This window comes from Perognathus longimembris, chromosome 2 (assembly GCF_023159225.1).
Source record: "Perognathus longimembris pacificus isolate PPM17 chromosome 2, ASM2315922v1, whole genome shotgun sequence".
In the NCBI taxonomy this organism is placed as follows: domain Eukaryota; kingdom Metazoa; phylum Chordata; class Mammalia; order Rodentia; family Heteromyidae; genus Perognathus; species Perognathus longimembris.
The window spans coordinates 108477309-108549397 of NC_063162.1; the positions used below are offsets into that span (position 1 = coordinate 108477309).

The 72089-nt window shown below is 35.8% G+C and overlaps 1 long non-coding RNA gene and 1 pseudogene across 1 annotated transcript; one reads left to right on the forward strand and one right to left on the reverse strand.

The window, feature by feature from the left end:
• Positions 1-31858: 31858 nt before the first annotated feature.
• On the forward strand, positions 31859-32578 carry LOC125345820 (annotated as a pseudogene).
• A 10519-nt stretch (positions 32579-43097) lies between these two features.
• LOC125345821 lies at positions 43098-60139 on the reverse strand. The gene is made up of 3 exons (XR_007209800.1): positions 60122-60139; positions 49284-49285; positions 43098-43308 (listed from the first exon to the last, which is right to left on the reverse strand). It is a non-coding gene; the product is annotated as an uncharacterized LOC125345821 (long non-coding RNA).
• Positions 60140-72089: the final 11950 nt, after the last annotated feature.

Sequence of the window (72089 nt, forward strand, 5' to 3'; positions counted from 1 at the left end):
GACCTACACAAAGCAACAAATTAGAAACAACATCATTGGCTTTCCTGAACTAGAGCAGGATCAAGGCTAATTTCTGTGTCAACTGAATGCAGAATTAGAGCTTACATACACACTTACTCATATAGTGAAGTACAGAAGGTAAATTACTATACCAAGAGCCTAAAGGGCTATTTTCTTATTTTTCAATTCACTTTATTGTTGTTTTAGAGGTGATACAAAGCAGGTTTACATTTATATGTTAGGTAATAAGTACATTTCCTTTTGCACAGTGTCAAATGTTCCCATTATCTCCCATTCCCTCCCCATCTCGATTCACAAGTTGCACAGTTAACTTTCATCAATGTTGAGTGTGCTCCACTGCTGCACTTTTTCACCCCTTTTCTTCGGATTCTGTACTTCCCCTCATCCTCCCACAGAGGGGCACATGAATACACCATATAATAAGGTTACAAATACAAAAGGGCTATTTTAATGTGATATTCTAGCAATCTGATATTGTACAATCAAAGCATGAATATATTCATTCTGTCTATCAACTTCCTGGCCTGCTTGTCTGACCCATATCAGGGCTTGTGGTTCTCCTCCAGGTGGTAGTTAGAGCTGTATCAGAGCCATTTCCACTTAGCATTCTGTGTCTACAAGCTTTTCTTCTGTCACTTTTGGAGTATTCAGGAAAAAGTTTTGTACATGTAACACTCATACTCTAATAGAACAAGGAACTTGTATTAGTGGACACAGCTGTGTTTAATAGGCAGCACCTCCCTCCCCTCCCTGTTGCTAATTGCATTCCAACCTCAATAGTATCTTCTGCCTGGGTCACGTGGATAATGGGTTGTTTAAATGGTATGTTAGATTGAGTTTCTTTTGCTTTGCATAAATCCTTAGAAATTTGTCAAGTTGTGATTAAATTTTTGGTAGGTTAAAATGAGCCATAATGGGATAACAAGGTCAAATTACAGCCTGAATCCCCATCTCCAGAAAAGTGGCTTTCTGATTGTTTGAGGTCCACTTCTTCAGGCAGTTTCTGCCCCAAACATAGTTTGAGAAAATTGGATTACAAACAATCCTATTTCATTATTAGAAAATATTTTCATTCTTATTCTTATTGATTGATATTGTTCCTTTTCTTGAATATCACATTTCCTGAATTTTTGCAATTCTCTCTTTTGCATCTCACATCGACTCATGGGTAACATCAGCAGAGATGCCTGTGCCCTTTCTTAATTCTGGTTTGTGTCTTACTTTTCTGGTTCCTTCCTTCCTTTCTTCTTTCTTTCCTTCCTTCTTTCCTTCCTTCCTTCCTTCCTTCCTTCTCTTTATAACACTCTTTCTACATATTATACATATTGTACACCTTCCACCCTATTTCACCAAAATTTCACAGAAGAGCATAGCTTTTTGTGGTGCTCCTGAGAACAGTGGGGATAGCTTGGGAGCTGTTGAGTGTTCATTTACTTCTCTGATCCACTACTGGACCTTTTTTTTCCCTGACATGTGATTATAGAAAGTTTTCTCTTATTTTGGTCAGTTGAAAACTGGAAAGAATTGGGCTCATTCTACACCCAGAATTCCAGTCTAGCCTCAATCTGAATTGTATGGATCAGTAATCGGCAATGTGGAAGAAGGTTTCCTTGGCATGATGGAAAAAAACCCATTTGGAAAGTCATACACGGTCTATCAGCACGGTGAAATTATGTCACATAAATAGACCTGGTCTTGGAAAGCACCTGAATCAGCTATTTGTTAGGAGTTTATCTAAAACAAATATGGTGATGATTACCAACTCAAACTTTTAAATTGTGTGTGTATGTATGTGTGTGTGTGTATGTGTGTTTGCCTATAAAACATTTCTCTAGTGGAATTTAATATAATCTATAAGCATATTTATTCAATCGGTAAATATTATCACTGATTTAATTTTATGAACTTGAATTAATTTTCATTATTGTGAAACAATTTAAACAGTACAGAAATATAAATATATACTAAGTTTCTGTTTACCATAACTTGGTTACAATTCCATGCCAATGTTAAAGAAATTTTATTTTCAGTATTTTAAACATAAATTCTATTATGTAAGTAGCTTTCACATTAAGAAACTCAAATCGTATTCATGAGTAGACTTCATTATACATGTTATTACATAACTATTTCAGTTAATGTTTTTACAATCTTATTTTAAAATTATTATTATTATTTATTACACAGTGTCTTGATGGGTTGGCTTCAAGTAAATTTTCTGCCTTTGCCTTTAAGTGCTGGAATTACAGGTGTGCATCATTATGCTCACTAAACAATGCATTTTCTTCCATATTATTATGTAATTTTTCACTTTATTGGTTTCATTCTGTTGTGCTTATAAATGAGTATACTAAACTTTATTTCACGATTTGTTTTCTAATAATGATATGAGTTTCAATGTTTTACTCTAAAAATCATTTGAAGCAAAATACCCTGCACATAAAGGTGCACCATACATAGTTATTATTTGTGTTTATACTTTTGCAAAGTAGATTTTTAGAAAATAGATAGTACATCCAACATACATATATTGTAAAATACTCTGAAATTTTCCATGACACTATATACATATATTTGAAAATTATATGAGTATCAGCACTTTGTTTTTTTATAATTGTTATTATCACTAATACATTTACATCCTACAAGTGAGATCAGCTTGAAAGAATATTCAATGTTGACATAAAATTTCTTTTTTTATTTCTTCTATACAACTTGAGAAAATAAGGAATTCTAGAACATGGAATATAAATGAACAGAATACTCCAGTACTTGGGATCCTGGAATAAAAATTGAGGCAGTTCTTCCTTTTCTCTCAAGCTGATTTTAATGTTTTTGTCAGCCATTTTCTGAAATTAATTTTGGCTTTTTTAAATGAAGGTAAGGTAAAAAAGACAAACGACTACAAAAGCAATACTTGCAAAACTGTTTGGTGTAAATGAACTGAACAACTAATGGGGGAAAGGGAAAGGGGGAGGAGGGAGGGGGAATGAGAGACAAGGTAACAAACAGTACAAGAAATGTATCCAATGCCTAACGTATGAAACTGTAACCTCTCTGTACATCAGTTTGACAATAAAAAATTTTTTAAAAATTTAAAAAATAAAATGAAGGTAAGGTTCTAAACATAAAGTTTACCATGTTTAAAGATCATTTCTGTATATTTTAATAGACTGACCTTTTTGCAACCACTTCAATCATCTGATTCCAGAAGATCCCCATTACTAGTAACATTTTTTTTTCCAAATTGGGAAGGGCATTTAGCATTACCACTGAGTATATACAATTTCTCAATTTTTCCAAATTCTAACTGAAACTGATTCCCCAATTGTTATTATTTTAGTGGATTTTATGTCTGTATCTTAATTTTCATTGACTTATTGAGTAATGAAATTCAGCAACTATTCATTTGTCTATTGTCTCTGGAATATGCTTTTTGTAGACTTTCACATTCAAATCCTGTTTTTTACTTTAAAAATAATCCAGTTACTCAAGTTTTGTTCTTCAAGTGTAATCATTTCTTTATTCTAGATTTTAGACCCTAAAGATCAAGAAAAGGACAAAATGTTCACTTTCATCTTTTCTATTAAAATGTAGTTCTGAACTTTCTGTACAGAATAATTAGGCAAGAAATATAATTACACTCAGCCAGATTCAAAAGAAGCAAACAGTTCTCTATTTACACATCAATTACCTTATGTACAAAACTGAAGAGTATACAGATATGCACACTCACACACACACACACACACACGCCAAAAAGTTTTGACAACATGTCAGCAAAGTTTTTCTTTAAATTACACATTCATATGCTATCAATAAAATAGTCAAAAAAGAAATAAATTAAACAATTCTTTCATTGTAGTATTTATGAGAATAGAATACTCAAGGATCAATTCAACCAATTGAGTGCAAAATATGTGCCCTGAACCCCAAGCAAAATGGTTGAATTCTTTGGAGAAGTAGTTAGAGGTTCTTTATTCTGTTCTGTTTGTTGACCTCACTCCTTACTCCACTTTCAGGTCTCAGGAATTTGCTCAGCTTTTGACACAATTTTGTTTTGTTTTGTTTTGTTTTGCCAGTCTGGGCCTTCAACTCAGGGCCTGAGCACTGTCCCTGGCTTCCTTTTTGCTCAGGGCTAGCACTCTGCCACTTGAGCTACAATGCCATTTCTGGTCATTTCCTATATATGTGGTGCTGGGGAATCGAACCCAGGGCTTTATGTATACGAGGCAAGCACTCTACCACTGGGCCATATTCCCAGCCCTTGACACAACTTTGATGGAAAGAAAATCACTTCAATATAGGAATGAGACTTCCAGGAAGATAGCGGAGGAGCAGCAGAGCCCTAGCTAAGCTCCCTCCAAAACCCCAGTTTTACCACTCCAGAGAAACTTTTACTCCTAGAAAGACCACCCAAGTAAGTTATAACTGTACAGGGATTCTGGCCAGAAAGGAAAAATCAACTTTGCTGGCCTGAAAACACAGACCTTGAGTTCCGGGCAGCATCCTGCTGCCACACCAGTTCTAGCACTGGCACAGTGCCCGGCATTCCGCGCACCTAAAGCACACAGTGGTGACCAGGCTGAGCACGGACGGGCTGAGATCACAGAGAAAGCATGAGTACCCCACAAAAGACAGTAAGACATTCTCACTCACGCCCACAAAGCAGCATCTGGAAGGTAGCTCTTCCCCCACCACCAGAGCAAAGAACCATCTTTGACTGTGGCATAGACCCGGTCAGACCAGACTGGAACTAAAGCAGGCCAGGGGAAAGCAAGGACAAAGGGGCCATTTTTGCAAAGGGCAAGAGTGATTGAATGGTGACAGCCAGCTCCATCCAGGAGAACATCCCACCACCCAGGCGAGATGCTCATCCCTGGCAGCTTACAGACTCAAATAAACTCAGCCAGAGGTGCTCTGCCCCACCCACCACTCCACACACCACTGACACTGCATCTGCCAACTCCCCACCAGCCAGAAATTCTAAAATCAAACCAAAAGCAATGAGCAGCTGCTGGTGGCACTGAACAATCAGACAAGAGAGTAAACAGTTCCTGAGACAGTTAAATGGCCCCTTTACAGAGTATACCCAACTCCCACCAGCAAATGGAGCTGAATTCCACAGCCAGCTCTACCCAGGAGAAGATTGCCCCGCCCAGGAGGGAGGAACCTCAGCAGGCCCCACATAAGATGGGAGGAGCCACGGTTCTCCAGACTGTTCAGAATCCCCCAACTACAGAGGACACCCAAGTCCTACCTGCAAGCACTGCAAACTACAGAGCACCAAGATTTTGCTAACAGAAGAAGAGGGTCAGAGCAGATCCACCCCCTGAAAGCAGAAAGCAAATCAAACCAGCCAAGCATCAGGAAAATAGACTGTACACCATTGCAAGGAAACCCAGACTGGAAGAAGCCCACCCAAACAAGGAAGACTGCATTTTTAAAAACATTTCCTTAAACATTGTTACTTTTTATTTTTCATTTTTGAGTGTTGTTTGTTTTCTGTTTTTATTTGTTTGTTTTGTTGGGATTCTTTTTTGGTAATACATTTTTTGTTGTTGTTTCGTGTGTTTATTTTCCTGTATTTTTTTTGTTTCTCTTTTCACATTTTCTTTCTTTAAAATTACTTTCCTTTGACTAACACCTTTACTCTTTTCTGTTGACTCTCCATTTTCTATCATTTTAGCCTCATTGTTTCTACCGATTCTACTCTTCTCCAACTTTCTATTTCACTGAAACTAAATGAAAATCATCATCCCCCATTCATTTTACATTATTCTCTTCACTACCCCTAACTTACCCTACTAAATTTACTTCCAGGACCTCCAAACTCCATTGACCCCTGGTAATCAGACAGTGGGTATCCCTGTTAAATCTGAGTGAGTCAAAGGGGTTCATAGAGAAATCCCACCAGTCCAAAAAGAACTAATATAAGAACAAAAATTGCTCTTAGGGTTATAATCATAAATAAGTAATTACTGAATAGAGGGCTCAGGGTTGGTTGTTACATTAAAATTGTATTCTTTGGGAATACCAAATTTGCTTTTATATACAAAAAGAGAGGGATGGCATCTGTATGTAATTGTGGACTTCTAAGATTTTTACAACAGTGCTTGGTAAGGTCTGCTTTGAGTCTTAAACAGTGCTCACAGGTGCTTGTAGATTGGCATTTAAAATCCAAATGGACAGAAGAAGCACAAGAAAGATGGCAAACAATGGAGTCTCATCTCCCACTCAAAACAAGCAGGAAGAAGAGCAGTCAACCCTCAAAATGCTCTAAAAAGCCTACTGATAAAAATGTTAAATGCAATGTTTGAATCTCTGCAGGCAACTATTCTAGCACGTGAGGAGGTGAACCAAAAATTAATAGAGGATTTCATGGCCTACACAAGTAAAAGATAAATGCACTTCAAGTATCCAGTGAAAAGTCCCATGAAAAGATAGCTACCCAGCTAAAAGATTTGAGAGACAGCACTCAGAACCAAATTAATAAAGTAAAGAAGTCCATACAGGACATAAGAGAAAATTATAGCAAAGACATGGAAGCCATCAAGAAAGACCAGTCAGAAGGAAGGGAGATTTGAAATCAAGCCTACAGAGCACACTAGATGAAGCGGAGGATTGAATCTCAGAAACTGAAGATCCCCTAGAATCTATGGAGAATGAACAAAAAACAATACAAAACTAATCCAATAAGCAAAACAGATCGCTCCAAGAGCTCCAATATATAATCAGGAAGCCCAATTTAAGGATAATAGATATCAAGGAAAACCTACAGAAAGAAGTCAATGGAATAGGCAATGTATTTAACCGAATTATTAGCAGAGAACTTTCCAAATATCCAGAAGGATAGGCCTATCCAGATACAAGAAGCATTTAGAAGCCCAAACAGACCAGACCAGAATAGGACATCCCACTGACACATTGTAATCAAAACAGGATCAATAGAGTCCAAGGAAAGAATCCTTAAATCTGATAGGGAGAAGAAAGTAATCACATATAAAGAAAAACCAATCAGAATTACCCCAGACCTCTCAGCAGAGACCATGAAAGCAAGGAGAGCCTGGAATAAGGTATGCCACACTCTAAAGAAAAATAACTATCAACCAAGAATACTGTGCCCAGCTAAACTCACATTCACAGCCGAAGGTCATATAAAATTCTTCCACAGTAAGGAAAAAACTGAAATAATATATTTCCACCAAACTAGTTTTACAGAAAATCCTAAAGGATGTACTACACATGAAAAAATAATCAAGATCACAATACAGACAGGCAAATGAACCCTAAATAGAAAAGCAGAATATTAGATCAAGAATTGGGAAGACACAGCTTTTAACAAAATAGCTATAGTGAAAGAAAAAAATGATCATCTCTCAATCCTAACTCTCAATATTAATGGACTTAATTCTCCAATTCATAAGTTGGATCAAAAATCTAGATCTATCTTTCTGCTGCATCCAGAGACACATCTATCCAGCAAATGCAAATATCTTCTAAAAGTGAAAGGCTGGAATAAAATCTACCAAGAAAACAGCCCCAATAAGCAGGCTGGAGTTGCAATCCTAGTATCAGATAAAATTAACTTCAAATTAAAAATGGTAAGAAGAGACAAAGAAGGTTACTACATACTAATAAAGGGATCTCTCCTACAGGAGAATATACCCATCCTAAATATCTACACACCAAATGCAGAAGCACCCAACTTCATCAAACAAACACTACTGACACTAAAAACACTAATAGACCCAAACACATTGATAGTTGGAGACTTTAACATGCCACTGTCACCTCTGGATAGATCAACACTCCAAAAACTGAATAAAGAAACAACAGAACTAAACAACTGCCTAGACGAACTAGACTTAACTGACATCTACAGAATATTCCATCCAGCAACACCAGAATACACATTCTTTTCAGCAGCACATAGAACAGTCTTCAAAATAGATCACATCTTAGGACACAAAGAAAATCTGTACAAATTCAGAAGTATCAAAACCATTGCCTCCATTCTCTCAGACCACAATGGAATAAAATTACAGCTCCACTCAAACAGCCACCACAGAAAATATAACAGTACATGGAGACTAAACAACACACTGCTGAACCATCAGTCGGTCATTGAAGAAATTAGAACAGAAATTCAAATATTTATGGAAATAAACCAAGATGAACACACAAACTACCAGCTCTGTTGGGACAAAAGCAAAGGCAGTACTCAGAGGAAAATTTATATCTCTGAATGACTACATCAACAAACTAGAGAAATGGCAATTCAACAACCAAAAGAAGTGCCTTAATCTCCTCTAAAGAGAACAACAAGCCAAACTCCAAGCCAATAGAGAGAAGCAAATAATTAAAATCAAATCAGAATTAAACGACTGAGAGTGAAAAAAATTGAAAAAATCAACAAAACAAAGAGTTGGTTCTTTGAAAATATTAAAAAGATAGACAAACCCCTAGCAAATCTGAACAAAAAATGAAGGCAGCACAACCAAATAAACAAGATCAGAGATGAAACTGGTAGCATCACAACAGAAACAACCAAAATTCAGAACACAATAAGGGACTATTTTGCAAACCTTTATGCCAACAAATTCGAGAACCTGGAAGAAATGGATGATTTCCTAGCAAAAATTTTTATCCCCAAATTCAACCATGAAGATTTAAACAGACCCATACCCAGCATTGAAATAGAAACTTCAATAAGAGATCTCCCATCCAAGAAAAGCCCAGGTCCAGACTGATTCACAGCAGAATTCTATGAGGCCTTCAAAACAGAACTCATACTAATATTTCTCAAACTCTTCAATGAAAAACACAAAATACCTAGGACTAACCTTAACCAAAGAAGTGAAAGACATCTATGATGAGAACTTTAAAACCATAAAAAATGAAATTAATGCACTACTAAGGAAATGGAAAAACCTTCCAAGCTTCTGGATTGGGATGATATTGTCAAAATGGCAATATTCCCAAAGGCTATGTACAAATTCAGTGCAATACCCATTAACATCCCAAAATCATTTTTTAATGAAATAAAGGAAGCAATCCAGAAATTCATATGGAACAATAAAAGACCCCGAATAGCAAAAACTATCCTAAGCAGAAAGAACAGTGCTGGAAGAATTACAATACCAAACTTCAAGCTGTATTATAAAGCTATAGTAATAAAAACAGCTTGGTTTTGACACAGGAACAGGCCTGAAGACCAATGGAACAGAACTGAAGACCAAGAAATTAACCCGCAGAACTATGTCAACTTAATTGGTGATAAAGGAGCTAAAAAAATAGGATGGAAGGAAGATAGCCTCTTTAACAAATGGTGCTGGCAAAACTGGTTCAACACCTGAGACAAACTAAATCTCGACCCTTATATATCACCCTGCACCAAAATCAATTCCAAATGGATCAAAGACCTCGAAATTAAAACAGACACCCTGAAAACACTACAAGAAGGAGTAGGAGAAACATTGGGCTCCTTGGCACAGGATGAAACTTCCTTAACAAAGACCCAGAATTGCAACTAATGAAAGAAAGTTTGGACAAATGGGACTGCATCAAACTGCAGAGCTTCTACAGGACAAAGGACATAGCTTGCAAGACAAACAGAAAGCACATAGGTTGGGAAAAGATCTTTACCAGCCATACAGCAGATAAAAGCCTCATATCTAAAACATATGCAGAACTAAAAAAATTAAATTCCTCCAAAACAGAACCTGAAAGAACCAACAGACCCCTCACAAAGTGGGCTAAAGGCTTAAAAAGAGTCTTCTCTGATGAGGAAATGAGAATGGCCAAGAGAAATGCAAAAGTGCTCTCCATCACTGGCCATAAAAGAAATGCAAATCAAAGCAACAATGAGATTCCACCTCACCCCAGTAAGAATGTCCATTATCAGGAAAACTACCAATAGCAAATATTGGAGGATATGTGGCCAAAAGAGAACCCTACTTCATTGTTGGTGGGAATGTAAACTGGTTCAGCAACTCTAGCAAGCAGTATGGATATTCCTCAGAAGGCTAAATATATAGTTCCCCTATAACCCATCAACCCTACTTTTGGGCATCTACCCGAAAGACTACAAACAGGAGCACACTAAAGCCACCAGCACAACAGTGTTCATCACAGCATGATTTGTCATAGCTAAAGTAAGGAACCCACCCAGTGCCCCTCAGTAGACGAATGGATCAGGAAAATGTGGTACATATACACATTGGAATTTTATGTCTCTATCAGAAAGAATGACATTAATAAGGAAATTAATAAGGAAATGGAAGGACTTGGAAAAAGTTATACTAAGTGAAGTGAGCCAGACGCAAAGAAACATGGATTCTATGGTTTCCCATATAAGGAATAATTAGCACAGGTTTAGGCTAGTCACAGGAGAGGATCACAAGAGCCGAATAGCTATGCCCTCATAATCACAGAAGATGATGCTAAGTGAAATGAACTCCATGTTATGGAAATGAGTGTTATATCACTGTTGTAATTATACTCAACATGCAATGTGAAACCATAGCTTCTTTTCTTGATGATCCTCTTGTTTCCCCTTTCTGTAATTGTTCCTTTGGTTGTCCCTGCACTATCACTGTACCTCATCTGACAACCATGGATACTGTAGATATTGGTATTAGAACTAGGGAAGTGAAAGGTAATATCAAAATCGAGGGACAAAGGGTAAAAAGACAAATGACTCCAAAAGCAATACTTGCAAAACCATTTGCTGTAAACCAACTGAACAACTCATGGGGGGAGAAGGATAGTGGAAGGGGGGTGGGGGGATTGAGAGAGGAGGTAACAAATAGTAGAAGAAATATAACTATGGCCTAACATATGAAACTGTAACCCCTCTGTACATCACTTTGACAATTAGTAATTATTTAATATATACATTATATATATATATGTAGGAATGAATTTAAGTGTCATAACACAGTCTAAAAGTTAGACTTTCATTATTTATGCATATAGATGAGCTGATTTTTCTGTACGTTCAATAGTTTAGACATAAAATTACTTACCCCTAGCATTTTGCTTGCTAAAATAACTTTTCTCATAAGAGTGGTCTGTTTTCTAGACTGTCATCATGCATTTTTCTGATATTGGTCATAAGAAAACACAAACGTTTTTATGGTTAAATTTTGTGCACATAGATATTTCCAAAATCTATTCATATGTGTCATGAGGTCAATCTAATAGGAAACACACAGAGACAAAAAAATGTCATGACAAATTCTTAAATGCTTAGAGTCTAAGTCATACATATTTCAGCAAAATTAAAAATAGCTGCCATCTTGAAGCTTATAATTTTTACAAGTCTAAAATACTTGTGAAGATTTATTTGTAGCAAGCATCCTATCAGGGATTTTGTTTGTTGCATTTCAAATGACCAGCATGGAAAGACAGTGAGAATTACAAACATCTCAAAATAAGACAATTGTGTATCTATCCTGGTAGTTATAAACGAATAATTGCATTTTCATTTATCTTCTCATTTTTACTGAAAAAAAGTCATTGGAAAAATGAAATAACATTAGTACCATAGAGCATCTTAGATATCCCAACAATGTCAACTGATATTTTGTGAAATCCTTAAACATGAGATCACTTAAATAAATTAATTTACTTTATTGTTATTATAGATGTGATGTAGAGAGGGATTAAAATTACACTAGTCAAGTAATGAGTACATTTCCTTTCTTATACTTTCTTCTGATCCCTCATTGTCTCCTAACCCTCCCTTCTGTTTCCATACACGAGTTCTATAGATTAATTTCATCGATGTCCAATGAGCTCCATTGGTGCATAGTTTTACCCCTTTCCCCTGGAGTTCTGTACCTTTGAGTTCTACAAAGTAGCAGGTATATTATCAACATTTAAAAATTAACAACTTATCTAACACAATCATAGAAAACATGCTGAGAAAAATATCAGACAAACAACCCCATTCAAAATAACCTAAAGAACATGGATGTTCTTTGTGGCTCAGTTCTATAATTCTACATACTTAGGAGGCTGAAACCTGAAATCTCCATTTGAAGCTAGCTTAGACAGAAAAATCCATGAAATTCAATATCCAATATAACAGCAAAAAACTGAGCTGGAGGCATAGCAAAAGTGGTTAAAGTGCTCGTTTGTGCAAGCAAGCTGAACAAGAATATGCCCTACTACAACAAAAATACATTCAGCAAAAAAATAAAAAAGTACTAACGAAGAGGTAAAGATCTTCTCAATTAAAACTACAAAGCATTAATTTACAAAAAAAAAGCCCTGCAGATAACACTTGAAGATTAAAATGAAAAGATGGCATGTTCATGGTTTGGCAAAATTACGTAATACTGTGAAAATAGGTATATTATTGAAAGTGGTTGACAGTTTTAAAGCAATTTGTACCAAAATTCTAATTACTTTCTCTATCAAGTGAAGAAATGCATCACAATATTCAGATGGAAACATCAACGAGCTGAAGAGCCAAAGAATTCCTGAACTAAAAGAGAAATGTTAGGGTTATCACAATACATGACATCATATTATATTTGAACAAAGAAGTTTAGAGTATAATAGAGCAAGCAGATATGAGTCCATGAACCCACATCGTTATAGTTTCCATATTCTCAACAAAGGGGCTAAAATATTTATGGGAGAAGAGATAGACTGTTCAACAAATGTTGATAGAAAAACTGGAAATCTACAAGTGGAAGACTGAAAATCGATGATTCCATGATCCTGAACACACAGACACACACACAAATACACACACGCACATGTGCATGCACATACATGCATGCACATGTGCACACACAGAAAGAAAACCAAACTTGAAATCAATCACAATGTCTAATATAAGATGAAAGCTTTGAAAGTAATTGAGAAACATAGTGAAGGCAGTGAAATGATCATAAGCAATAACATTCTTAATTAAATCTTACAAAATAATAGCAAAAATTAACAAATGAGATTATGTAAAATTAAAACTTTTCTGCCCATCAAAGGTAACAATTACCAGGGTGATGAGATTGCTACAGAATAGGAGAAAATCTTTGTATGTTACCCATTTGATGAAAAATACATATACAGAATAAACAAAGAATTCAAACATAAAAATCCAAAAGAACAAGCAAGTTAATCAGTAAATTTAAAAATATTTTTAAAAATCTCAAAAAATTAAGCATCACCAATAACACATAAAAACTTCTGCATCCATCCTTAGATATCACAGAAATATGTCAAAATTATATTGAAATTCATCCTTGGCTAAATTAGCCTGACAATGAATAAGAAAACAAGACAAAAGAGAAACAAAAAATACTGGCAAGATATAAGACACCAGGGAATCCTTATATACTGTTAATGAAATTGTGAATTAATACAGTAATGTTAGAAATCATCCAAAGGCTCTTCAAGTAACTGAAAATAAAACTGTCTTATTTCTGCTACATTATTCCTTATAATCCACCAGATAGAATTAAAGTAAGTATACAATAGATATATGGAAACAGTATTTATAACAACACTATTCACCATAGTCAAGTTATAGCATAAGTGTCTATCAGCCCATGAACAGATAATGGAAATACAGACTATACAAAAATGAAATTATATCACATACAAGAAAATTGATAGAACATCTTGTTAAAATAAACTTGGCCCAAAGACAGTAACACAGATTTGTGTTTCATATATGGAATGTAGATTTTTTTTCAAAACACAGGAAGCTAGAAGTGGGATATTTGGGAAAGGTAGGGAACCAAGAGAAGTTGGGAAGGACCAGTGGAAGTTGGAAAGAGAGACAATAGAAGGTAATTAGAGGTAAACACAATCAAAACACATCAGGCACAGGCATGAATGTGTCATAATAAAACTCACAATTTTATAGAATTGTTATTAAACGATTTAGTCCATGGTTAAAAGTTACTTTTCTGTAGTCATTAAAGAATTAAATGGTAGGGATTATTTAAAGTATGCAGAGAAAGTTTGAAAGTGAAAGGAAAGCCAAGAAGCTAGAGTTGTGATACTCTCTCCATTTGGAGAAGAACTTCAAATAGTAGTGTTTGAGGATGTTTTTCTAGTATAGAGTACCTCCAATGTTTCCTTCCTTGAACTGTGTGCTAATTGCTTGCTAACTTGGTCACGTGCTGTCTAGCTCTTTTCCATGGTTGAGCAGAGAAGAAATCTTTGAGCAGAGGCAAAATAGAAACAAGAAGCACCATGAAGGGCCACATGCTATCTGCCATATGTTATCTCTACCAATTTTTTATGCCAATCTACCCAACAGGTTCCCTTTCTTTCTCTAAACACTAATAAACCATATTGTAAAAAGAAAATATATTAGTTGTGTCTGGGAATGTGGCTTAGTTTTAGAGTGCTTGCCTAGGATGCATGAAGCCCTGGGTTCAATTCTTCAGCACCACATATACAGAGAAAGCCAGAAGTGGCACTGTGGCTCAAATGGTAGAGTGGTAGCCTTAAGCAAAAAGAAGTCAGGGAGAGTGCTCAGGCCCTGAGTTCAAATGCTGGGACTGGTAATAACAACAACAACAACAATAATAATTGTGATAATTGTATGTAGAGACTAAAATGTAAAAGTGTGGTTATTTTCAAAGTTCTAATCATAATTAGAGTCTTCTAAATGTGTGCCTTTAAATCTGCAAATAAAAATTGAGTCATCATGCAATAAAAATAAAAATAGTATCAGCAACATTGGATGGAGTCTGATTTTAATTACAAATATTATAAATGTTTATGTGAACTCCTTTCTAATCTTAGCCATAGTGCTTATGCTCAGAGCAAAACATACAATTATTATTTTTCTCTTCCGAACATAAACAGAGATACTTTCATTGCAATGGATAAAGTCCTTTCACATGATCACAAATGATCCTGTGATGTCCCATGTTAGGAAGCTTAAATCTCTGAAAAGCAATTCCTACCTCTACCACCTGTTGTGGGGCACACCTGCCTGGACACCTTGCATCATTATGAGGCTGTTCTAGCTGCCCCCCCCCCCCTTTTCCCAGCCTCAGACTGCCTGTGAGCCAAGATGGCCGCTGGTTATGAACCCAGAGGTGGTCCTCATAGATGTAGGCCGCCCCTTAGGGAGGTCCCTCGGAGCTCCACCCTGACAGACAGTTCAGGCATCAAATCACAGCCCCTACATAGGTGCACGTACCCCTCCCCACTGCCCCCCTCCGACCCATGTAAAAGAACAGCTCATTGCCGCCATTAAATGAGTCTTAGTGCTGACTGGCTCCCGGACTGTCTGTGTGTCCTTTGATGAAAGGGGGGCAGTTGGTCCACCCTTTCCTCTTCTTGGCCCGTCTGGGTGGGGCGTGTTTTCCCGTCTCTCCTGCAGGACAGGGGAGCCCTGGAGGCTAAAAACCCCCAACAACTTGTATCTTGAATTAGTGGGAAAAAAGTAAAGTGCATTCTACTTATACCACTACTTGTACCTTGTCCATTGTGTGTCTTTATACTTATATTCTATCTTACTTAAGTACACCTTTTTTGCTAGTTCAATAATATATTTTGGGGGGGGTTAAATTTTTGTATTGCTCTAATATGTTTGCATGCTAAGAAAGTAGACTTTTAAAAGAATAACCACTTTTTCCAGCTGTTTCTCATCTTAAGATGCTCATGTTTGAAGCAACAAAAGAATCTAGATTCAGTAATTTCAATTTTCTGACATTGTAAACTATAACTGAAGCAGGAATTGATTGATTAGGAGATGGGACAAAGTAATAAAACAAGTATTTTCATACTGGAAATAAGTTATTAATGGAAATGGGCATGGATGAGAGTTTGGTGGAGGATAAATTCTTTTGTGGAATTTTTACCAGAATCTTCATGTAAGCACAGTTTCAAAAACCTGACACTTGATTTTAAGATGTATTTCTATTTTCCTGGTTAATTGTACTGAAGTATGTATCCTAGGGATCAACACAACTCTCTTCTCTGGGAAAGTCATTAAGTTTATTTCAAAACAAAATTAAACTTAGCATGAGATCCAGAGGATGAAGCTCAATTTCAACATGTGAAGACTTAGTGGGTGAGTAGAGATGACAGAAAATATGATCTAGTTGGAAAATATGTATCACAAATGTTGCCCTGTATTAAATATGTCAAAGAATATCTTGTTGTTTGTCAGAATACCCTAAGATGAAGGTTGATGGGGTCATATGAATTATGTTCAATGAAAGTACATTTGACAAGGTATCTAGAGATATGTTCAACATGTCAGACCCCCAGGTGATCAGAGTGTGTTCAATTTAGAACTGATTTTGTTGTAACAAAGATGGAGCCAAGTGAGATGAATGTGCTCTTCAAGGGAAGGTTACCTTGTTCTGGAAACAGATGGTGACCCCAGTTATGGTGGTCATGACAAAAATCATTTGGTATTTCTTGGATTCAGCCTCTTGGATTGTAGATTCAAGGAACAGCTACATTTTGAGGAATAGCTAGCCTAACACATGGTACCATTGTCTGAGTCAGTTTTTCTTTTAAGAATAAAAATCTGCATCTCATTTACACACGAGTTTTGTTCATCTCTTTTTGTCTATATCTGTTCAGGGAATAACATCCTAAGAAATACCTAGAATTTTCATTGATTAACACCTTGGTCAAGATTGCTTTTTTTTTTCCTATGAAATTGTAAGTTCTTCAAAATGTAATGAGCCAATTAAATGTTTTTAAAAATTAACTTTTCTCAGGTTCTTGTTAGCTCCTTGACAATACCTATGCATATTGTCATAGAATGAAAGTGCTTTATAAATCTAGACAACTTATTTTCTGGTAAGTATTTATCTTTAGCATTTTCTGATTGTGAAGAATCCTTCCTTTAAAATATAATAACAATGATTTTAATGCATTCAGATTACATTAGCTTCATTTTATTTTATTCTCACATAATACCTTTAGAAGATTACTTGACATAAACATTATTTATAGGAAGAAAACATATTTATTATATTTATATAAATATCCAAAATAAAATTATTTCAAAACAAATTTTAAATTGCAATGGTAAGTCATTTTAATGAAGCAAGAGCTTATGATAAGTAAAAAGACCTGGTTTTCTGATTGCAGTGGCTACTTAGGAGACTGAAATGTAGATAATTACAGTCTGAAGACAGTCTATGCAGAAGAGTCTCTGAGTCATCTACAAAATAACCAGCAAAATGCTACGTTAGGAATATGGCTAAAGTGGCAGCATGACAGCTGAGCAATTGTGAGGCCCTGAGTTCAATCCTGGGTACAAAAATGTCTAAATTATTCAGAGTTCAAAATTTTCCCGTTCATCAAGATTTTCAATATTCCTGAACTAATAAATCTTTTCTGTTTCTCAGTATTAGGTCTAAGTTTTATTATTTAATGCTAATTAAATATAAATACTTTTAACAAACTTTGAATTCTGAAATTAAATTTGTTTCAAGTTAAAAATATAATAGTAATTAGTGCTTTTATAAACTTATAAACATTGAATATGTATATGTATATATTAGTTATTCATGTCTAGATTTACATATTTAGGTTTAATTCTTTTTTAATTGTTAGTTTTACGTAGAAAAATATTTGCCTCCTGGCGTGTTAGATCATACACACTGTTAGATTGCACTAAGGGTAATTGAAATAAAAAGATTATAAGAAAAAATTATTTTTTTCTGGAAAAATATATTCACATAGTTTAAAAATCACACACTTGGGGCTGGGGATATAGCCTAGTGGCAAGAGTGCCTGCCTCGGATACACGAGGCCCTAGGTTCGATTCCCCAGCACCACATATACAGAAAACAGCCAGAAGCGGCGCTGTGGCTCAAGTGGCAGAGTGCTAGCCTTGAGTGGGAAGAAGCCAGGGACAGTGCTCAGGCCCTGAGTCCAAGGCCCAGGATTGGAAAAAAAAAAAAAAAATCACACACTTGTATTCAAAATAACCTACATATAGTTTTAGAATTACTATACAAATGTATACAGTTAAGTCTCAGAAACAGATGTTTCCTTGTTTCTTGCATCATGTTTACAAATAATCTATGTCCAGAAGAAAGTGATACCATGTTACATATTTTGATATATCCTATTAACAAAATAGAAAACTGAAGTCAGGGTTGGGCTTGGCAGTTCCCTGGAATGAATGAAAAGCATTGCTGAAATTCTTTATTTGAAGCCCAAAACCTTTAGAGGAAATTCAATTTATCCTCACATGATTTGATTAGTCTCCTAAAAATATTTCATATGCAAAATTTATGTATAGTTCATCTTAAACTTAGCAGAGAAGTACGATGAAAAATAATAAACCAAAAATCAATTAACCAAAGATTAAAAAATTATACATTTGTATTCTAGAATTTGAATTATATCCCATGCCCATTTTTGTTTTTATAATGAGTTATCAAAACATGGTGCCTCTCAAGACTCACTGGAATGTATGAATACATGTCGCTTCTTACTCATCAGCAGATATAAAAAATCAATATTATTTTACCAAACTTTGTAGGCAAACCAACAAGCACTGAAAGCTCACACAGAAGTTCTAACTAAGGAGAAGAGAGTTGATGAAATAGACCTCATACTTTCATTTTCTGACCATAAAATTGTGATATGCACAATTGTGCATAATAACTTTTACGTATCTGTAACAATGCAATTGCTACTTACCAATAGAGTTTATGAGTATAATGCATTTTAATCAGTCATCCCCTTCAACATTCGTACCCATCCCTTTTATACTTATCCTTCCCTCTCTCTTCTTAATTTTGTAGGCTATACTTTGAATTCTTGATTTTATTCTCCCCCTCTCCTTTTTAGTATTTGTCTACTCCTTTTCCTTTGACCCCATTCTACTCTTTCAAGTATCCACTTCTTGATGTTTATTTTATTGAACTTTACCTTTGCCTTTCTAAGGAACTACACTATTTGAGTTCTCCCTAGAATCTACTATATTTCAGTTAATATGTTTATATACACTTGCATATCACCCAACATATTTATTTATAAGCTTATAAACTAAACTGCCATAATTACATAAACTATCATATAAACTATCATAATTATATCTTACTTTTATGTTATCCCTCTATTTCTACAGAAAGGTTAAATTTTTTGAACTCCTCTTTGAGTTCCAGTAACATTTTAGTGGTATATAAATGAAATATAAATCATGTGTATGTGGAATGAGATAGGTTATGTATAATGTTCATAGCCTGCTCATCTTTCTTTCCCAGGAACTTGTTTTTAAGTATTTGAAGAATTCAGCCAACCTTACTCTTGGAAATACAGTACTAAGTTGTTTGGAGGCTACTCTGTGCATAACTTTTAGGAAGAGCATTTTTTGTTTTGCTTTTAAATTTAAGATGAAATTAAACAGCATCTTGATATCCTGATGGAAAAGATCCACTGTAAATAACAAAAATTGCCAACATTTCAGGAGAGATAGGAGGCACTCACACAGGCAGATAATGCTATTCGGTGCTTCCAAAAGAGGTAGAATCTACATAGGGAGATTGGCTGTAAATGGAAGTGGAAAATCATTGTGTAATGCTGATGTTATTGAGAGTATGTAGCAATTCTCTTATCATTTTTGAAGCGAATTCATGATGAAGACAGCATAGGAGGATAAGGATTTTCAGATACTTGAGGAAAGAAGAAATTGTGAAAACATACAACAGAGTCAGGGAGTCAAGCAACTACACATATTTCCATGGATATCTGGTAGCCATAAAATCTAAGCAGAAGTTAGGTAGTCAGAACTTTAAGGCCAACATGACATTATGAAAACCAAGTCTAGCAAATGAGTTGAGCACCACAACAAACTAGAAAAAAAATTGGACTAAGAGAACTCCTGGTTGTGGCAGAGGCAAGGCAATATTTGCCAAATCTATGTTATGAGCATGGGTGTGTAAAGAAAGGAAGATAGTGCAATGAGGTCAGTGGCAAGGCAGTGTCTGGACACAGGAATGAAAGCATCAGTACCGTACATACAGAAATCATGGAGAACAGTTATAGGTGTGATGTAGAAAGGATTGTTGTAAAAAGCAAATCTCAGAAGGGCCTTCCCAGGAGTGTAAAGGGCTTTTGGGTGTTGGGGATGGGGGTCTTCTGATTCGTTATCACTTGAAGTGGAAGGTTGAAGATGGTATGGAAGGAGAATGGCACTGGGAGTTTGAGTATTTACATACAACCATTTAAATCAGAACGAATTTTTAAGATTAGAAAAAATGGACTCATTTTCTAATTTTTGCCTTTTATTTTACCTCCTTAAAATTTCTTGCTACAAATTCCTCATTAAATAAGGTTTATGATTTTCTACTTTTCTATTAAAAAATAAGATTGTCATATATAACGGGTTGTACAATTCAGATTTTATGCAACCATAGCAGACTTTCACTGTGAAGCTATCATAATATTTTAGTTCAACTTGGTTACAAAGGAAAAGAATTGATTTAGTAAATGTATAGAGAAGTAATTCCATTTTAGGGCTACTTATACATTTCATGTTTTCTGTGATCTCCAACTGTTTGTGGTCTTCTTCTTCTTCTTCTTCTTCTTCTTCTTCTTCTTCTTCTTCTTCTTCTTCTTCTTCTTCTTCTTCTTCTTCTTCTTCTCCTTCTCCTTCTCCTTCTCCTTCTCCTTCTCCTTCTCCTTCTCCTTCTCCTTCTCCTTCTCCTTCTCCTTCTTCTTCTTCTTCTTCTTCTTCTCCTCCTCCTCCTCCTCCTCCTCCTCCTCCTCCTCCTCCTTCTCCTCCTTCTTTTCTCCTCCTCCTCCTCCTCCTTTTCTTCCTCCTCCTCCTCCTCCTCCTCCTCCTCCTCCCTCCTCCTTCCTCCTCCTCCTCCTCCTCCTCCTCCTCCTCCTCCTCCTCCTCCTCCTCCTCTCTCTCCTCCTCCTCCTGCCTCTCCCTTCCCTCACTCCCTCTTTCTCCCTGTGCAAATTTTGCTTAGGTTTGCCTCAAAATAAGTCTTGCCTTAGCTTTCCAAGTGTTAGAATTAAAGGCATGTGTTTCGATTTCCCTCTCCAATGATGTGCCCACTTTGTTTATTTTCTTCATTTTTGCATGCAGCTTTTTACTACTACTTGAAATTCACTGCCTCAACAATGAGTTGACTCACTATAAATTCATGATAACATTTTTGTTCTATAACCATCTATTCAATAATGTTATGAAATGGCTTCTTTACTGTAAGCTATCCACCTGGTTTTACAGAGTGGATGTTAGGGATATGAGGAGTTGACTGAAACATTTCATAATATTAAAATTTTACCAATTCCAGACTGTACATGTTTCAAGTTCTGCCATATGGGCACATAAACTGAGAGAAAATGTTCATCTTCATAGAAGAGAATGCACACACACAAACACACACACACACACACACACATACACACATCCCAACTGAGATCACTCACTGCATTCAAAAAATAAAATCTTCCTGATTAATCAGTTTATTACAGATTATATTTCCTTGAATGAGGACATATTTTTTGCTTTAATTTCAATTTACTATACTAAATCATCTAGATATTTGTAGTCATATTACTTGTGTACTTGTTGAGAAATGATAATAATACCATGTTTTATAATTTGGAAAAAAATCTGTTAAATACTGATTGAAAAACACATAAATTGGTATAGTACCTTATAAAACTAAAGAGTTTACGAAATTAAGCAATGTTTCCTAATTACCATTTTATCATCATATTCAGCTAGTTCTACTTAATATAGACCTCGTGTATTAGATTGGTTGACCTTCATATGCTCATGCAATAGAAATGCTTTGAAAGACTAAGATAAGAAATTGCCAAAAATAATTTAAAATAGTAGCTAAAATGCTAAAATTTAAACATAATGCTTTCTTTGATCAGTTTTTTTGTATATATGTCTTCTTGTATTAACATATATTAACTGCACAAGGAAGATTTTATTGTGACATTTCTACGTGCATGACATGTATTCTGGTCAAGTTCAATGCCTCTAACTTTTAGCCTCTTTTTCTTTGAATTCCAGCCAAATGTCTTCATGGTAGGTCCAAATTCTATGAGTTTTGTTTTGTATTCATTCAGGACCAACTAATGAAATTCATGTGAAATACTTATTCAGAAAATACTACATTAACACAACCTTTCTTTACCATTTATTGATGCAAGAAAATTCTTCAGGGACTTAGTAATGAGGAACTAGGTTATAATTTAAGAACATCCACAGGACAGTTAAAATCACATGCATGATGTCAATAAAGGTTGATCTGTTAGCCCATCAATGTTTCTCAAATTCATAAGTTTCAAGATCCAGAACGGAATGATTTAATAACATATAAAGGAGAGAACAAGAGATTTAATTAATACCATTTTATTCCATATATTATAGGTCACAGTAGATTTAACTCTAATTAATATGTAGAAGTAGTTTCTATGTGAAACATCTTGTGTGCAAGTTTTTCCTTTTTCCATTCTTTGAGAATATCAAATCACAAATAAAAACAAAATTTTGGAGTGCACATTAAGGGGTAACTTAATGACAGTAAATCATAAGGTCTGGTTTTATTTTATTTTTTATTTATGTTCAAGAAAGGAGGCCAGGTATCACCACTAAGGTAAACTCTGGATCCTATAGGTGATAACTAATAATATAGGGTTCTATATGTAAATAACATAAGACAGTCTAAAGGGAAAAAAATTAAAAAGAAGAGGAGATAAAAGTTAAAACCAGAAGATAGACTAAATTTTGGTTGTAATTACATAAAGTATAAAATTTTAATATAAATTAAGTTACATAGATATTTAAGTTTTGGAGATTATCCTTCTTAGACCTTAGGCCTACAACTTGGGTGACTTGGATTTAGAATATTATTCAGTCTGGATTCATAGATACTCATTCCTTCTGTTCCAACACATCCAGGTAACAGAGCAGCCAGAAGCAACCAGCCTAGTGGGAATCTTCATGCAGAAGATATCTGAAAGCATTATATTTCCCAATCAGTGAATACCATTCACTCTTCTAACAATCACACCAAGTTTAACTCATGTCATTCTATGAAATAGCTATATTCCATATTTTTAAATTAAATTTTATTGACAAGGTGTTGTGCAAAGGGGGTATACTTACATAATAAGGCAGTTAATACATTTCTTGTAATATCTTACACACATTTTTCTTTTTTTTAAATTTTATACTTGTATTATATATACTAATAAAAACAAATTCCATCGTGTCTGTTCCCATTTCTTCTTGGTTTATTTCCACCCAATCAGAATAGATCTTAAGTAGTGATATGAAGATATTTAGTAAGTTTTAGACTAGTTGAAGCATTTTAAAGAGATCTTCATTTCATGTTTTTTTCTTTAACTCTGATGATAAGAATATTCTGTGTTTATTCATTTACTACCTGATATTTAAAAATTAATATTGATAAATCTGTCTGGAAGGAGGCTCAATATGGTAAATAAAGATCACTACGGCAGCTCCAAGGGGAATATAATGGGATTTTTACCTTCAATGGGATTCTTTCGAAGCCTGAAGCTGCAATGTAGCAACATACACTGACAAAGCTAAATGAAAAATTTCTGAGTCACCTTTTTGTATGTGAAGATTTTCCTCTTTTTCTTTTTGTAGTGGAGCTTGAACTCAGGGACTCATGTACTCATTTGGCTTTTGTGCTGCAAGGCTGGTGGCTCTACCTCTTGAGTCACATCTCCAGTGTGGATTTTTGGTACAGATAAGGGTCTTTGGGTATTGTCTTCCCTGGGCTAGCTTTGAACTGTGACCTTCAGATCTCAGCCTCTTGAGTAGCTAAGATTACAAGTGTGGGCCACCACTGCTGGCCAATGATGGTCTTAATATTGGTTAATTGACAGAAAACATATGAGATATCGCAGCATTTGTTCTTCAATGAGGGGAGAAAGAGACAGCTGAGGATAAAGGAATGACTGAGGATTTGCTTCCTGGGGAATCCATAATCCCTCTGCCTTGCTCCTCCACCATCCTCACCCATTTTATTACACGATTTTAAAATGACTTTGTAACTATCCTGAAGACTGTGACTAATTCTTGTTTGAGGATGTCTTCTTCTCTTTGCCTTTTATTTCATACTAGAAGTTCCTGTTTCTTTTTCTGCTATTTAATAATGATTTTTCAAATCAATTTGGAAAAAACAAAGGAGTCAGCGTAGAAAATTTCCTTACTTCTGATTTTAGATGAAAGGAACTCAGACAAAATTTATTCCAAATCCAGTATTTACACAAGGAAGAACAGAATCCAAGAAAGATCAAATCACTGCCAAAATCCATGCAACTACGACTGGAATGCCATTTCAACTTCTTTAACTGTACTTTTCTTGATCATTTACATTACCATTATATAATTTATAAAAAAGTATTAAAATAGTCTCTCAAACTCATTATCAAACACACACACCCAGAAACATATTCATATACATATATATTACACAGTAACAGCTGCAATACTTTTTTCCATACTGTTGTTTGAAAATAATTTACACAGATGCCAATTTTATGTTTATATTTATAATTCCTAGTATAGAAACACACAGTACATTCTTGAAATGTTTGCCAAATGTGTATATGTGCTGTATTTATACTGAATTTGGAATATCTAACTTTTAAAATAAAATCCATAATTGAGAGGTTTTTTTTTTTTTTTTTTTTTGGCCAGGGCCTGAGCACTGTTCCTGGCTTCTTTTTGCTCAAGGCTAGCACTCAGACACTGGAGCCACAGCACCACTTCTGGCCGTTTTCTGTATAGGCAGTGCTGGGGAATTGAACCCAGGGCTTCATGTATAGGAGGCAAGCACTCTTGCCACTAGGCCATATCCCCAGCCCTTGACAGATTTTTTATATAAAATGTGAGGTCTCTCCACTAAGTTTTCACAGCCATCCTTTTATGGAAAATGTAACTACAATTCCTGAGATTATGTTCTTTTATGGTATAGGGACATTTATTTAAAAGCTTCTAGATCTTCAGAAGATACTATAGTTAAATTTTTAAACTCCTGTCTTCAAACTTGTCTAGTCTTATTTGAAGGTAGAAGTTTTACAAAGAAAGACTTTGCATGTGTATAGATATTTTGTAGATAGATAGATGGATAGATAGATAGTGAGACAGATAGATGCATATGTGTATGCTTTGCATATGTCTGCACTTCAACAAGAGAAAGATTACAATAAAGATAGTGTGTTTACAACTATATAAAGGTAATAAAATAAATTTAATTAAAAATAGTCTGCTTAAAGGGAAGAAAAGTTTTATAAATTTTGAGAAACATAACTTAGAGTCATGAATTTTTCTCTTAATTCTTACAATTTGTGGAGACAGGCCCAAAGCTTACACGAAGGGAGTATTCTACTTGGCTGCAAAGCATCAAGCAAACAAAATTAATCTTGGTCAGAAAGTTTGACTCATGCATTCTGCTCTGATCTCATTCTCATCTATGCTCAACACAATCATGTTTCTTTTGCTTTTGAAGTATATTTTAAAGTAATGTACTGGAGTCAGAAAGGGAAAATTAAGAGAAGAGATCTTGGGTATCATTTGCCTGATACTGTTTTTGATACAGAAATGGCTACATATTTTTAGATTTTCCTATCTTTATTAGAAAAAGTGGCTTATTACATCCTGCTTTATATGAGCTCTGTGTTCCCTCCTTACTATTAAATAATTAAATGTCAAATCCCTGAGTATTCTGAAGACTGACATCAGTTCAATCATTATGCTCTATTTGTACATACACACTCATGTGTATTTCAGGATTATTTAAGACAGTTAAGCTGTGGAGTTAGCCTAGATGGCCCACCATGTGTGGCATATAAACATAAGAGCACAATTCAGTCATAAATAATTAAGTTATGTCATTTGCAAGAAAATTGGTTGAACTAGAGATGATCACATTGCATGAGATCAGCCATACTCAAAAATACAAATATCACACACTTTTGCTTAAATGCAAAATCTAGATCTAAAACATTGGTGGTAGGGTGGTGATTGTAATGTTTATGATGGTAGTGGCAGTCATGTTGATGATATGACATAATTATTAAAGAATAAATTGTTTTATTAGAAGGAACCACTGGAAAGTTAAAGGGAAGAAAGTATAGGCTGCTTGGAATGAATTTGATTGAAGTACAATAATAACATATATGTATAAAAGTATCAAAATAAAACCTAATAAATACTATTTTTAAATAAGGGGGAAACAGTGTTAAGAAAGTTTGATAGAGTGATAAATTTGATCAAAATATATTCTAAGCCAATGTAGCAACACCACAATGAAACCCTTTACATAATAACTTTAAGCTGATAAAAATATATTTTCTTGTGCCAGTACAAAAAAAATGAACAATAATAGATGCTGAAATGGATGTGGCCAAAAGGGAACTCAACTACACTGTTGATGGGAATGTAAACTTGACAACCACTATGTATAACAGTATGGATGTTCTCAAAAGACTAAACATAGAGCTTCCATATGAGCCAGAATTCAAATCCTGGCCATTTATCCAATAGAATACAAACAAGGCCATATTAAAGCTACCAGCACAACTATGTTCATTGCAGCATTGTTTATCATAGCCAACCCAGTGAAAGAATGCATCAAAAAATGTCTTACATACTCACAATGGAATTCTATACTTCTATGAGAAAAAAATCATATTATGCCATTAGGAAGAGATGGAAACCCTTGGAAATAAATACATTAAGCCAACACGTCAGTGCCAAAGAAACATAGATTTAATGTTTTCCCTCATTTGTTGTGACTAAAATGTGCCTGTAAATCTAAAAGTAAACACACTGGAAGGTAAAAGATTAAAATTACACTTGGAAATGATAAATTATATAGACTCTAGACACTCACGCAGTGAAACCAAAGGAGGATATTCTTAGGAAGGGATCAATAAGGCTCAACAGCTATATGTATACAATGATATAAAATGGTATTTATTGAAATGAACCCCAAGAAATGAAGCAAGAGGTTTTCTGGGTTTTTTTTGTTGTTGTTGTTTTGCTTTTATTTGTTTGGCTTTTCCTTTTTCTCTCCTTGTCAATGTTTTTAACTTCTGTACATTTTGTCTTGTATATAAGTTTATGTATTTGTGGGAAGGTAAGGAAGCACAGAAAGGGCGGGAGAAATGGTGAAACAATTCAACAGCTGTACTCACTAGACACTATGTTTCAAATGAACTACAATACACAACTTGTTGTTGGGGGCTGTTGGAAGGAAAAATTGAGAAAAACTGAGGGAAGGCAACACTGATAAAAAAGAAATGTACCTGACTTATGTAACTGTAACCCCTCAATACATTACCTTTACAATAAAAATTTTTAAAAATGTTCTTGTATCATAGGTATATGGTCATTTTAATAGTTATGGAGCATAGAAGATTGGATTTTGTAGCCCGGAGAGCTCAATGAATCATAAATTCATGATATCACAAGAGAAAAAAAATCACAAAGGTTCATGTCTCCATGTTTATCACATATATACACAAAGATTTCTAATGCATATTATAAATAGGCAAAATGCATTAAAATTAAATTATATATAGTAAACCGTATTTGATTTGGGTTGTTTCTTACATTTCAGATGTCAGAATTTCCACATTCAATAACCTCTAATTTCATTCCTTAGGAAAGGAGATAACACTATCGAGCACAGATCTTCCTTCAAGCTCTACAAGCTCATTATCTAAACTTGAATTTGCCACAGAGATACTAACTGTAGACAAGATTTTTAATTTCAAAGAGAATCAGCCTTTCTCTTGTTAACAGAAATGACAGGATTTCTATGACAGTTAAGTAAAACAATGTGCCTACAGGCTGGTACAGTGAAGGCATATAATTAAATGTCAATGGATAAATGATGGTTACTCTCTTGAGAAAAAAATTTGCTATTACAGTGACATTTTTGTTAGACTACTTATTATCAACAGTAGGGATAGAATGACATTAGGTGTTGTAAGCAAGGAGAATAAAGGTTTTTCTTTTTATCTTGTTATTCTCCATAGGGACTAGCATAAAACAAGCACAGGATGAAAGCTGAAAGAGAAATAATATTAATGTTAACAATTATAGTTTGTTTGTGTATGCAACATTCCTCAGTTTGAAAAAAAGTGATTTTTATCCTTTATAAAGTAAATAAAATTCATGCTTAATTAAAATTCATGGTGATTACTATTAATTCAATTTAATGTAAAGAGATACAAGGTAGGATAACATAGAAGTTTCAAATTGAGAATAAAAACAATGAAAATTGCACATGGTGTAGTATATGTCTGTATTCCCATCACTTGACAGGCAGAAATATCTTGAATTTGCAGCCACCCTGGACATACAGATAGATCCTGAGAATGTTGAAGAATAGATGCTGTTTAAAGAAGGAAATACCAAGGAGTTCAAGTCACTAGATGTTATAGGTTGTGGGTTTCTTTTTTAAATGAACTGTATTTTTATAAACGTACAAAGCCTTTCCATTGTAATTAAATTTAGACTAGAAGACTTGTTCTAATTTAAATGATGCCTCTATATTTGGATCTTCTTTCTATTGACTAGATGATTCAGGACACATAATCATTTTAATCATGCTATTTCCACTAGTACATTCTAAATGATTTTGCCAGAATGTTGAGTTCCCTCTAAGGCTGTCTGATGCCAGTCTCCATAGGCATGTGTATAAAGAGGGCTCATTAAATAAGTGAGCCATAGTAAACATTCTCAATGGGAATGATGCCAGTGAAGTCGGGCTGCTGTGAGTTTATGTTAGATCTATATTAAATCTTAAGTGCAAACTAATTTTCCTCAAAAACAAAAAAATATGTTTTGCAGTTTGATATAAATAGGAGCCTTAAAAGCAAATAGTTTCATGTTAGGAAGAAGTCTGATACATAGTTCTTACTAGATTTTTTTTAAGCTTTTGATTGAAATTTATCTTGTCTCCAAGACAAATAGAGCAGTGACTTACAAGATGGCAGAATAATAACAAATGCAACCACCATTGATGATACCTCAAAGAGATATAATCCCAGTAAATTCATCAAAGTTGATGGTTCTGAGCAGTCTTACGCCTCTGAAATTTTTGTTCTATCCACACCCTTTGCAATGTCTTTGGGATAGGCTTGTGCTAAAAAGATTTCTATAATTCAAGCAGGATATGGCTGGCTGATGCCCATAATCCTAATACTCAGGAAAATGAAATCTGAGGAAAGCTGTTTGAAACCAGTCAATGTAGGAAAGTTTCTGAGATTATTGTTTCCATTAAACTACCAAAGAGCCCAAAGAAGAGCTGTGGCTCAATGGTAGAGTGCAAGCAAGCTAGCTTTGAACAAAAGAAGTTCAGAGTCAAAGGTCAGGTCTTGAGCTCAAGTCTCAGAACTAGCACACACACAAACACAAAATTTGTATGTAAATAAGCAAACAAATAAACTTTATTAATATAAATTATCAAATTAATATTTGTAATTTCAGGAAAGTAAGATATTCTTCCACAGTGAGAATGGAACTCTTCTCAGATGCTGTCGTCATCTCAAAGTTGGGTTTAGATACAGGAGATCTCAGTTCAGAACAAACTAGAATAGGAAAGTACACAACTTAATCTTCAATTCCCTATCAACATGCTACAGTATAGGTGAAACTCAAGTTGTAGATCGTCAGCCATGAGCAAGAAAGTTGAGTGAACACAAGGTGCTGAGTGAACAAAAGGCCCTGAGTTCACCTCTAGTAGAGGTATCCTTCCAAATACATACATACATACATACATACATACATACAAACATACATACATAGTACATTAAGGAAAAAGCAAAGCAAATCACAGCATGAAATCCAAAACCACTAAAGGGAAATAAATGATACCTTTAGTCTCAAATAGCCTATAAAATGCTTCCAGGTTTTACATGAAAGGCTTAGTTGTGAAGAAAAGACTCTACTTGCATTTCTTGTGATCAGATAATCAATCACTAGTCTACCATGTGTGAACACAAACAAACACAGAGTTGAGGCAAGATGATTAAATACAATTACTTTATTTCTTGCAAACTTCTAATCACTTCTTGAGTGCCATATAAAGGAATGTAAAAGAGTTTTAGCGTAAAGCACAGATAATGCTCTCAAAATATTTTTTAAAATCTACTGTAAGTCAATATCATGTATAAAAAAATCATTCTTAAAAACATTTGTAAATTCTTTAACTTGGAAGAAAGTACACTGAAAAAATACCAGGAAACCACTAAAGAGGAAAAAATATTTCTACTGAATCCGAAACATGGACCCATACTAAAAGGGAGTTACTTTCTAAACCACAATTTTGCTTCATTTATGGAGCACATCCATAGAAAATAGTTTATTTAAAAGTACATATCCGACTGTGGTTAACAGATTTTCTGATGAATCAGCTTCTTCTACACTAGTACAAAGCTCTGATGTACAGTTAGTCTGAAAATATTTTCTTAGCATTATGGAAATCCAAGTGAAGGCAGCAATCATATGCCATATCATTTATACTTTTTATAAAAATTACATAATTTTTATTATTTTATTCAGTGTTAAGCTTGTATAACTTGTATTCTTGATTTCATAGTCAAAACTTACACAATTTGAAAAGATTCAGAAGTGATAAAAGAATGTTCAAGCCACACAGCATGGATATAATATAAAGACTGCATATAACATTAACTTAATTTTTTTAAGCAGGACCATTACTTCCATACTATTAGTGTATTATAATATCTAACTTAAATGCAGGTAATTTTAACAAAAAAAGTGTTTCCATATAATCATAGCCATTTATTTAGTCACTGACATGAGAGAAATAGTCGAAATTTGAGTTTTTCATCTTGAATCTCTTCTTGGAGCATTTCTACTCTACTTGATCACTTTTTTCAGTTCTTCCCACTTGGAGAATGTTAACTTTTGTAGACAATTCTTATTTCCAGAACATCCCATTTTATGCCCATCCCATTTTTAGACCTTTCTTGTAACATGTAATTTTTATCACCTTAAGGACAACCATAGTTATTTCTATATTTATTGTACATATAAGCACATGCAAAATTAATAAAGATGAATAAATCAAAGAAATAATAATTGGTGTACTGACAAATGATGTGTGTGTAAATTTAAAGTTTTCCCAATGAAAAAGAACAAAATTAAAAATAATTGGCAACAGGAATAACTAGGATTTCCCCCCTCCCTACCCTCGGTAAACTGACTTTCTTGTTTGTTTTGACCAAAGGAAAGAAAAGATGTAGAACTGGTTTAAAATAATACATTAGAACAAGAAAATATACACAGAAAGTCATTTAAATACTGTGCATTCTTGCGGGCTGATGATATGGGATCTAACAGGTCACAGGAGTAATTGTGCTTGCTGATACAAATGCTCTAGACAATTATAGGTTAGAGAACTTATTTGTAGTATATACAAATGGTACTATGAATAAATAGTGCAAAACAGAGGGCATAAAGGGGAGAAGGAGGATTTGGAGGTTAAGGAAATCAAAGGCACTATCAAGAGATAATCAACCTCAGTCACAGATCAACCTAAGTATACCCTGCTGTTTATTGTTCAAATCAAGATAACACTTCATTCATTGTCTTTGAAGGACTTACTCCTAGCAAAACTCAGAAATCAAACACTCCTAGGAAAGACCAATACATTCAAATAATTATTTGAATGAATAAAAATGGTGTAATATAAATGATTTTGAGTAAAAGATATCTATATATTTTAAATATCAAAACTGAGGTTTCTACAAATATTTATGTGGAGATTACCGTAAAAACAGAAACATAAACTAAAGCTCAAGAATAAAGCTCTTCGGCGTGGCGGAGGGCTGGGCGGAGCCGGCCATGGAGGGTCAGCGCTGGCTGCCGCTGGAGGCCAATCCCGAGGTCACCAACCAGTTTCTCAAACAGTTAGGTCTACATCCTAACTGGCAGTTTGTTGATGTTTATGGGATGGATCCTGAACTTCTTAGCATGGTACCAAGATCAGTGTGTGCAGTATTACTTCTCTTCCCTATTACAGAAAGTATGAAGTATTCAGAACAGAGGAGGAAGAAAAAATAAAATCTCAGGGACAGGATGTTACCTCGTCAGTGTATTTTATGAAGCAAACTATCAGCAATGCCTGTGGAACAATTGGGCTCATCCATGCTATTGCAAACAACAAAGACAAGATGAACTTTGAATCTGGATCAACGTTGAAAAAAATTCCTGGAGGAGTCTGTTTACCTGAGCCCTGAAGAACGAGCCAGATACCTGGAAAACTATGACGCTATTCGGGTTACTCATGAGACCAGTGCCCACGATGGTCAGACTGAGGCACCAAGCCTAGATGAGAAAGTAGACCTTCATTTTATTGCATTAGTTCATGTAGATGGGCATCTCTATGAATTAGATGGGCGGAAACCATTTCCAGTTAACCATGGGAAAACTAGTGATGAAACATTATGAGAGGATGACATAGAAGTGTGCAAAAAGTTTATGGAGTGTGACCCTAATGAACTAAGGTTTAATGCAATTGCTCTTTCTGCAGCATAGCTGGACGATAATGGAAACACCAAATATTGTATTATTTGCAACAGAAGTTAAATTCCCTCTGCCATACATGAACTCAAATTTTTTTATATTTTCATTAACTTGACTGATTAAACTTTACGTGACTTAAAAAAAAAGAATAAAGCTCTCTGAATTGAAAATTATTTATCTTCTGTATCTTTCTGAGCTTATCCATCCCAGGAAGCTAACACTTCCTACAATTCTGATGATTTTGCAATTAACACATTTTTGTCCCTTTGCAAGTTTTGATAATTTCCTATGATTTCATTTTTTTAACTTTTGTTTTTGCTAATTCTGAGTCCCCTACAGAGCTGCCAATGTGTTTTGCTTCCTGATATTTACCCAAATTTCAGACCATATTTTTATTTAAATCTATATTTTTAAGACTAATAATTACAGGTAGTAGACACTCTGTCTAAATGTCTTACGTGTATTTTTGCTTGGAAAAAAATGAGTAAAAGATATAATAAGAAAAGTATTTCACTGTCTGTACAAATAATTTTATATTGTTAAACAATGACTTAACATATTTGTTGACAAGTAATTTTATATAAGATATAATGTGGCACATATATCACATTAAAATGGAAAGATTGTATATTTTATAGAGGATTGTGAAGTGACTACTGAGTTAAAAACTAGATTTATCAGTGAATTGTGGAAAATAAGTATGTAAAGGATCCAGACTGTCTAATAATTTCACTTGAAAATTAATAAAATATAGCTAAAGACAAAAATGCAGTACTTGTATTATTGTCTTCCAAACCTTTCTTAAATGTCATTACTAACCATTGTGAAAACTAGCTTACTGGTTACCTTTTTGGAAAAGCCACACTTACAATTCTACCACAAATCATGAAAAAAATGCCCTCATTGAAATATATTTCTTATTTTTCTTAAGTGTCAGATTAAATTTTGTCAGGATGAGCTGGCTTCATGTAAAGAATGCTGATTGCATTCATCACAACCATATGGCATTTCTCTCATCCTCAGGGTGATGATGTGTTTGGGATTTTCTTATAAGACTTGTAAAACATTTTCAAACGAATGGCTCAAGAACCACACCTAACTATGATGTAAAGCAATGAGATGCAAGGAGAAAGCAGCCAAGGTTTCATATTAAGTACTTTAAAAGGGGGAGGGGAGGGAGGGACCCAAGGAGGGAGAAAGAAGGAAAGAGGGAGAGGCAGAAAATCTTTTGTTTTTAAGAAGTATTAATATAGTCCTTCATTTGTCACATAAAAACATTTTCTCTTGTTGAAATCTGAAATTACAGAGCATAGTTGATAGCAAATGAGTAATTAGCTATAAAATATTTTCATGGAAACAAGTATAGGACAGTTGTAAAATACTCTTCTTTGGTTTTATAAAATACTTTGTGTCTTGGGTCTGTGTTTTGACAGACAGAAACACATTGCTGAAGCAAATGTAGTTATATTTTAAATTTCAATTCATTTGTTTATTGGGTTAAGTTTTTTTAAATTAATGAATGCTATCCAATATGTAACAGACTCATAGAGGAATATAAGCATCACATTGTAACCAAAATATTAAATTGGCATAATATGAGGAACACAAGATACTCATGCTAACTTGTGAATTCCACACTGAAAGTAGAAACACGTACCTTTCATTTGATTCTTGGAGTAGGCATTCAGTTAACTATAGAAAGCCTGTTTTTTTGTGTTTTCATTATTTTTGTGTATCTTTTTGTCAAAATGAATATGTAATAAGGGTCTTGCAAAAGCTAGGTAATTGTTTTACTACTAAGCTTTATTCTCATCAGAACTGGTGTTGGCATGAATATTATCTAGAATAAAACCAAAACACAATGGCACCTTTTTTAATGGACATCAGGAATATTGGATCTCAATTGTAATTCTCATTATAAGTATAGTAGAAAACAATTATAAATGCTATTATCAATTCACCAGTTATTTAAGCTATTTGATTTTTAAATATGTGCTTAGAATCATTAGGATAATATATTAATGTCATTTACAAAGGTTTTTTTATATACTCACAAAGTACCCCCAAAGAATTTCAAACATCTTTATCCTACATGTAATTGACATTTCAAAAACAACTGGCTCAGTAGAAATAGTTCTGCAAAAACTATGAATGTCTAAATATATCATGGTTGAATTCATACTCAATTTTTAGGTGTGCAAAGTCCAGGATGAATTTAGTATGTATCCATTTTTGCACAGAATTAGTTTACTATGAAAATAAGGCCTTCTGAAAGAAAATTCATTAAAAAAACTTTAGAACTAAAGTTTATGTACTGCATGGTATGAAAATACATGGGTTTCCATTAGAATATTATTTATTATGATTAAGGACAATTGAATATATATGGAAACTTTATGATAGTTTCATGTAAAATTTTACTAGAAAAATTGTTTATGATTTGACTTGTACAATTTTAGTCTAGTAGAATCAGATTATGTGATTACCTAATAATGAATAAAATTTTATACCAAAAAGCTACAAATTAAATTACAAATGGGATTTTAAATGGATTTTTTCTTATTATAAACAGGATCTCTCCTGGAATAAATATGAAACTGGAATAAATATGACATTTTTCATTTTTATCAAATAAATTTATGAATTTGTTTCATTCAAAGACATTAAACGTTGCAAGAATCTGTACTTAAACTAATTACTTTGGACATTCAAAAAAGTTTTATACATTTTATACATAATGGAATTAGTAAGCAAGGTAAATAATAATCACTACCAAGTGAGAGCGTATTACTCATCTTTATGAAATTCTGTTTCTATAAACAACAAGTTATTTACATTGTATTAAGTAGTTTTCTAGGGTGGAGTGGAATTCTTTATTATTTTTCAGCATTTATTCATTGTTTTGACAGTCCCATTGGAGTTTTGTAGATATTTATCTTTCAATTATTTTAAAAAACTTTAAAATGTACAAGTGAAAGAGAAAGAAAATATTAAAGTTTACAATTAAGAAAAATTGTACATAGCCAATAAAACAAAAATAAAGGCAGGTGCAGATAGCTCATGCCTGTAAGCTTAGCTACTTGGGAGGTAAAGCTCATAAGATCACATTTCAAAGTCAATCCTGTCATGGAAAACTCATGAAACTCCATTTCTAAAATAATCAGTAAAAACAAGCTGGAAGCATGGCTTAAGTAGTAGAGTGCCATCTGAGCAAGCAAGTCCAGCAAGTGAGAGTCCCTGAATTAAAATGTGGGTATTGGAAAAAAAAAAAAAATAGGAGGAAAAGGAGGAGAAGGAAAGAACATATTAGACTTATATGAACTCTTCAGTGTAATAGCTAAATGTAATCCCCACAACCCACATATCTTACAATTTGAGTTATTCATCTTTTCAGCCACTTTTGTAACTATGGATTTGAAAGTTTTGGCAGCACAACTTGAAAATGACCCCATCTCAAGGTATCTTGAGATATTCAACAGAATCCCATAACCATCAACTAAGTATCATTCAGTTTTTATAATTTATCAGTTTATATTACAATTTTCTTATCACCTCAGGGAAATATTTACAATGTTTAGTTAGTTGGATCATTTTCATTATACTCTTCCTATTTAGTTTACAATTTATAAGCAACATATCTGACATACAGTCAATTTCTCCAGGAGATAATATAGATTCTATTCTATAGTATGTCTTTCAAAATAGCAATGTACAAAAAAACCCCTAAAAAGTAAAATTAAGAACATCCTTTGCAAGTCAGGAATTTGGACTCTACCGGGTAAAACTTCCAGCAGAGTATTAGAAGAGAAGGCACGATGTGGAGAAGCAGAAAATTGGTACACTGAGTAGACAGTTAACAGGAGTCATTTTGATCTCTGATGGAGATCCCAGCATCTGGTTCCTGTTGTGGTGGGTGCCAAATGACATTAGCCGCTGTCTTAGGGTTTCTACCAGGAAAGTTTTGCAGTGGTGTGTTTTCCTTGGCCGTCCTTTTCTGAGCTGTATCTGGCTACCCACTCTTCTCCAGTTTATTCAAAGATTCTATAACCACAAAATTGTCTCTAGTAAATCCCTTCCCGCTTAAAATAGTTAGAACAGATTGTGTTGTCGACATTTCAGAACCCTAAGAAGACCCTTAAAGACATTTGGGTAATCAGGCCTACTTAGATACTTAAGGCTACTGCAAGATGCCCGGAGAGTTGCTCTGAAATGTAGTTGCATGAAGACTCCAAGAATCCTTTACTACCAGCTCCAGGGTCTTATAGGATTATTTGTAAATTAACTCACCCACTGACAGCACCTTGACTATGGGGTCAGCTTTCGCTTAATAAGATAATAGCATTTTCACCAACAGGAAGGAGTTCAGGTGATTTTTCCTGAGTCTGTTCAACTGATAGAATCACCCTGGGAATTATTCATCAAATTTAGTGGCAATTACTGACCAAATTCCTAATTCTAATTTGATTTTATTCAAAGAACAAATGTAACTTAAAAAGTTATCGTTTTTGTCCAGGAGCCCATGCTCATGCCTATAATCATAAGTACTGAGAAGCTTGAGATCTGAGGACTACTACAATTCAAAGCCAGCCCAGGCATGGAAGACCTTGAGACATATCTCCAATTAGCCACCAAAAAGCTGGAAATGAACCAATGGCTGTAGTTGTAGAGTGCTAGCCTTGAGCACAAAAGCTCAGGGTCAGCTCCCTTATCCAGAGATAAAGCCTAAGTCTGGTATACACACACACACACACACACACACACACACACACACACACACACACACACACACACAAATAAATGTTCTCTTTCTTTGGGTTTTGCTTACTTTGAATAACTTCCTGTTTATCATGATGCTCTTCCTATATTTTATCACCACAATTATATTTAGAAAAAGTTGAATCCTGTATATCTCTCTTACATTATAAACAACATGATATAACATTTTTCAATAAGAATGTCTTGAGCTAGGATGCGCCATTGCTTCTGTTGAACAATATAATTAGCCTCCACCTACCAATATAATGTAAGATGGTTGACAAATGATTGGAATCGGAACACATTCTCTCCATATGTCTGCACACTCTTAACGAAGATCCTGTTTCTCTCCTGGCATCACACTTTCAGAAACAATTGTGAACAATCTATCATATCAAACTGAGTCTGTTATGGCTATGGCTAGGTGGGCTGGACTTTGGCAAGACAGTAAGTATATCATTACAAAGTACAGAAGCACTGTTACTGTCCTAAAAACTTTTACACATACCTGTGCAGAGAATCTAAAGAATACAAAAATACAGACCTTAATGGTATACAGTATTCCTTTCCCAGCTGTGCCCCTCCCATAACTTCAACTCTTTATTGAATTATTGAATTCTGTATTGAATTATTGGTAAATAATATCTCCCTTTAAAATTTTAATTTTTATTATGATAGATTTTGCAAAAAAAAGCACAGAGCAGTACTAGCTACATATGCACTGCAAAATTATTAAAGTTATTTTTTGAGGTAAAATGTGAAGTAAGAATGTGATTATTTTGGTAAATGTACTCACATAACAAGACTATGTTGTTCTAATTAGTAGTCATCCAGCAATTTGTATACATTTTATCTAATCAAGTGACTGTTGAACCCAACTGCTAGTGTCAAAAGAGGCCAATCAATAGTTCCAATATGTTTGTAAATCTTGGAATATCTTATCTAATTGGGAGTTAACATATTCAGTTTGGTAGAATCTCTGGAAAATAGAGGCACATTGAAAGATTCATCAAAGTACCTAGTTTTCACCTGAATTATATTGGATATTTATTGACCCAAAGTGGTGCAATTCTCAATGTTTAATTTTTTATTTTTAATCTTTGGCTGTTTCTCTATCTTTGGGTTGTTGCAGCTCATTAGGTAGATCAACCTGAGGGGCAGTACTTTGTTGAACCTTCAATCATGAGTGTATAGCTTGAGATTCTCAACTTAGTGTATTCAACAATACACAAAAGCCTCTTGTTATATGAATGTGAAAAGTAACGAGTTCACAAACTCTTAATATGCTATTTACAATAGCCACAGATCCTGTTGTAGTCAGTGTAAAAAACAATGTCATACTAGCTCACTAGATGTATTCCAACAAGAGCACACTGATTATACCAAAGCACTTATTGGACAGCAGCAATGAACTGTCAAGTGAAAGGCAGCCATTAGCAGCTAAGGTTTTATTGCTTTAAAAACACATAGGGATGTTTTCAACTCGAAAGTAAGAACAAGGAAAAAAGAGTGCTTTAAAAAATCCATACACTACTCATTGAACTGTAGTGCCCCTGGGCATATAAAACAAGTTGCACACTGATGTTGAAAATAAAAATCTGAAACATATTAATTTATGGAAAATACCTGTCTCAAAATTTAAGCCCATAAACAACAATGACGACTGGGTAGAGGTAAATTGACCGTTTAATAAATAGGTCATAAAAATATGGAAAGAGAGAAACAGAAGGGCTTATACAGAACATTTGGTTATTAATGAGAAGTATAAAGATAATGCATAAAATGATTATCAAATATACAGTGCATGGTGAAAATACACCAAACAATATATTCCTATCAATGCAATGGGCCCAAGTAAGTTTCTATTAAATATTTCATCATATGCATACAAAATTAAAGATAGTAGTTTAGATAGATGTGCCATTCACCTAATTACACTTTATCATAAGATATATGCTAATTATCTCCACTTTAGAAGAAAGCTCTTTTGCATTTCCTATATTTCTGAATGCTAGGTCCAGCACCATCTTAATGGGATTATGAAAGCAGACTGAGCTACTGAGGACGTGAAAACAAGGAACCATCACAAGTCTAGGATCCCGGAGACTTGTACTAGAGTCTGCTTAGGAGGGAATAGGGAGCATCAGTCATGGAGACAGCATCAGGGTGGGGTGGACACAGACTCAGTGAAAAGAATAAGCAGAAGAGATCACCCGCCTGGGGGGAAGGGGAATGATGTTCCCATTCTCTGGACTCCAGGCACCAGCTCTGCTGCTAACAAGACCAGAAAAGGTGTGAGGAAACAGAAGCACCTACCATAATTGGTTGACCTTGCCTGTTGGCCAGGTCCCAGTAGGCAGACTCCACTCTGCTTAGGAGTCGTGCACTACTTGTTGGATGAATAGTACTTCTGCTAATAGAGTTTGATGGGACCCCCACCCCTCAGAGCTCATCAAGCTCCTTCTGCAGAGCAGACCCTGGAAGATGGTCATATTCATGAGTGGAAAGTGATCGAAGACAAGGAACTGCTTTTGATCACATGAGAGTTTCCTCAGGGACTCAGCTTGGAAGTTGCTGCCTGCCCTCATAATTATCTCATTTAGTGCACGCAGCACTGTTTCAACCTAAAAAATATTGTCTTTACATACTTGTACAAAGGGATGTCAATTCAGCATGGCAGTTTATAGGTACAGTGCATCAGAAAATAGAAAAAAATAGAAAAAATGAGATTAAAGTCAATCAATTTTAAATATTAATAACAATTATAAAAATTATCTAATCAGAGGAAATAGAGAATTTTGAAAATTATTATTTTTAGCACCAATTATAAAGAATTTTTTTAAAAAGCATGAGGAAAATACACAAATATAAGAATATAAACATATATACAAATATAAGAATACATTTATTATTAATTCTCATTAATGTAGTTCAATATTCAATTTATGCCTATCTAGAAAAATTGTAATTAAAATCTCTGCTTAAAAAATCTTTATATGGGGCTGGGGATATAGGCCTAGTGGCAAGAGTGCCTGCCTCGGATACATGAGGCCCTAGGTTTGATTCCCCAGCACCACATATACAGAAAACGGCCAGAAGCGGCGCTGTGGCTCAAGTGGCAGAGTGCTAGCCTTGAGCCGGAAGAAGCCAGGGACAGTGCTCAGGCCCTGAAGTCCAAGGCCCAGGACTGGCCAAAAAAAAAAAAAAAAATCTTTATATGTATTTAATTGTTGGTATCTATGGCATAATTTAGGAAGAAGTAATATCTGTCTGATATGGGGATGAGAAGAGAATGACATAATTTCCATTTTAATTCAGCATGTTACTGGAAGTCGTAGCAAGTATAAACATTCAAGAAGTATAGCAATGCAAAAAGAAAAAAAAAAAGAATCTATCAAAATTCTCCTCAGGTGGAATTTAAAATTTCACTGGTCACAGGACACAAATTCAATATCCAAACTAAATTTTATTTTATAAACAAAGAATAAATAATTGGAAAATAAAACAGAATACGTGGTATAAAAGTCTATAGAACTAGTTATTTCCAATACCTCCACATTGAATCTACCTATTATTGAGAAGGGATATTAAAGTCCCAGAAGTAGATAATGAATAAAATTGTACAAGAAATGTACCCACTGACTTACATTTGAAACTGTAAATCCTCTGTACATCAGGTTGACAATTAATAAGTAATTATTCAGAAAGAAAAAGAATAGGGTTGTTTTTGAAGTATAAAATTGGATAAGTTTGAAAGGGCAACTAGACATAAAAGAGCAGCAATGGCAGTTAATTCAATGATAGTCTATAAAAGGTCACTTATGCAGAACACAAAGGGATGTGTCGGAAGTTTGTCTCAGTTCCTTATTTAAGCTTCGTCCTAAGTAAGGTTTTGAATGTGTGTAACTTTCTTCCATGTATATGTACTTTTAGCACTCCTAAACTTATATAAATAATGACCTCTTGCCTCTTAGCCTACAAATCTATTGCTGGATTGAACTGAGTAAGTTCTTCCTTTACCCTACTTGTTAATGATTACCTACTTTCTGATCCAATTCTTGGTGAATGTGATATGGGGGGTGTGTGTGTGTGTGTGTGTGTGTGTGTGTGTGTGTGTGTGTGTGTGTGTGGTTTTATTTCCATGTATTTATGATCTCCATTTTCTAAATTGAAACAGAAAATGAGGGCACCTGACTGGGTATGCTGGTCTCTCCTTGGATAAATGACAGTACCTCATAAACTGGTTTTAGACCACCCAGAAAAGACACTATAATGTGATTGGCTCTGATCAAATTTCTGTATAATGCCTTTAGATGTTGCCTTTCACACTGAACATTTGGCTTGGTTTACTATTTCCCATTTCTTATTTATTGAGTTTTGAGTTTTGAGGCTTTCTTTTAAAAAAAAAAATGTAGCTTGGCCTTTCCAAAGAATCTCTCTTGATAATTTGAGATTCTAACACAAATTCAAATTCTTCCTTCAAAATGGTCATAATGAAACCACATAATTTATAATTTTTATTCTATCATTTCTTGAAAATATTCTCACGGGTATGTGGCATACTAAAATGTTATCTTATGTGTACATAATATGGAAATATTTTAGGTTCCATTTAAGTTTTCAATATTAAAAACTCTTTTAGTAAAGAACTTGATTTACAGCAGCTGTTGTTTAAAACAAAAAAATCCATTTTATTTCTGCTTGTTCAGTATCAAATTAACCAATGTTTTCCTCTGAAAGAGATCATTACTAGGTCATATGGAAAAATTTTATTTCCTCATTTAATTTTTACATTAGAATTTACTTCTGTATTTCTTGTATTATATTGAATACAAATAGGAGAAAGAGAAAATCATTTCCTGTTACCAAAAATCCTATCATATCTTACTGTCTAGAATATAGTTTGTGTAAACAAACAATGATAAAAGAAATGTAAAGGTATTATTGTGATAAATATTTACACCTGTATTGGTTGCTTCCTTCCGATATATTTGTAGAGACTATAAAAATATTAAACAATTCATTACTTTTTGGGGCCTATGAAAATATGTTTTATTAGTTAAATATATATTTCCAATTTCCCCAAAAATTTATATATCATTGACAGGTTTGTATGAAAATTGAAACTGATCCATATTATAAAATTACATAATATAAGAACAAAAATCGGGCAGGATAGCTTAAACTAGCATTGTGTCCTAGTAAGTGCTATTTAACTTGACATTATGTTCCTTCAGCATTGTCTGAGAGTATTTCATATTGAAATTTCTTGACACATTTCAGTGAGTTTTATGTAGCTGGGATGGATTTTCTTTGTTCTTTTTTTCCTATTTTTTTTCTTTATTGTCAAAGTGTGGTACAGAAGGGTTACAGGTTCCTATGAAAGTCAGTGAGTACATTTCTTGTTCTACTTGTTACCTCCTCCCTCATTTCTCCCCCTCTCCTCCCCTTCCCCTCTCCTCCCCCAACCCCAAGAGTTGTGCAGTTGGTTTACACCAAATGGTTTGTAAGTGTTGCTTTTTGAATGGTTGTTTTTTTGTTCTTTGTCTCTCGATTTTGGTATTCCCTCTCCCTTCCCCAGTTCTATTACCCATATAGACAATATTCAGGGTACTCAGATGTAATACAGTGTTAACAAGGGTACAATCACAGGAAGGGAATACAAGAGAAACAAAACTAGAAAAACCACTCAGTCAAACAAACAGACAAGGAAAAAGAAAAAAAATAGATTTTCTTAAAAACTGTCTTCATAAGAACAAGGTTACAACAATACTATGTAACTTGTTTCCATAAGGTGGAGTTCATTTCACTTAGCAACATTTTATGTGTTCATAAGGGCATAGCTATTGTGATCTTCTGCTATGGCTAACTTAAGCAAGTACTAATTACTCCCTGTGAGGGAGATCATAGTGTCCATGTTTCTTTGGGTCTGGCTCACTTCACTTAGTATGATTTTTTCTAAGTCCTTCCATTTCCTTACGAATGGGGCAATGCCATTCTTTCTGATAGAGACATAGAATTCCATTGTGTACTTGTACCACATTTTCCTGATCAACTCGCTTACTGAGGGGCATCTAGGTTGGTTCCATATTTTAGCAATGACAAATTGTGCTGCAATGAAAATTATTGTGCTGGTGGCTTTAGTGTGATCTTGCTTGTAATCTTTTGGGTAGATGACCGGAAGTGGGGCTGCTGGGTTGTAGGTGAGCTCTATGTTTAGTCTTCTGAGGAACCTCCATACTGCTTTCCAGAGTAGTTGAACAAGGTTACATTCCCACCAACAATGTAGTAGGGTTCCCTTTTGGCCACATCCCCTCCAGCATTTGTTATTGTTAGTTTTCCTGATAATGGGCATTCTTTCTGGGGTGAGGTGGAATCTCAATGCTGTTTTGATTTGTATTTATTTTATGGCCAGTGATGTAGAGCACTTATTCATATGTCTCTTGGCCATTCTCATTTCCTCCTCAGAGAAGTCTCTTTTTAGGTCTTTAGGCCATTTGTTGAGGGGGCAGTTGGTTTTTTGAGGATTTGCTTTAGAGGAATTTATTTTTTTGAGTTTTATGTATAGTTTAGATATAAGGCCTTCATAAAAGACCTTCTCCCAATCTGTGGGCTTTCTATTTATCTTGCAAGCTATGTCCTTTGCCATGCAGAAGCTCTGCAGTTTGATGCAGTCTCATTTGCCCAACCTTTCTTTGAATAAGAAATGTACTCACTGCCTTACATATGAAACTGTAATCCCTCTGTCCTTTACTTTGACAATAAAGAAAAAAATACCAAAAGAAAAACAGAAAAAAAAGAGCATTTGGTTGTTGTCTTTCTTTCTGCATTGTAATGGCTGCCAAGTCTCAATCCCCAAAGAGGGGCACTAAGGACGGTACTAATTTTACAAGGTTGAAGTGCAGTTCTTTTCCAGGTAGCCACAGTTTTTTCTTATAAAGCCTTTAACAGATCAGAAAATTATACATTCACATGATTAAGAGTTACCTTTTTCATTTGAAATCTATGCACTATCGATGCTTATATATAGAGATTCCTTCCCAGGAATATCCTGGTTGTCATTTTATTACATAATTACCCAAGTTGATACATAATGAATAAAAGTCCTTACTCATAATAATTAGAACACATAAGCACTAGGCTATGGGAGAAATTCTGTTCTTGGCTCTTTCTCCATTCCAGCTTCCTCACATTGTTTCACTTGGGGTCCATTTTCCATTTTCAAAACCAGAGTGAATCATTTATAAACTTTGTTCTCCTGAGCCCCTGGTTCCTTCAGCACATTACTTTCTCTGACTTAATGGATAACCTTATCTTCAATGCATTAGACATACAGGATAACTAAGGATGGTCATACTGTCTTTAATTATAATCCATCTGCCAAGCACAATAATACACAACATATTACATTTTACAAAGACTAGAACATAGTCACCTGTGTGGTGAGCATATGTTTACATAATTTATATTTATCTAGTGCCCTGTAATTTTGTGACTTTTATTTCTATACACTATGATCATTTATGTTCGCTGAATGATTATTCTCAATTTTAGTATGAATATTAGAATGCATAAAGAAATTATAATATTATTAAGCAGAAATTTTCTAAATGTAAAACAGTGGTTCATATATAAAATTAACAAAAAGTGCCTCATTATTTGATAAGAACAATGTAATGGTACAAATATCTAAAAGGAGGATCCAAAGTGCCACACTTACATAAGGCAATAAGGGTAGACATAAAAATACATTTTGCACCATTAGAGATTGAGAGAAATTAAAAGCACTCTGTTGGGAAATGTATTTTGAAGTCTATATACAATAATACTTCATCCTACTAAGAGAATAGTGAGAATAGAGAATAACCAGAAAATCTAGAAGGTGTTTTTAAAGCATTTACAAGCATCCATTGAAGACACACAGTATTTTCCTGTTCCATTTCAGTCTTTCCTAGTACTAGCATTTAAACTTTAAGCCTCACATGTAGTAGGCAGATGATGTAGCAATTCACTTGAGTCACAATCTTTTATTTTAAATAGTCCCAGAATTTTTCACTAATATTTGCCTACATTTAAAATTATTTAGTAGGCTTACCAAAATGGAGATGGAAAACATCACTCACATTTTTCCAAGTATGCCTGGCACTTTCCTGACAGTAGGTTGTAGCTTTAGGACCTTCAAAAATGTTCAGTGAAATGAAAGAAACAGTGACTTGCAAAGCAGGAAAAATAAACTGATATATTTATGATGCTTATCAAAGAATCTGGAAAATTATTTATTTATTCTTTCTCCCCCCACCACCTTGGTTTGTTTTCTATTCAACTTGTTTTATTAATCAATACTAATTAATTTATTTATTGTCAAAGTGTTGTACTGAGGGGTTACAGCTTCATAAATAAGGCAGCGAGTACATTTTTTATCAAACTTGTTACCTCCTCCCTCATTTTTCTCCAATCATCCTCCCCATTCCTCGTCCCCCATTGTACAGTTGGTTTACAGCATATAGTTTTGTAAGTATTGCTGTTGCCTTGGTTCACCTTTTATCCTTTGTCTCTCCATTTTGATGTTCCCCTTACCTTCCCTAATTCCAATAAATGTATGTACAATATCTAGGGTACCAAAATCAGTTATAATGACATCAGGGGTAAAAACCTGGGGAAGAAAGACCAAAAAAAGGCATAATTTCACATGGTATATTGAAAGCAACAACAACAATGATAGACCACTCATTTCCATAACTTGGAGTTCATTTCTCTGAGAATCATCTTATCTGTTCATATATACATAGCAATTGAGCTATTGTTATCTTCTGCTAGGAATATCTTAGATGTTGATGCTGTTTTTGATTTCTGTACTTGTCTTGAATATAAGCTTATCATACTTCAGGAAGGGGAAGAGAATCACAGAAATGGTGAGAGTGAACCAATGCAATAGTGATACTCACTAGACACTATGTTGGAAATGAACTTTACATCTTAGAGGAGGAGTGGAGTGAGGGGTAAGTAGAAGAGAATAAGGGAGAGGGTAACACTGTTTAGAAAGGAATGTACTCATTTACTTACCTGTGGGACTGTGACCCTTCTCTACATCACTTTTACAATAAAATTTAAAATTAAAGAGGATAATTTAATATCAACTATAATTTATTGTAAATAATATAATTATTCTTTATATCTTGGATCTTGAACCATATAGAAAATTTTCATCTGAAAAGTGTCTTCTTTTGACACATTAAATAATATAGGGATTCAGGCAAGATTTGTGTGTGTGTATGCATATATATATTTGTGTGTATGTGTATATTTATGTGTATATATACATACATATATGTATATAGATGTGTGCGGCGGGCGGCTACCTCGTCCAGCAAGAAAGACGACCACCACACGAGGATCCTTCTCAATCGCACTTTATTGAAGAGCTGCTTGGTTGAGGGAGAGCTGAAGCGAGGGGCCCCGAGGGTCAAAAAACGCCTGCTTATATACTCTTGGGGGAGCAAGGGTCGCTCCCTGATTGGTCTGCGGCTGGTTGTTACTAGCAACCGCTTCGGGATTGGCTGGGACTAGAGCTCGCTTGCGCGTGCGCGGGGTTTGGGCGCGAAAGTCCACTAAGCATTGCTGTTTATGGAGTTGTTTACTGCTAAGGCTGCCAGGAAGCAGGCGCCATCTTGTAATGGCGTCGCTGCCGGCTTCCTGCAGTTCCCCCTTTTTGTTTTCGTGCAGGTAAGAGTAGAGGTCTGATCTCTGTATGCTATTTTGGAACATTGTACTGGCTTTCCCATGAGTGTTATCCATTCATCGGACGCCAGACCCGTCCGATACCTTTTTTCCAGAGGTGGGGTCTAGGGTATCTACCCACGTGCAATCAGACTTGCTCTTCTTGGGGCTTATTGTCACAGAACTCCCAAGTGCGGTGCTATTGCCCGGCACCCTGCTTCTCTTGGAGGCACGCCCATCCCGGGTGCAATGGGGTCTTGTAACCCCAGGGGTGCAAGGGCCGTGCAACCAGGGAGCTCATTCCCTTTTCAGGGCCGCGAGCCATATTTGGGGGGAACCGCCACATTCCAAAGCGGCTAATGCTTGTGTGATCAAGACCTTATCCCTGCGCGTTTGAGCTCGTAGGCGGCAGACCAACCAGAGACAAACCACGCTGCCCCCAACACAGAGCAGCAAAAATATCCCCACTCCCACCCATTCTTTAAAGTAGGAGAGAGCGGTAGTTATCCAACTCGTAAACTGCCCCAGGGTAATGGGATGAACCTGCGTTCCATTTAGCACTGCTATTCTCAGGAGCTGTTCCCGCACCAGGTCCTCAGCCTCCCTTCCCCACTCTCCTGACAAATATTGGCTTAACAGTTTTGATTCATTCCGGGAGGCATTGAAGGGCAGGGGGGTAATGCAGATATGTTTGTAGGATGAAATACAGCCAATTTGAACTAGCTCAGTTAACTCATCAAGCTGAACCTGCATTAAATCCACTCTTTGGTTAACTGCAAGGATCCCAGATGCCAGGTGGGAATTTATTTTTGCTTCTGTTTCCAAAATCTGTGCTGTCTGGGCTACCACCTGATTGACCGTCTCAGCAGTTTGGACCTGGTTGGCCATGGCCACCCCGGCGGCAACAGCCGCTCCTGCACTGATGGCAACGGCCGTTACTATGGCTGCGGTTATTCCAAAGTCTCTTTTCTCCCTAAGTAACGTTATCAGTGGGAAGTTATCTGGGTCTAATTTTACTGGGATAGGTACGAAGGTGGGTACTTTCACAATTACAGCAGTGGACTGTGAGCCATTCCAACAGTTAGAAATCCAGCATTCCCCCATCGCACAGTTGATCTCATCACTGGAGACATTAGAAGTCAGCAGGAACATATGAGGGGGCTGCAAGCAAACAGGGGCGGCTCTTACAGTGGCATTACTCCCTACAAACTCATGTAGGCTGGCATTGGCAAATTTTATGGGTTTTCCTAGTTGGTATAGATTCATTCCAGAAGCCCGCCGCCTGGAGATGCGGACACTCCGTAATTTCGTGATTGCGAAGATATCTGACGATACCCCGGCCTCATTTGCTATAAGCCATTGGAACCAAGGCCACCTATCGGTCACTGTGTTATTTTCAAATTCTGGCTCTATTATCTGTCTACTCAATGCTGGGGAAAGGGAGAAGCCTGGGATTATTTGCTTTTCCTCCCAAGTTTTATCTTGGCACTGAATAAAGGACGGAGGGAAGGCAGGAGAGGCACGGCAATAGGGGGATCCTCTAAACTGGGTAGCACCACTCAAATTTAAATTTCGAGGAGCCAATGGTACCAAGGCCTCTACTAGAATCAAAGTCTGGTTACTTGGGGTCATAGATTGATCAGTGCTCCCTTTTAATTTATTTAGTGCCGTAATTAACTGTAAGGGGTTTGTGTTGAGAAAAGTGTTACTACTTTCTACATAGGTCAATGTTTTTCTCTTCAATTTAATGCAGGAATTATTTCCCGCAAACGAAAAGCAAAAGGTCCCCTTAAGCTTTATGCTGGTATGACTGAACCTCACTGTGGTAAATTCTTTAGGGGATAAACAGGGCACTTCCATGGCACACGTCGAGGAGAATAAAGTGGGAAGAAAAGGGGAACTGGCATGTATTGGCAAAGGGACAGGCCAAGCTCTAGCTACAACCCAAAGCACCGTTTCCTTTGCAGTGACAGAAACAGGCATGATCATCACCGCCAGCAGCAGGGACACCCACTGCCTCTTGCGACAGGTTGGTGAGGGATTGATTTGACGGGTCGCTCCCGCAATCATCATCTCCAGGATCTCTCTCATCATCATACGCCTTCTGGTCAAGCGCCTTTACTGGTCTCGTCAATCGAGCTGGAATCCAGTGTGGGACCTCTTGGCCCTGAGGAAAAACACAAACAGCTCCCCTGGATCTCGTTATAACCGGATCCGGTCCATACCATTTGTTATCCAGGACCTCCTTCCACATGACCACATCTGTTTTGTCCTGGGCCTTTTGTAACATATGCCTATCGGATGCTGACTCACCGGCATCATTCAAATTTAAAAAGTTTAAGGTAAAGAGCGCAAGAGAGAGTCTCTCTCTGGGGGTTGCCCTCTCGGCTATTCCCCCTTTTTGTTTTTGTATTAATTCTTTTAGGCTCCTATTGGCTCTCTCTACAATCCCCTGTCCTTGGGGGTTGTAAGGCAGTCCTGTGGTATGGGCCACTTGCATTTGTGCGCAAAAGGCGCGAAATCCGTTTGAGGCATAAGCCGGCCCATTGTCTGTTTTTATTCTCTGTGGTTTACCCCATGCTGCCCAAGCCTCGAGGCAATGGGTTTTTACGTGAGTAACCTTTTCCCCTGCTAACGCAGTGGCATGGATTATGCCTGAGAAGGTGTCTACCGACACATGGACATATTTGATTTTTCCAAATTCTGGTAAATGGGTAACATCCATTTGCCAAAGGGCATTGGATTTCAGGCCCCTTGGGTTCACCCCAACATGTGGGAGAGGGAGAAAGGTGACACAAGACTGACAGGCTCTGACTATCTCCCTGGCCCTTTTTCTGGAGATATGAAATTTTTGTCTCAAAGTGTTTGCCGGGACATGATACAGATTATGAAATTTCTGGGCCTGTGTAACAGGGTCTTCTACAAGGCAGGCCATAAGTCGTGTTGCGCGGTCAACCAGGTCATTGGCCTGCGCCATTGGTCCTGGTAGCAGCGAATGTGCACGCACGTGACCAATGAAGAAGGGATGACTACGCTGCAAAATGGCATCTTGAATCTGTAAGAGGACATTAGAGACCATACTACTCTGTTTTATAGATGCTGCGACTTCGAGAGAGGCTACAGCATTGACCACATACTGCGAGTCTGAATACAAATTAAAGGGCTCTGGGAAGGTTTTAAACACTTCCAGAACTGTCAAGCACTCCACCACTTGTGGAACATCCGGGCGGAAAGTTAGAATCACTGGTGTTTTGCCCTGTACCACATATGCTCCTTGCCCTGATTTAGACCCATCCGTGAATAAGTTAGCGCTCCCTGGTAAAGGGTCCTTTTGTGTTAACACTGGGAAATAGACCAAATTCTTTTCTATGATAGCAAGCAAAGGATGCTTGGGGTAATGGTTATCAATTACCTTAGAGTAGGAGCAAACAAGCACGGCCCACACATCCACTGTAGCCGCTAAGGTTTCTACCTGTTCACGGGTATAGGGTATAATTAGCTTGTCTGGGACTTTAGCAAAATGCATCAGACAGTATTTGAGACCTAAAAGTGCCTGGGAAGCTACCAGCTCGGGGAAATATTGAATCGTCCTAGCGCCAACAGAACTGCCATGAAGCCACCATAGAGGGCCATCCTGCCATATCACTCCTGTAGGGTAGTTTTTTGTTTTTAGAATGCATAAGATAATTGGAGCCGCGGGATCATACCGCCGCAGCTGCGCTCCGGCCATTGCTTCCTCGACCTTGTGCAAGGACCGTAACGCAGAGGGTGTCAAGGCCCGAGGGGAAGTAACTTCTGGGTTTCCCTCAAGTATAGAGAATAAAGGCAATAATTCTGACCTAGGGATGTTCAGGAATCCCCTTATCCAGTTAATGTCCCCCATTAGTTGCTGAAAATCATTAAGAGTTTTTAAACGTGAGGTCCGAAAAGAGATTTTTTGTGGCCTAATGGTTTCCGGGCTTATGACTGACCCCAAAAACTCAATCATATTTGATTGCTGAACCTTTTCAGGGGCAATAGTCAGGCCCTTGGCTGTTAACAAGAATGTGATTTCCTTATACACTGTATAGAGCGTCTCCAGACAGGAGGCGGTCAACAAAATGTCATCCATGTAATGAATAACTTTTACTCCTGGGAATCTCTCCCTCACTGGAATCAAGGCCGAATCAACAAATAACTGACACATGGTGGGGCTGTTAGCCATGCCCTGTGGCAAGACCTTCCATTGGAAGCGCGCATCAGGTCGCTCGTGGTTTGCCGACGGCAGAGTGAAGGCGAATCGTTCCCTGTCCTCTTCACATAAAGGTATCGAGAAAAAGCAGTCCTTGATGTCTAAGGTAATGACCGGCCAATTGCGGGGCAGCGCTGAGAGCAAGGGGAGTCCTCTCTGGATGGCTCCCATGACCTGCATTTGGGCATTTACGGCACGCAGGTCATGTAGCAGCCTCCATTTTCCGGAGGCCTTTTTGATTACAAAAATTGGAGTGTTCCAGGGTGAGACAGAGGGTTCAATATGTCCTAACCGTAATTGTTCTTTTATCAGTGTTTGAGCGGCTTCTAACTTTTCCTGAGAAAGGGGCCACTGAGGGACCCATACCGCCTTTTCCGTTTTCCAAGGTATGGGCACCTGGCCGGGTGTAGAAGCCTTATTTTCAGAGACCCCTAAGAAAAACCCAAGCCTTGTCTGTCCCTTTTACTGGATGGTTGTAAGGGTTCAGGCTTGCCCTGTAAATGTTTGCCCAACCCTAGCGATGGGACAAACCCTTGATGTTGCATCATCCTCTTGCTAGCTTCTGAATACTCATTGGTTAATCTCAAATCTAACTGTTGTTGGACATCCCTTCCCCATAAATTTATCGGGACTTTAATGACAAATGGTACAACTTTGCCCTTTTGGCCTTCCTCAGTCCTCCAGACCAGTTCCCTCGCACTGAGCTCCGGAGAACTAGCGTACCCTAGTCCCTGTAGTGTCTGTGAGGATTTTTGTATAGGCCACTGCCTTGGCCATTCATCCTTCCGGATTATGCTCCGATCTGCACCTGTATCCACCAGTCCAGAGAAATTCCTTCCCTCTATTTCTAATGTTAATATTGGCCTTTTGTCTAGTTCCATAGACAAACATGCAATTTCCACCCCAGTGGATCCAAGGTCTGCATTATTCCTCTCAATACCCTTTGTGGGAAAGCTGTCATGCCTCGAAGGCAGTAACAGGAGCTGGGCAATCCGATCTCCTGGAGCTATGGAAATGACTCCACGGGGGGCATGACAAAGGATCTTTATAGTTCCTTCACTATCTGGGTTGATGACCCCTGGGAGGACAACTAGCCCCCTCATGGTTGAAGAGGAACGGCCAAGAACTAAGCCCACTGTGTCCTTTTCAAGGGGTCCTGTCATATCAGAATCTATGACCTGTATGCCCATTGCCGGAGTTAATACTGTTCCGGTGGCGGCACAGAGGTCCAGCCCTGCGGAGCCTGAAGTTGCCCTTCGAGCCTGGGTGGCTGTAGGTGGGGGGCTGGTACCGACGTTTGAAGTGCCCCATAGATTTGCGGGCCCTGGGGACGAGGGCCCCCTCTCCCGTTTTTTGACTCTAACGGTACAGCTTGGGGGATTGGATGTCCATTAATGTCCTTCACTGACCTGCATTCATTGGCCCAATGCTTTCCCTTTTTACATCGGGGGCACAGACCTGGTTGTCGCTGCCCTCCCGTTGAATTAGCCGGGGTCTCGTTAATTTTCGGGCATTGCCGCTTAAAGTGTCCTAATTGGCCACACTTAAAGCAGCCCCTCTGTTTATTGTCCCTAGCCATGCGAGCGGCAGAAAGCACGGCCGCCGCCAAGCCTGCATTTGTCAATGGGCCTCCCACCTCTCGGCAAGCTCTTACCCATGCCTCAAGGCTCTTTTCCTTTACAGGGGTTATTGCTCTTTGACATTCTTTGGTACTCTGCTCATAGATTAATTGTTGCACAAGGGGCATGGCTGTCTCCAAGCTTCCAAGTACACGCTCTGCCGTCTCAAGCATGCGTGCCACAAAGTCAGAAAATGGTTCAATGGGTGCCTGAATTACCTTTGTAAGGTTACCAGCCACCTCTCCCTTGTTTGGCAAGGCCCGCCAAGCCTTGTAAAATATCTCATTTATCTGGGAATAGACTTCAAAGGGGTAGGTGGTCTGTTCCACTGCATACTCTCCCTGTCCTAGAAGCATGTCCACTGACCATTCGGCTCTCCCTTCTTGGAGATTCTTTCTGAATTGTGTTTGTGCCTTATCCTGAACAAGGGACCTAAAGTCAAGGAACTGCCCGTGACTAAGGCATGTGCGCGCAACCTCAAACCAATCCGTGGGCGTCAAGGCATTAACCGTGAGTCGCCGCAATAAGGCGGTGGTATAATTGGCTGTTACTCCATATGTGCGCACTGCCTCCATTAGATCCCTTAGTTGTTTATAAGAGACTGGCTCATAGATCCTTTCATCTGCTACCGGGTTCTCAAAGACTGGAAAAGCCGCAGCCAACCTAGACCACGTGCTTCTCTTTATGAAGTTACTCCGCCCGCACGCCACATAAGGCGGGGGGGCAGAGGGTGTTTTTTGCCTGGGGGCCCTGACCCCAAGGGGGTGACCGGGTCCGTATCTGTCCTCCTTGTACCTAGCAGCGGCTTCCTCCAAGCCCTTTTCATCTTCTGGGCTCAGCTCGCTGCCCGAGGTATGGCCACTCTCGGTCTCGCTCTCTGATTCACTGCCCTCTATGCTAAGAGCTGAGAAGGAGTTGTCAATCTTAAATTCCTCCAAAGAAGGATACAACGGGGCAACTGGTTCTTGTCCTTGCCCCTTTTGGGCTTGCTTTTGTTTTGCTTGTCTCGTCCCCGCCGCTTGTGCATTTGAGGATTTTTCTGAGGGCTGCAGTCCCTCCTCCAGACCCTTATGGGGTCCCCCTTTTCTTTCTTTCATCCTTTTATTTTTATTTTCCTTAGGCCTAACCACTTCCCCCTTTACTGATGAGGACTCCGAAAAACTATCCTGGTGCTTACTAAGGGCCCTTTGACCTTCCTTTATAAGGTCTGTGGAGCGTCCGTCTTCTAGGCACGAGCGTACCATGCGCCATAAGGGCATCGTTGCTCCAGAGATCTCACCCTTTTCCTGAGCGCTGTCTAAATCCCTGCCTAATTTGTCCCAGCAGGGGAGAGTCAAGTCGCCAGAGACCGCGAACCATGGCGCCTGTTGATCTATATCTGTGAGAATCTTCTTAACAGTCGCCTTACCAACCTTAAGGCCACGCTGCTTTAGTAAAGCCTGAAGGGGAATGTAAAGATCTTTGGAATCGATTGTTTTCCCCTGAGCATTTCCCATGGCGCACTCTTATCTACGAGCGTCCTACCCACGGGCGAAAGCCGCGTTATCTACCGCGGACTTACTTTCGCTTCTGACTTACTCTAGATCAATACAGCGGCACTCCTTTCCAGGTTCGTCACAGCGCAAACAAAGCAAACACACACCCGCCACCAGCACCCACAGCGGAAGGATAATAAGAAGCCACCAGACAGGAACGGCAGTCCACATACCTGAGGGAAGTTACCTCTTCGTGCGTTGAGTTCTGGATCCTCTTTGTCCCCTCGCGTGGTTCCCGGGTTTCGGCACCAGTTGCGGCGGGCGGCTACCTCGTCCAGCAAGAAAGACGACCACCACACGAGGATCCTTCTCAATCGCACTTTATTGAAGAGCTGCTTGGTTGAGGGAGAGCTGAAGCGAGGGGCCCCGAGGGTCAAAAAACGCCTGCTTATATACTCTTGGGGGAGCAAGGGTCGCTCCCTGATTGGTCTGCGGCTGGTTGTTACTAGCAACCGCTTCGGGATTGGCTGGGACTAGAGCTCGCTTGCGCGTGCGCGGGGTTTGGGCGCGAAAGTCCACTAAGCATTGCTGTTTATGGAGTTGTTTACTGCTAAGGCTGCCAGGAAGCAGGCGCCATCTTGTAATGGCGTCGCTGCCGGCTTCCTGCAGATGTGTCAAATGTTGATAGTATCATTTTATTTGAATGAGTTTTTGAATAAAAGTGTTATCTGAAATGGCACGAAACACAAAAAACAGACAAATAAAAGTGTTTTCTGTGTTTTCTGACTATGTACATAACTGCTTAAAGCCACCTCTTTCCTTTTTCTTTGAAAATAAGAAAAGTATTTTAAATAATCTCTGTACAAAATGCTGGGAACTGAGGTCTTTAATATAACTTTAAGCTTTGTTTCTTATTCCACAATATGTTTTATAATCACAATATATTTTATTGCTTTGATAAACTGCCTCACTTTGACTTTTTTCAGTATCTTTTTTATTGAGCTGTACAATTTGAATGTTCAGAATCTTGTAATGCTATCTGTGCTAAAGATTAAAGCTACTTCCATTCATTTTTGACAAACCACTAAGCCATATTACGGGATAGTTTACATTATTAATGATCAAAGCTTAATTGTAAGAAGTTTTGAAATAAGAAGCAACTCAGTTGATCTCTTCAGCAGAAACAAACTGGTCATTTCTATTGTCACTGGCAAATCTTCAGAGGTCTATGCCAAGTCTCAATTAACTGTATTTAGAAACCATTTATAATTCTAAAAATCTATGCGTTGGAAGTAAAGGCATTGCTATAGTGTATGTAATCATAATTGTTTTCCCTTCCAAAATTCATTCTGAAATTTTTAACTTGGGACTAAATATTTAATGATGCATCTTAATAGGATGTTAAATATTGTATTAGTATTCTTTCCTTTTGTAGAGAAAACTCACACCTTCCAATCACACATTGTTATCAATAGGATATTTTAAATATATAATGTAGAAGGAAAACAGGTTCCTTCCAGTGAAAATGGACAAAACAGGGAGAATTCCCACTTCAGAGACATTCAATGGAAGGCAACTCACACATGATTTGTAATTGGTTAATCATATTTTAGATGAAATCCCAATAAATTAATGTTTGTATATGAATGTAGTCAAACTTGAAAAGAAGTCATAAAGGATATTTATGGAAATATTTCTACTTCTCTATAAAGATAGTAAGACTTGAAAAGATTATGAACAATATTTATGGCATGTTATTATTATCAACAAATACTTAAATTCATTGGACATGGTATAGTATATATTAAGTCATAATAAATGAATCATTTAATGTGTTTGAGTACTTTATATATACATATCATAAAAGTTACAAATAAAATTAAATGAGACTGTAATAGCTTTGGATCTTGTTTGAGTAGGAAAAGAGATGTTTGCTTGAACTGGGAATTACTAGATTTCTATGGTTTACCTACATTTTCCCTACAGTAATAAATTTGTCTGACATTAAATGCAAGATTTTTGAGATGGTGCATGATTTGTGTTACTAAGGTATTATTTAATCTCCCTCTACCCCACAGTATTTATTTTAAATTTTCTTAATATTTCTCTTTAATATTTCATTTTTTTCTTCTCTTTTTACTTATCCATTAAGTAAATTACCTTACTGAGATACGGATGTTATAAAATGACCACAACACCCTGAAAAAAGACAGCAATACAGGAAACAGAGGAAACTACATTTATAGCTGGTCTGTCTAGTGAAACAGTAAAAGACAGAATTAGAGGGAAATGTGGCCTGTTGAAATGATTCTAGCTGAAAAAATTTTCAGATTTTGATTTTAGCTTTATCCTTGGTGGGGAAAAATTCATTTTGAATAGGTGATATTTGCAAAAATAATGATAAGTTATAAGCTCTTCTGGGAGTGTTAGCTGAGAATAAATTGAGATAAAACATTCCTATGATCCATTCTTGGCATGCTATGCTAATGCCAGGAATATATGCATTAAGATTATATATAAGATCTTCTCTTCTCTTTTATTTTCTCTTCTTCACCTCTCTTCTCTTTCCTTCCCTCCCCTTGCTTCTCTTCCCTTCTGTTCTATTTAATTCTATTTGATTCCATTACATTGAAATCCATTCTCTCATCCCCCATCCCTCCTTCTCATTTCACTCACACACATTCAAAAAGATGAATTAAGCTTTCATATCATTCGTTCTAGCTGTAGATATACAAATACACCTATATGCATAAATGCATATACAAAAACTTTAATTCATACTTCTTTTCCCATTTTCTGTTCTGTTTTATCAGTAAAAGTTATGACTATATTTTATAGTAGTAAAATTGACAACAATTTTACACTTATTTAATATTATCCTTTCCATATCAAAACATACCACATCAAAGCTGAATTTTAAGTACTAAGTTATTTACATGTTTTAGAGTATATGTAATGAGTCTTCACCAAGTAATTATGTGAAGCAACATATAGATAGATAGATAGACTATTATTTCACCATGTGGATATACTCCAAACACAAATTATATATGTGGCAAAACACATTCATTTTATGCTAATGTTTCAATATTAGCAAAATAAAGAAAGTGCATTTGAATAATTGAAATGAATTTTAAACTAGCCTGCACCCATGGCTCATGCCTTTGATCCTAACTACTCAGGAGGCTGAAAACTGAGGATGATAGTTCAAAATCAATCTGAGCAGTAAAGTCCATTAAATTCTAACCACTAAAAAACTGTAAGTTGAACTATGGCTCAAGCAGTAGAGCACTAGTCTTAAGGAAAAAAAGCTCAAGAACAGCACCTGGGTCTGAGTTTAAGCTCCTATACTGGCACCAAAACAAGCAATCAAACAACAACAACACAACATTGAGCTAATAAGTTCAAATCAAAAACATCACTTCCATCTTAAATTTTCCAGCATACAAAAGAACAGTGATGTACAATGACAATAAAAGAAAAGAAAAGGATAAAAATGTATTTTGGTCACTGATTAAAAATAGGCAGGCATTTCTGATTTCTGACTGTAAAAGTCACTGAAAACATGATCACTGTCACTCTTAGTTTATTTCAGAACACATCAAACATATGAGACTACATAAAATGGATCAGCACCTCAGAAGTTTTCAAATCTGAGGGGAAAAAAAAGAAATAGAATGTTTAAAGAGTAGCACAAATTCACATTCTTTTGATCAGTGCTGACTTGATTGCATGCAATTTGCTTTTTTGTGGATGTGTGATGGAGAAACCTACCAAGGAAAGAGAAAGGAAGAGAGAACTCTAAAAAAGCAAAAGTCAGCAAGTCAGATGTTCTGTTGCAATTCCTACTTGTTTATTTTAAAAACAATTTATTTGTTTTCATATTTAGATATTGCAGCACTGACTCCTCAATGGACACAGCATATGAACCCTGAATCATAAATGATACAAATTAACAAGGGATAAAGGAAAAGATGACTACCCAAGAAGCAGTGTTGTTATAATGACAAATTGTGTTTGGAAAGTGAGGAAAGAGAAGATGAGAAATCAGATTCATAGGTAGGGATTCCTGTCTTTTATATTTACATGTCTGATGCAGGGCAAGATAATCCCAGATTCTGATGACACAGTTCAGTAAGCAAGACAAAAGTTCTTCTGTTCTTAGAAATTTTATTCTAGCAAAGGAGACCAATAAAATCACATCAGCAAGCACAGTCTGACAAGGGATATTAACTAAATGAAAGGAAAAGAGAAACAACAGAAAAGAAGAAGGACTCAATGAAAAATAAATAAATAAAGAAAGAAAGAAAGAAAGAAAGAAAGAAAGAAAGAAAGAAAGAAAGAAAGAAAGAAAAACAGGCATCTGAGCCAAGAATTAAGGGAAGTGAGGAGATGAATGGATGAATGATATTCTATTACCTTTGGCTTAATTGTATTCATATCCTGGACCTAAAGACTGGTTCTAGTTAGCATGTCTGTCTAAATGTTACTTCTGAATGTTATTTCTTTTCATGATGCAACTGGGGAGCCTCCTTTCATCACTCACTTATCTAAACTTTAAAACCAGTGAAGCTGGCAGACAGTCTTGTATTTCTGATACAGTATTCCTGGTAACTTCCTTTTCCAAACTTTGCATGCTGCTCCAGACACATTCACATTTCATCTGACTCATGATCCCTAGAGATGAATACACATTTCTCTAATTCCAAAAATGTTGAGTCTCTGAAATGAATGAATAAGTCATTTCTCTTCTTTCCCCATCACTGTACTACAGGTTAAAGTTTAACAATAGCCTTATAGTAAGAACACAGGCATACTGCCAATTTCTTTTTATAAAAGAATGTACAGATCTGGGTTGGTCTCATATTTTAGAAATGACAAATTGTGCTGCAATGAACATTGTTGTGCTGGTAGCTTTAATATGTTCTTGTTTGTAATCTTTTGGGTAGATGCCCAAAAGTGGGGCTACTGGGTCATAGGGGAGCTCTATGTTTAGCCTTCTGAGGAATATCCATACCGCTTTCCAGAGTGGCTGAACAAGTTTACAGTCCCACAAACAATGAAGTAGGGTTCCCTTTTGGCTACATCCCCTCCAGCATTTGTTACTGTTATTTTTTCTGATAATGGACATTCTTATTGGCTGAGGTGTAATCTCAATGTTGTTTTGATTTGCATTTCTTCTATGGCCAGTGATGTAGAGCACTTTTTCATATGTCTCTTGGCCATTCTCATTTCCTCATCAGAGAAGTCTCTTTTTAAGTCTTTAGCCCATTTGTTGAAGGGGCTGTTGGTTTTTTGAGGATTTGTTTTGGAGGAATTTGTTTTTTTCAGTTCTGCATATACTTTAGATATGAGGCCTTTGTCCGTTGTATGGCCGGTAAAGATCTTCTCCCAATCTGTGGGCTTTCTATTTATCTTGCAAGCTATGTTTTTTGCCCTGCAGTAGTGAACCAACCCAGATGCCCCTCAGTAGATGAATGGATCAGGAAAATGTGGTACATACACACAATGGAATATGCTTCTATCAGACAGAATGACATTGCCCCATTTGTAAGGAAATGAAAGGACTTGGAAAAATCATACTAAGTGAAGTGAGCCAGACCGAAAGAAACATGGGCTCTATGGTTTCCCTGATAGGGAATAATTAGTACAGATTTAGTCACAGCAGAGGATCACAAGAGCCCAATAGCTATGCCCTTATGAACACATAAGATGATGCTAAGTGAAATGAACTCCACCTTATGGAAATGAGTTATATCACTCTTGTAATTACTTTCAACATGCTATGTGAAACTGTAGCTTTTTTGTTGTTATTGATGATCATCTTTTATCCCCTTCCTGTGGTTGTCCCCGTGCTATCACTGTATCTCTTCTGAGTACCCTGGGTATTTTATATACTGGTATTAGAACTAGGGAAGAGAAAGGGAGTTTCAAAATCAAGTGACAGTGCATAAAAAGAAAAATGACTCCAAAAGCAATACTTCCAAAACTATTTGGTGTAAACCAACCGAACAACTCATGGGGTGAGAAGAAAAGGTGGGGAGGGAGGGAAATGAAGGAGGAGCTAGCAAGTTGTATAAGAAATGTACCCACTGCATTATGTATGAAACTGTAACCCCTCTGTACATCACTTTGGCATTAAATAAGTAATTATTCACAAAAAAGAATGTTTAAATTCTTCAAAATGTCTTATAAAAGTGTAACATTTTAATTTTTTAGCTATGAATTAGCTAAGGACTAACTATGAACAATTTTTAAGTATTTTTCAATATTTCTATACAAAAAATGATTGTAGCCAAAGCCAAATTTGGGTTTATGTTGTCATTCTTGAACTTAGGATGCATGATTTCAAACACACACACACACACACACCTACTGAAGTAAGAATCAGCTAAATAAATAGAGATCTTTACATATTCTCTATATGTGCTCCAGAAAAATGCTATGTGTGTGTGTGTGTGTGTGTGTGTGTGTGTGTATCTATCTATCTATATATATATATATATATATATATATATATATATATATATATATATATATATATATATATGTTGTTATTGTTTGTGCCTGTCTCACAGCTTGGAATCAGAGGCTAGGCTGAGCTTTTTCTTAAGGCCACCTCTCTACCACTTTAGCCACAGCATCACTGGCAGCTTTTCAGTGGTAAATTGGAGATAATGGCCTCAAGACTTTCCTGCTCTGGCTGACTCTGAACCACACTACTCAAATCTCAGCCTCCTGAGTAGTGAGAATTACTAGGATTATGCCTGAACTACAAATAACTGGCTCTTTATGCTGTTTTTATCAACACTTTGTGAGTTTTTTGAAGAGTTAGAAATGATGAATTTTAGATCTGAATTCCAACTAAAGCACAAGGTATAACAAAAGGGGTAGACACTAGAGATGACGATACAAAATTACTATGCCCATAATTTATCAATTGTAATTATTAATTACCTTTCCACCATTATTTTTCTTCCCCATTCTCTTGCCTATGTCACTCTTGGAATAACATTCATCAGGACTAAGGTCAGTAATATACTCAAGACAAATATTTATAAAAAATTAGAAACATGGCATTGTAAAGAAGAAAGCCACTTCATAATCGTTTAAGTAATGCAATGTTCTACCCTGCAATGGACAAGCCTACTGGCTTAACTCTAAGAAGTATATGCAACAAATATTTAAGATATTATTCTACTTGATTACAAGTTGTAGCTACACCAGAAAATTGACAATTCACCAAAGAAATTGTTCAGTCACTTTTCAATTATTACATGCTGGGAGAACTCATTTTATAGACTGATAAATCCAGTACTCACTCAAAAGAACATTTATACCAAATACATTCTTTTGCAGATGTATATAATGTCAGATACATATAGACTCATAAACAGAAATAAAATCTCAATAAAATATCTTTACTATAACTACTTATCATTGATACATTTTGGTATTTCAAATTTAATTCCATTTCTGTTTGCTTTTTTTTAACAATTGTTGCAATCATCCTCTTGTATTTAAAACTCTGATGATTGCGTAAATGGGTGTACCCACCTTTTTATGCATATATGTGACATACACACGTCAGATTTTCAACATAATATTTACAAATTTATAAACAAAAGAAGCAGAGAGATATGAGATATATAGGAAGAAATTCTGAATAAATTCACATAGCAGGGGCCAAATACTTGACAAAATTATGACAGAGCTTCTAAAATAAACAGGAAAAAAGTTTTAAAAAAGCGAATAAAAAGTAAAAATAAAAAAGTAATCAGAACATTAGGGTAATGGAAATCCCCACTAAAATACAATTTTGCAATTTGCTTAGGGCCATATGTTTAGCATAAAAAACATTCCTAGAAAAATATTTATTAGTTTCCTTCCTATTTTCTTATAAAATTTCACCAATGGTGGATGATTAAGATTTGTGTGAATTATTTAACCAACTTACCTCTATTTCTACTGGTGGCTACCTGCCATTTTCTTTTAGGATTAATACCATTAATTATTTGTTCAGATATGCCAAAAATACAGGTGAATTACAAACACCTTGATTCTTTATAATTCACCTATGTTTCAAGAGACAATAATAATTTGAAAATTTCCATATCCACATGAATAAATAGGCAACAAATTAGTCAACTCAGAAACGTATTCATATCTCTGTGGAATCAGTATTTCAGTGTCAAAACACTTTGATTTCTCCATCAGAATTCTTCTTTATATTCTTTTTTGTGTGGATGGCAAATGTGTCAAGAGACATTGGTTAAATCCCTATAAAATGGTTGTGTACAGTTGTATATCTTTGTATATGTGAGTGTACTTTTTTAGTTACTGAATGTGTTACCATTTTCCAAAGTATGTCAGTTTTAAAAGGAGGAGGGGGAGGGAGGGAAGGATTGAGGGAGAAAAGAAGAAGGAGAGATGAATAAATATCCTTAAATACTTTGCCTTTTGAGAAATGAAAGAAACTATGAGGGCATAAATTCTGATTGGTGCAGGCACTGTCTTGTTTTAATACTTTCTAAGTCTTCCTACCTACTATTACTTTTGTTTTCAATAAACTCAGATTTGGAAGGAGAACTTTCTTGCCTTATTTAAATTACATATGCCCAGGTAAAAGCTCTAGACCTACTAACTTAGTATCAAACAAAAGAAAAGCCATTCATTTTATATTGCATTGAACTAGCTGAATCTGTAACCAGAATCAGCTTTATAGAATTATAGAATTTATAGAATTTGCTTTATTTTGAAACATTTTTCTTCCCCAAGGACAAGAATTTCACTGGCCACTTCCTTGTGCATTTTGAGGCCATAACTGTACTATTATTCCTGAGGATTCATGTAGGAACACACACATCAGCATTCTCATGGTTTGTTTCACTTTTCAGACCTCAACTGAGCATATCAGTGTTCAAATACATTCCTGAAACCCCATTCTGACCCTGCATGGTTTTTTTTTCTTTGTTTTATTGTTGGTGTTTGGTATAGGTTCTTGATATATATATAGCTTAAGCTGACTTCAAACATCCATTCTTCTTGAATCCACTTCCTGAGTGCTAGATTCACTGGTATGTGCCACCATAACAGGCATGAGTAGTTTCTTTTGTCAGATATGCTTACTTATCTGTCTATTTTCTATGAAATCTACTCTTATACTGAAACAGCAAAGCTGATCAAGGTGGTTTCATAAATCTTTCTGTACCTAGCTGTTTATAGAGAAATGATTGCTGGCTCTTAGCCTAAATCAAATATACTTATTCATCATCATATATGGCTTCTATCAGTTCAAGAATTCAAAGGCACTCAATGGCTTAGTTCTTCCTTGGGTTCGCTCATGGAGTTACAGACACTGTGGGGAAATGCACTTACTGAAAAGCTGGACTAGAACCAGACCCAGATAAGGCCAACCTTGGACATTAAGGCTGGGTCCATCCTACCAGAGTCCATCCTCTCATTTCCAAATATTCATGTTCCAGACACATTTAAAAAAATTAGACTCACATTGTCCTCAGGAATCAAAGTCCTTATAATTAATCCATATAAAGAACCAATTAAGATCAAGAGATCTTATATTCTAGGAGCTTGCCAATTATACATGAGTTATCTTAGGTCTTATTAAAATCTGTAAGTAAAAGGGACCTGGCTATGTGATCACCATATATGCAATCTGATAAAGAGGTAAAGAAAATTAAAGAAGAAGGGACACACACAGGAAAATCCTTGAGGTACTCCCAACACATTTAGACTTTTCTTGATTTAAAGATGATAAAGTCAAAAAAGCTATTTTGAAGAAATAAAAGGAGACATCTAAGTCATTACTATTCCTTTCAAAAATCTATTTCAGAGTCATAAAAAATGAATATGAAACCATTTTGTCCTTACTAACCATACAATAAACAAACCCACAAATGAGACAATGACTTTTACACAAAATGGAAAATAGCTTTCTAATTTTAATTTACTAAAATCATAGTGTGTGTATATATGTATGATTATTAAAATATTTTAAACCATCATTTAAATATATTTAGATTGTTTAAGCATATTTAAACATTTACATTTTACAGCTATATGAAGTTTATATTACATTAAAATTGAACAGAAGAACAAAGGGGAGAGTAGGAAAAGTGAAACTCTGCCCTTGCCTTGCTCCATGCAAAATTAACAATGTGTGCCTCTTTGCTGTTATTCATTCAAACTAGCTTATTGCCTCTTGATATTTTCATAGCAAATTATCCATTCAAAAATTGTGTTGCTCCTTTCAGTTCTCCTTTTGAAAGCAAGTTGTTTTTTGTTTGTATGTATGTATGTATGTATGTATGTATGTATGTATGTACAATATCCAACTCCCTTTAAAGTTCAATTCCCATTATCTACAATCATTTCTTCCTCACCAAATAATGTAATTTTATTATTTGTAGACAATAATTACTTTAGAAAAAGATTCACATTCATTTCACTTGTAACTTACTTTATGATATTTCATGATTTGTTGGGCATATGAAAAGGCTTCATTAAATATTCACTATTTTGTACTGCATGCCATATTTGCTAAACAAGAGGCAGTCTGCCACATTTTTTAAGTTAATGTATTACATGCTTACTTTCTTTTTTTCCCTGCCACTTTTTAAAGAGAACTGTTGCTGCTGTCAGAAGTACTTAGGGTTTGGATGGTCCTCTAAAATTCTCGCTAAAGCATCTTGAGACACATTATTTAACTTGCAGGTGCAACCACTTCCTAATTTGCAAGAAATGGTCCCTGTTCTGATTGGACAATGTTCTCCTTTCTTCACATTTATTTTGTGTGATTAACTTCTAATCTATAACCACATTGACTGTCTTTTGTTCAAAAATATTTACTGGGGCTGGGAATATGGCCTAGTGGCAAGAGTGCTTGACTCATATACATGAAGCCCTGGGTTCGATTCCCCAGCACCACATATATAGGAAATGGCCAGAGGTGGCGCTGTGGCTCAAGTGGCAGAGTGCTAGCCTTGAGCAAAAAGAAGCCAGGGACAGTGCTCAGGCCCTGAGTTCAAGGCCCAGGACTGGCAATATATATATATATATATATATATTTTTTTTAACTTAGAAATGTATATGTATATATCAGCCAATCTGGAAGGAATTGTTTTGTGGTTAATAATCATAGAGGTCATAAGCATTGTAGACTAGATTGACAATGTACATCAAGGGTAAGATTTTTTTTTGAAATAAAAAAAGAAGAAAGCAAGGGAGTGTTGAGGGGTTGGTGGAGGGAAGGAGACAGAAAAATGAGAAAGGGGGTAACAAGTATGAAAAGAAATGTATATGTATTCACTACCTTAAGTATGTAACTGAAACCCCTCTGTACATCATATTGACAATAAAAATGTTTTATTGTCAAGGTGACATACAGAGGGGATACAGTTAGATAGGTAAGACAATGGGTACCTTTCTTGTCAAATTTGTTACCCCCTCCTTCATTTTTCTGCCACATTACTTCTCTCTCATCTCCCCATGTTGTACAGCTAATTTCCAATATATTATCTTGTGAGTATCACTGTTGCACTGGTTTGACCTTTGTCCTTTATCTCATTATTTTGATATTTCCCTTCCATTTCCTAATGCAGATAAACATGTATACAATACCTAGGATACCAAAATCAAATACAGTGACAACAGAGGATAAGCCATAGGAAAGAAAAATCAAAGAAAAAAAGAATTTCACACAGTACATTAAAAATAAAACAACAATGAAAAAAATCTCTTGTTTCCAGCTCTTGGAGTTCATTTCATTTAGCATCATCTCAGGTAATCACATGTACATAGCTATTGAGCTATTGTGATCATCTACTAGGACTATCCTAGACATATAGTAATTATTACCAAAGATGGAAACCATGAAATCTATGTTTTTTTGGATCTGGCTTACTTCACTTAAAATGATTTTTCCAAGTCTTTCCATTACTTCACGAATGGGGTGATGTCATTCTTTCTGATGGAAGCTTGATATTTTATTCTGTTTATATTCCACAGTTTCTTGATCCATTCATCTACTTAGGACAGCTGGGTTGGTTTCATATCTCAACTATGGTAAATAAGTTGTTTTTTTTTTTTCTAGGATAAGCAGGCAAGTTATGTCTATGCAAGAACTATGGAGATTGTTTGAGCTTCTCCCCAAACTTTCAAACCTGAATGAAGACTTTCTTAGTGTAAATACTTGATCTTGATAAAAAGGAGTAGAGCATTAATTACTCAGTGGAAAGAAATCTGTTCAATAATGAAAAAGATTTAAAAATGTATAAGTAAGTTCCTTCCCCTTCCTGCATTCAAGGACTGTTTGAACACTTGCTTTTAAGACCATGGGCTATTTGAAAGTGAGACACAATTCCTTAAAAATCACTTATTTTTCTTGTAGAGTTTTCAATAGCTCAGTAGTCTGCTGTGTCTCATTTTTCTTCCTAACTTCGCTTAAGTAGCTGTGGGATTGTACCCACCAGAAAGGACTGGGCACCAAACAATTTCTTCAGGTCTTATTTTCTAAGAAACCTAAGCTAAGGTATTTTCAGAGTTAACATCAAGATTTATGTTTGCAATGTATTAAACTCTATACTTAAAAATGACTTGTTTCATTACAAAATAATGCAATTATATTTAAATAGTGTATATATAAATAATTGATAAACATAGCATAAGAATGTATTTTGTTACAGATAAAATTTCATTAAAACTTATACTTTTTAAAATTAGTGTTAATTTATAAAGAAAATACATTTATATTAAATCATTATTTTTAATCAATTATATTTTAAGTCTAATAGTTCTAGCAACTTTTAATTGCTGGCATAAGAGAATTGTACCTGTCCACGTGTAACTTTATTTGCTTCTCTATTTTTTATTTCCTTTTAGAAATTTCCCTTATAATACAGCTAGATGTAGATATTACATCAAAATAGTGGAATTTCCTATTTCCAAGTACTTGTATTATAATCTCATGGAAACACCTTGTTTAGTTAAAAACTTTTTATATGGCACCCTCTTTGTATAACCACTTAAAGCTAATTTTTAAAAATTTATATAAAGTTTTTAAAAAGAATCGAACTGCAAGCCAAAATTGCTGAACATATCTTATCATCCAACTCCTTGATGGGTATATAACCTGAGTTTCAGATTCATAACATGAGTTAAATAACTTCAAAAGACCTTCCATCTCTAAAACATTATGCATCTATTGGCAGAATGATTTGTACACACACACACACACACATTCACGTGCACACACACACACACACACACACATTCCTCCCCAGTGATGTATCCTTACATATATACAACTCCCATATATTTCTACATGCCCAATTTAATTCATTCCACCTGTAATTTTTTTTACTAGATTTTTGAAAAATCTTTTACTGCGATTTATTGTTGCATTTGCAGACAGTTTCTTACTGGTGATTTTCTCCTATGTCCCTCAAGACGAATCTCAGCACTGCTGACCTCTCAGCAACCCCTCTCCTAATACTGTATTACAGCTAGTCTCCTCTTATTGCTGATGGTAAAGCACAGGCCTGATGTCTATGGCTAGAATCCAGTCAAGAGTATTCAAAGAAATATGGTTTGTAATCATTAGGGTTGTTGACTGCTGTCCCAATTTCCTGAATAGCAGCTTCAAGCCTTGCTGATTTTCTTAATCTGTATGGTTTATCAAAATACAACTGAAGACATTTCTCAAATACAGGCTTCATTAGGAGTTAATCACAACGTAAAAATTGCTATGACATGAGAATTGTAGTGTTAGTAATCTAGCTGTCAATACTCACATCCAAAGCCATTTTTTCCCCATAGATCTTTCAGTATTGCAGATAGCTGGGTCTCAAGAAATTTTTCTACTCATTCCTTTCAGGTCTTCTCTTCTGATAACTGTGATGATTCTTATCATTAACGATGCTCAGAGAATTAGCCTCTAAACCAGACAGAGACAAGAACTTATCACTCTAAGAAACTTAAAATAATTCAATAAGTTCGAACATATGGAATCGACTTGAACTGAGCATTTAATATTTTAGGCTTCATTTAGGGCCTTACTTGGAAAATTCATAACTAAAACCAAACTGTGACTTTTTCTCTTGGGAGTTAACTATTTGAAATGGGTTTCTGGTTTCAACTCTTTCTCTGTACAGAAGCAAAAATACTCTCAGATGATGGTAATACTAACATATTGTTATTTTATGAGTTCCACTATGCATTTCTGAGTATATATTTGTACATATGTACATTAAAGATCTTAGTAATTTATCTTAAACCTCTATAGCCATGTGTATAAGCATACTTGGAAATTATGCTTTACTTTTTTTTCTTTCTTTCATTGGATTTCAGACTTCTTATATCATAAGAAACATATGTGTTCAATGTCTTATTACCAGTATCTTAGGTAAAATTCTCTTGTTGTATCTACCAAAACTGGATAAATATGTATGAATATACATATATGAATTTTTTCTCTTATTTATATTTACATGCCTGAAAGAAATGATGAATAAGAGCACATGTACATTTGTTTAAAAATGATTCCACTGCATTTGATTTTAGTGCTCTGTGTCTTGTGTATGTTTTTATCTGATTTGGGGAAGGGCAGCAGACCAACAAAAGGGAGAGACAAAGGACAAAGGGTGAAACAATAGAACAATGATACTCACTAGATAATATGTTGGAAATGAACTTGGAGGGGGGTATTGGGTGAGGGAACATAGGAGAAAAATGAGGGAGTAACAATTCTGGACAATAAATGTACTCATTACCTTATGTACGTACCATAGCCCTTCTGAACATCACCTTGACAATAACATTTTTAAAAATGTATAATTATAGTTTATATATATATTTATATATAATTAATTTTTAAAAATGTATAATTATATAGGCATTTTGCATAAAATCTAACGAATCTTGTCTCATTCTTCACAATGTACTTATGCACATTTAGATAGATTTTTCAATCCTACCAAAGTCTTGTGCTATGCCATCAAAATATTTAGTAATTTTTGCACTAAAACTTAGATCAATTCAAAATATTTTATTTACGATATTTTAATATGCACATTTTACATATTGTTGATTATTTCAGAAAGTTTTCCATGCTAAAACCCTCTTCCAAGCACGTTCTGAGCCTATGCTTACAAAAATCATATTTGAAAATTTTGAAAAGAATAAGAAAGCAAATGATGGCAACTATGTCCCTGGTGTCCTGACATTGCTGTGACATAAAATTTCTTATTACATTCAAAGTAAAAGTAAACTCTCATACTATTAATGAGAATCAAATAATTTCTCCAAAAATAAACTAATATTTTCTTGCTTATTTCATTTTTTAATTTATATCCTTACATTGCATCCTATCAGTTGTAACCACTGGGTCTCTTGATCACTAGTGAACTTCACACATTCCTAACACAATGAGAAAATGTGAAAGCGATTGCTATGGTTTGGATGGACTATCCCGCAGAGCCCATGGGTAAAGTCTTGGTCTATAATCCATCCTGCTATTTGGAGTTAAAGCGTCTAGAAGATGAGGCAATTTAGTGGGAGTTTTTAGTTCTTTGGGACCATGTGTTTGACAGGGATGTTAGAAAGCTGACTAGAAAAAAAAATTCAGCCAGAAATCATTTTAGACAATATATGGTTTAAAGATAATACATGGAGATCTTGGGAAGGTTCCAGTTTATGACAACAGTTAGAATTTGGAATTTAGACTCCATAAGTAATAGCGATCCCAAATGTATACAATGTGTATAATATAGGCTAAGACAACTAAAAACAATAAACACTAAAAACACTATAAACAATAAACTAAAAATAACTTAAAACAATAGATTGGGAAGCCTTTACAAACTGTGGTAGCTCCATCACTCCATGTATGTGAGTGAACCCAAATCCAACTTGGAGCAAATGTTCTTGTACTTAATAATGAAATTTAAGCTTAATTGGCCAGAAACTGCCAACCAACTTTACACCTTTACTTTAACCAATAAAATGTTTTATTTTGTAGGTGTTGCTACCTCAAACACCTTATAAAAGATTTCCCTTGTATCTAGGCTTGGACTTGTACCACTCATGAATCACTGTCTACTCAAATTATCTCTAAATTTTAATGCACTTACGTTTATCTCATAACATCATTTAAGGCCAAATTCTGTTGGGGCCTAACAAGAGAGGAAACATGGAGAATAAAAGTAATCAGCCAATAAACTAAGGAACAAATGATTAGAGATATATATGTCAAATAGGGAAATAGTCAAATTCACTGAAACCTCATTATCTGAAAGCTGGCTTTGGAAGGTCTACCCTGAGGGTTATGCTAAAGGAAAAATGATCTGTATAATCATTTCCTAATTCAAACTATGGTGGCACCCTAGAGTATGATAAAAAGGAATATAGGGAACTCATTAATACTTGGGGCCCCCAAATTAGCATTTAAACCTAAATTGTAAACCAAACAACACAAAATCTGGACTATCTCATGGATTTGTTGCATAATTACCATATCGGTTTTATATTTTCTTTTCCATTGCTTCATTCAAATCTCAGCAACAATTTGTTAATGAATAAGTGCTTAAAACTTGTAACATTGGAAATATTTTCCAATTAATTTTATTTGTGGGCTTAAACTTACCCAAGAACTAATGAAGGACTCAGATGAGAGTGGGTACAAAAGCTTGCCAAATGTTAATGGTTTCTTCCCAGGTAAAATGGTTGTCTAAAACTTATAAAATAGAAAAGTTGGAAAGAAATGGAAAAAGATCGATGCCAAGAAAAGTAGAAGAAAGTGAAAAGCCTCATAGAAGACACAGGCAATATTGAAAAAGAGAGCTCATAGCCTTAAATGTTTTCTACAGAAAAAGTTGAGAAGAAATGGAATAGAAATATTAGGTTTTGATTAAAAATAAAATCATAATTTATACCTTCCTTGTTGAAGCACATGATATGTAGTATCTACTTGAAAAAAAAGCAATGGAAACTTTAAAGATACAGTAACTTACATCACTAGAATGTGAATTATAGCATATACTTTCAATGTATTTAATAAATTTTGCTGATGATGAAATAAAAAATATTCTTGAAAACTCCTCATTCCACTTAAATTTAATTACTATTTTTTTCCTCTTGAAGAGAAACAAGTAACTTCATTGTCTGTTTAGATTTTTTTTATCATATTTTAAGCTGCACAGTGGTTACATAACATTAAGTTCATGTCTAAACATGCCATGCTTTTCATCAGACAGTAAAATGGTATGGCTGCGAAGAAGCGTCCTGACTTTACATTTCCCCAAATTTTTGTTTAGTTTCCAAAATACTCAAAATCAAATGTCCATACCAAACAAGAAAGAAAGAAATTTTCTATGCACAAAAATACAAGGCCTATGAAAATGAAATGTTTTACATTTGGAACATGAAAATTCCCCTGTAAAGTGAAATTTCATTGCAATTAGAATAAACATTGCTGCATGGTATAGATTATACTCTCCTTGCCACAAATATGTCTTTAAAATCAAGGTTCAGTTCTCCAAAAACCAATAAAAGAAGAATTTGAGGTTCTGCCAAGCAGGTTTGCTACTTAGTTCGTCCAATTATCAGAGACTTACAAATAACTGTCTGTGGCTCCAAATGGAGGCATGCCAAGGTAGAGGTGAAATATTGTTGATGACTGATTTCCAATTGTTTCAGGAAACACAAAACACTGGTCTCCTGATGTG